This window comes from Scardinius erythrophthalmus (assembly GCF_964197995.2).
Source record: "Scardinius erythrophthalmus genome assembly, chromosome: 1".
NCBI lineage: Eukaryota > Metazoa > Chordata > Actinopteri > Cypriniformes > Leuciscidae > Scardinius > Scardinius erythrophthalmus.
The window spans coordinates 24,680,277-24,752,365 of record NC_138221.1 but is presented as its reverse complement, the minus strand read 5'-3'; the positions used below and the strand labels follow the sequence as shown (position 1 = coordinate 24,752,365).

The window sequence follows — 72,089 nt, the reverse complement described above, 5'->3', positions numbered from 1 at the left end:
CATAATATTTTATAACAGTTTCTTTCTACTATTACATTAGGGCTCGCTTTGAATTATTTCAATGTAGTGAAAATTTAATTTAATGATTTTTTTCTTTCATGTCAGACCTGATGGAAGAGAGTGAGGAGAGTGAAGAACTGAGTGAAGTGGAGGAGAAGCATCATGTCAAACCTGGAGAAAAACCTTTGAGTCGCTCAAAGACTAAACAGACATTTTTAAAGAAAAGAAGAGCCAAGAAATCTTTCACCTGCACTCAGTGTGGAAAGAGTTTAACAAGCAAACGAAGTCTTGAGATTCACATGATGATCCACACAGGAGAGAAGCCGTTCTCATGTGATCAGTGTGAGAGGAGTTTCACAGCCAAACAAAATCTTAAGAGTCACATGATGATCCACAATGGAGAGAAGCCGTTCACATGTGTTCAATGCGGCAAATCATTTCGTACGGCATCAGACCTGAAGACACACCAGACAGTTCATACGAAGGAGAAGCCACATTCATGTTCTGTGTGTGGAAAGAGTTTTTCATGGCTGCAAAGTTTACATGTACATCAGAAAACTCATACTGGTGTGAGAGAGCACATGTGCTTTGAGTGTGAGAAGATTTTTACTACAGCGCAATGTTTAAAACGGCACCAGAGGATTCACACTGGAGAAAAACCTTACATATGTTCACACTGTGACAAGAGATTCCGTTTATCAGCAACCCTGAAAACACATGAGAGGATCCACACTGGAGAAAAACCTTACAAGTGTTCACACTGTGACAAGAGATTCACTCAGTCTGTAAGTCTGAAAGCACATGAGATGATACACACTGGAGAGAAGCCGCACACGTGTGATCAGTGTGGAATGAGTTTTGTTTTTAAAGCTGACCTGAAACTACACATGAGGATCCACACTGGAGAGAAGCCGCATGAATGCCATCAATGTGGAAACAGTTTCACAGACAAAGGATGTCTTAAGAGTCACATGATGATCCACACCGGAGAGAAGCCGTTCACGTGTGATCAGTGTGGCAAATCATTTTGTAGGGCATCAGCCCTGAAGAGACACCTGACAGTTCATATGAATGAGAAGCCACATTCATGTTCTGTGTGTGGAAAGAGTTTTTCACTGCTGAACTATTTACATGCACATGAGAAAATTCATGCTGTTGTGAGAGAGTACATGTGCTTTGAGTGTGAGAAGACTTTTACTACAGCGCAATGTTTAAAACAGCACCAGAGGATTCACACTGGAGAAAAACCTTACAACTGTTCACACTGTGACAAGAGATTCAGTCTGTCATCAGATCTGAAAAGACATGAGAGAATTCACACTGGAGAAAAACCTTACAAGTGTTCACACTGCGAAAAGAGATTCAGTCGATCAACACATCTGAAAACACATGAGAGGATCCACAGCAGAGAGAAGCTGCACACGTGAGATCAGTCTGGAACAAGTTTCTCTTTTAAAACTCCCCTGAAGCTACACATGAAGATCCATGCAGTGGAGAAACCACATCACCACAGTCTGAAATCACAGTAAGTTGCTGAGCAACAAAGTCTCTTCTGTGTAAGTTAGACACACATCTCCCTATAGCCAAATATCTCCTCTCCACCTATAGCCGGTGTGTGGTGAGCACAGGACACTTTGTTCATTGATTGATATTTAATTTGTCAGTTCAGATCAATACAAAAAAAAAAAAAAAAATCAACAAAAAACACAAATTCGCTCTCTGGAAGCAGGTGACTGAGAGTAATTGGTCACATTTTGCTTTTTTTCCTGCCGGTGCAAGAGAGCTGCCATTTCTGCCGCATACGAGAAACATCACACGTCAAACGAAACCACGTTAAAAAACAGTTTATCAGCTCGGAGCAATACTAGACAGCGGTTTACTCGTGGGCCGATCTCGATCACGCAACAACATTACTACACAGTGCTGGGAGATCCATTGAGAAAGCATTTTAAAGGGGATAGTTCACCCAAAAATTTTAATTAGCCCATGATTTATTCACCCTCAAGTCATCCTAGGAGTATATGACATTCTTCTTTCAGACGAATACAATCAGATTTATATTACACAATGTCCTTCCTTGAAGACTAAACTTTACTGTTTGATTTTATTTTTTAGGATTATTTTTCTTTATTAATTTCCTTATAATTTCATAATGTTTTTTGTGAAGCCAGACTATGTTTGTACATGTGTGCTAGTGATGAAGTACTCGAGTCCGAGACCGGTCTCGAGACCAATTTCTGCTTTCTCAGACTCGTCTCGGGCTTGTTCCTTCAAAGACTCGGCATAGGCGGTCTCGTCCCCATCACTAAATTCTAGTGTATTGTCAAAATGTTTAAAGGTCCCGTTGCATGCGATTCCATGTTTCAAACTTTAGTTAGTGTGTAATGTTGCTGTTAGAGCATAAATAATATCTGTAAAATTATAAAGCTCAAAGTTCAATGCCAAGCGAGATATTTTATTTAACAGAAGTTGACTACAAAAAACGGCTCGATTGGACTACACCCCTCTACATCCTGCATTAGTGACATCACCAGAACCGTTTCTTGACTAACCTCCGCCCACAGAAATGCTCCCTCAACTCTACTGGCTACTTGCGCACTTCTTATAACTTAGCCTACTGTGTTAACTCAGCTCTTACGGTGATTTTCTGAAGTAAAACTGACGCTTTATCTTTTGTGTGATGTACAATAAACTTTATTAAACTCATCAGTACATGTTTGATCATCATTCAGACAGCAGACTTGTAGGCTATTAATAAATAATGGATACATAGCCTACAAGCAGATGACAAATACGTTATAATAACCGTAATTAAACTACTAAACCATACCTGTTTCATCTCTATACAGCAATCTGACTCTGTAGGCATTATTGTCCGACTCGAAATGAACGCCGTTACTGAGAGTTTCTGATATTATCATCATTCCGTGAGATGAATTTTTTCCTGACAGACTGAGCACGAGCTCATGAAGCTCCGCCCCCTGTGTCGTCCAGCAGCAGCTCATTTGCATTTAAAGGGGACACACTGAAACGGCTCGTTTTTCTGAGCCCCAAAAAATGTCAATTTAAACATGCTGTAAAAAATGATCTGTTGGGTATTTTGAGCTCAAACTTCACATACACACTCTGGGGACATCAGAGACTTATTTTACATCTTGTGAAAAGGGGCATAGAACGGGACCTTTAAAATTGGCAAATATTGGAAAATGTTATAAAGTAGCTAAGCCTACTAATTTAGACATACCACTAGAAAATTTTAATTTGCTCTGCATGTCCTAACTATGATTAATGATTGTCCCCTTAAAAAACGAAATAAGTCCCCAGGGTGGGCTTAACATGTTGATGACAGAGCAGCACTGTTGAAGCAGTTCAGAAAAATAGGCAGAAAATGATGCATGTGGTAGGGATTTTTTTTAATGATAGTAAAAGCATAGTCCACATTAAGACGTTAAGACTGCTCCTCTAAACAATTCCTAATCTAGCTTAGTCTGTAGGCCTAACTGTTGATTATTAACTGGGGTGATATTAAATCATGAATATGAAAACTGACATGTTTTTATGGTCTTGGTCTCAACTCCTAAAGACTCGGTCTCGACTCGGACTTGCTTCCTCAAAGACTCGGTCTTGACTCGGACTCGGCATAGGCGGTCTCGTCCCCATCACTTATGTGTGCTGAGCAGGGAGCTGGTTATATTTTGCTTAGAGGTATGCAATGTTCACTTAGCAGAGATGTTACAATGATGATACTTCAAATTCGTACAGTTGGCATGCTCTTTGCAAGGAGAATGAATGTTTAAACTGATGCAAATGTACCATTTGTATACTACAAATGTATACACCACTAATGTATACACTGAAGAAATAGTTTCTTAATGTGGATAGTGGATTGTACCATGTGCATTAGGTATACATTCTATCTTTATACATAAGCAACATGTTTTGCTAGCTTACAAGGAAGTTGTAAGTATCTCTGTGATGTATATAAGCTCAATCTTACTGTACCACCTCAGAGAAAACATAAAGCCACGAGGGGATGAGAGGAAGGAGAAATATTGAGATGAGGGGTAAGGAAGGAGAAACCCAGAACCATTTACAGCTGGCATGATGGGGAGAGAAGATAGAGAAATGGGGAATAGAAAAATCTGGAATGAAGACCTCCTCACCTATAGCCTATATTATTAAATGCCTGTTTCTCTCTGTCTGACATGACACGTGTTTAAATAATAAATCTCTTGGCAAAAGTAACTGGTGTAGCTTCCATGATTCAACAAAAGCTTGATTTTCAAATCTGCATTGCTCTTCCAAGCTTTATAATGGGAGTGAATTGCAGTACCTGTTTTGAAGTCCATAAAAGTGCATCTATCCATGATAAAAGTTCTCCACACGGCTCTGGGGGGTTAAGAAACAACACACTTTACACAACCAACAGAAAGAGAGCAGCTGAAATAAAGATATTTTTTATTTTTGTGTGATTATGTTAATGTTTTGTCGTAAACAGTATTTGGAGAATAAACTGGATAAACTGGCCATTATAAATTTTATTTGATTTGTTATTAAATAAACGTAGGCCTACATGTTGCTGAATTCGGCCCCTCATTTAGTCCTGGGTTCACCCGTGCTCATGTATCAGCACATTATGCAGTTGGCCGAAAGAAAGTTCGGTTCAGAGCAAGCGGCAACCTCCCTGTCTATGGTTCAGAGACGGTGCTATCACGCATGCGCAGTATCTCCCGCTCATCAGTTCTCCGTTTCGAATGTGTCCGAAAGAAACAGTTATCGGTTCTGTATACTGGTGATTCGAGAAACTGTTGCAGTAGGCCTGTTAGAACTGCTGAAACCTTAGGCTCACAGTCGATAAAACGTCTCCGGTTACTATCGTAACTTCGGTTCCCTGAGAGACGAGAAAGAGACATTACGTCAGCTATGACGTATATGGGAACTCCTCCCTTCTCCACTTTCGCTGAAATCTTATGGGCTAAAGCCAGCTGGGGACAGCTGGCCAATTGACGCGAAGCATGCAAATACTGACACGTCAGCGGGCAGTATAAAATGCATGGGCGCAAAAATTACGTCAGAATCACGACTGAACGCTAGCACAGCTGATCAAACAGCGAGCAAGGCAGCTAACGTAATGTCTCGTTCCCGCCTCTAAGGGAACCGAGGTTACGATAGTAACCGGAGACGTTCCCTTTCAAGGCGGTATCTCAACATTATGTCAGCAATGACATATATGGGAACTGTATTAAATCCCGCCGTGAGAGATGATTGTCCCCTTAAACAACTAAATAAGTCCCCAGGGTGGGCTTAACATGTTGATGACAGAGCAGCACTGTTGAAGCAGTTCAGAAAAATAGGCAGAAGATGATGCATGTGGTAGGGATTTTTTTAATGATAGTAAAAGCATAGTCCACATTAAGACATTAAGACTGAACGGGGTCAATCACACCCACACATAAGCAAGACAGTTCTAGCCAATAGCTGCGTCACTAAGCGTACTCGCATCTGATAGGCGGAACCATAGATATCCATATAAGGCTAGATGTCTTAAGGCGGAGTCTCGAATGCCATTACCGGCGGCCATCTTGCCACAGGGAAGCTTTCTGGCGAGCTCTGTGGTATCTGAAGTAAGGTGAGTGATCAGCACGAACACAAATCCTCTTATCTCGCTGAAATCTTGACAGATTTACAAACGGTTTGGTTTCTTACAAACGTTATTAATGTGGCTATAATTCTGAATGCTTGAACATGTTGAACATAATTATTCATATGTATGCAGTGTCAAAACTACATATTTGACGTTTATAACAAACCAAACCGTTTGAAAATCGGTAGAAAATGAAGCAAGTTATGGTTATTTAAAAGTACATGCACCATTAAAACAGTGTTATGAGTGAGCGAGCTCCCTGTGGCAAGATGGCCGTCGTGTACGGACGTCGACCTCCATTGGCCAACAGCGCGGACGAGACATCTAGCCTTTATTATATGATATCTATGGGCGGAACTAGACCAATGAGACATCTTCTCCTACCCTAACAACATTTGCATATCTTAATGCAATGAATGCGAAGGCTGCACTGAATAGGGCAGACACAACTAAATAAGCACTCGAGCACGAGAGTTAAACACAGAGTCGACGGTTGCGGTTGCGGTGACAACTGCATAACCTTATAAACCATAACACAGAGTTAGCAGCCATGGTAACTACTGTATAGCTGGTTATGACAGTTCACAATACATGAATAAAACTTAACTCACCGGAAGTACATATGATGCTACAGAGGGTACTTCCAGCTTGTAAAACCTGGCGAATGTGTTCTGGAAAGACCAGCCAGCAGCAAGACATAAATCTTGGATAGACAAACCTCTAGACCAAGCCCATGAGGAAGCAATTGCCCTAATAGAATGAGCTCTGATGTTGAGGAGACAGTTTTTCCCATGGCATTCGTAAGCCAAATCCAAAATCCTATGAGAAAGGCTCTGTTTTGAAACAGCACGTTCCTTATTACATCCACCAAAGCACACGAACAGCTGGTCCGACTGACGAAAGGCGGCCGAGCGATCCACATAACTTACATCCGCAAAGCCTTAACAGGGCAAACAGCACTCTGTGCATCAGCATCACACAAGGCTGACGTTTTAGAAGATAAGGCAGGCAGGGAAACAACCTGTTGCTTTAAATGGTGTATTGAGTGACTTCGGAACGTAACCTGGTCTCGGCCGGAGAGTGACATTACAGTCGCCAGGTCCGAAACAGATGCAATCATCGTTCACCGAAAACACGTGTAACGTCTCCAGTACGCTTCGCCGAGGCGAGAGCAAGAAGCAAGGCCGTCCGCAGGGAAAGCTCCTTAACCGCAATCGAAGCTAGGGGCTCGAACGGTGGTAGACATAGAGCCCTCAGAACTAGAGCTAGATCCCACGGCGGCACGGAGGGCTGAGAAAACTGATTACCAGAGCGTGCTTACCGATCGATTGCCCATCAACCGGGGATCAAAAAATGGCAACAGCGGCCACATACACCTTCAGCGTGGACGGCAAACTCCCGCAATCCATTCTGTGCTGTGGAAAGCGCAAAACATCCGACACGGAACAGGTCCCCGGGTCAATACCAATGTCCTGGCACCATTCCGTGAAAACTCCCCACTTCAGAGCGTAGAGGCGCCTGGTAGAAGGCGCGTGCGCCTCTGTAAGTGTGCTCAGCATTCGTGAGTGCAGAGCGTCCCGCTCATTTAGGGTCCCCGCAACGGCCACACATGAAGGTTACACAGCTCGGGGCTGGGGTGCCATATCATGCTGTTCGCCTGAGACAGCAGGTCCTTCCTGAGGGGGATTTGCCATAGGGGAGCCACCACTAACTCTCTCAGGTCCGTGAACCAGGGCTGATTCGGCCAGTTCGGGGCCACAAGTATCACTGACGCTCTCTCCTCCCTGATTTTGCACAACACCATAGGCAGAATCTTCACCGGAGGGAACGCGTTAAGCCTGGCTTCCGGTCAACGCGATGTCAGAGCATCTCCCGGCAGCGGGGAGTGAGATAGTGAGAAGAACGTTTGACAATGCGTGTTCTCACTTGTGGCAAACAGATCCACTTCCGCTCTCCTGAATCGATTCCAAATCATTTCAACTGATCCTGGGTGAAGCCTCCACTCTCCTTGAGGAATCCCGTTCCTCGAAAGCATGTCTGCTCCACGGTTCAGGATACCGGGGATGTGCGCCGCTCTTATGGAGAGAAAGTGTCGGTCCGCCCACAACAGGAGACTCGCTGCCTGTTTGAATAGAGCTCTGGAGTGCACTCCGCCCTGGTGATTTATGTACAAGACCACAGACGTGTTGTCGGTTCAAAATCAGTACATGTTGCCACTCCAATTTCGACTGAAAGACTTGTAGGGCTAAGGACACCGCTTCCATTATTCCAAATGGTTTATGTGCCACCTTCTCTGTGACTCCGACCACAGGCCTGAGGCAGGTACGCCCAGGCAAACTGCTTCCCAGCCTACTCCACTGCTCACTATACCCAAATAAACTCCTGGGCTGAACATATCCGGGCTGTTCCAGGGTCTCAGAGTGCTGACGCAACTGTGAGTGACCGTAATGTGCTTGTGGCCCGAAGTTTTCAGCCAAAACTGCAGCGGCCGCATATGCAGCAGACCCAGATGGCACACTGAAGAAGCCGCCGCCATCAGTCCCAGAAGCCTCTGAAATTCCCTCAGTGAAACAGTCCTGCCCGGTCTGAAATGGAAATTCTATGAAATTGCCTCTATGCACTCTTGAGAAAGATGGGCTTGCATCGCCATCGAGTCCAAACATACCCCCAGATATGTTATAGTCAAAAAACACGCTCTTCTGCATTTCACACGCAATCCCAGTGTATCCAAATTGCGAAGCCGTGATTCCACGTGACTGGTTAGCACATCTTTTGAGCGGGCTAAAATCAGCCAATCGTCCACAAAATTTAAGATGCGCATTCCGCTCCATCTGAGGGGAGAAAGCGATGCGTCCACACACAATTTGAAAAGGTGCGGGGGGCCAGGGGCAGGCCGAACAAAAGCACTGAATACTTATAAGCAGCGATGGGAATAACGGCGTTATAAATAAACGGCGTTACTAACGGCGTTGTTTTTGTCAGTAACGAGTAATCAAACTTATTACTGTTTCCTCCGTTACAACGCCGTTGCCGTTACTGTCAATAAAAATGCGGCGTTACTATAATTGAGCTCACTGAAGCTGTTTTCATCCGAGTGGGCTCTCTCTCTCTCTGTGTGTGTGTGTGTGTGTGTGTGTTTGTTTATGAGGCGCCGGACTGGACAAAAGCGAGGCGAATGCCGCGAGCCAGCGCGCTCGACAGTGCGCGAGAGAGACCGAGTGTGTCCGAGAACGCGCTCGAGTGCGCGAGAGAAACCGAGTCTGTCCGAGAACGCGCTCGACATTGCGCGACAGAGACCGAATGTGTCCGAGCAACGAGCATAAATGCTTTATTTATAAATAAATTACACATTTCAGCATTAGAATAATAAATGTAGTATATTGGTATCATATGCAATGTTTTAATTAGTTTATATAGCCTAACATAAACTCCAAAATAACCTGCAGGGAACGTTCAAACATGGCTATTTGTTTGACCGGTTGTTGTGCGGCAAACACGACTAGAATTTGGCTAACCTCTGATGATGACGTTCTCTGTAGGTTATAAAAATAAAGCCCCAAAAGATTATAAAGATTATATTTTATTATTATATATTTATGTTGGTACATTGTTCAGTATTATATTGAGAGCTTGCTTTTGTTAAACTTAATATTGTGAGGAAGAAAATACTTAAAGTAGGCAATACAGTCTACCAGTTGTAAAAGTGTGTGAGTTTTATCATTTTAATGATATGCACTAGTGTATGTGTATGTAGGCTATATTTTCTATTAGCCTACTATTTATTTATTTTTGGTACATTTCTTAAGAAGCATGTTCTATTTAGTGTCCATTTAATTCATTTAACATTTCATATTGGGGGTATCCAAGAAATTTCTTATATTTAAACCTTTTTTTTTTTTTAAGTAACGCAATAGTTACTTTCCCTGGTAATTAGTTACTTTTGTAATGATGTAATTCAGTTACTAATGCAGTTACTTTTTGTGAGAAGTAACTAGTAACTATAACTAATTACTTTTTTAAAGTAACTTACCCAACACTGCTTATAAGCCATGCCTTTGAAAGCAAATCTCAGGAAGCGTCTGTGGCGTGTCGATATTTGAATATGAAAGTACACGTCTTTTAGATCCACTGAGGCGAACCAGTCCCCAGGCCGTATCTGTGCCAAGATCTGTTTCAGTGTTGTCATTCTGAACGCGCGTTTGTGAAGCGCTCGGTTGATGGGTCTCAGGTCCAGAATCGGATGGAGTTCTCCATCCTTCTTTGGCACCACAAAGTAGCGGCTGTAGAATCTGCTCTCCTGCTCGCTCGGAGGGACATGCTCTATCGCTCCTTTCTCGAGCAGACTGAGAATTTCCTGTCTCAGAACGGGAAGGTTTTGGGCAAAGTCAGTGACGGGACCACGCCATTGAAGCGGGGAGGTCTGCGTTTGAACTGGAGAGAATATCCGTGCTGAATTATTCCCAGTATCCATGGTGAAACGCCCGGGATAACCCTCCATGCGTCCAGGAAGTGACACAGCGGATGCGTTAGCTCTACGGCCATAGGCAGTAGGGCGGTTCACGGTGGGCATTGTGTGGTGCTGGCACTCTCGCACCCTCCTGGTTCTGCGCTGCTCTGACACAGGGCGAGTGACACATTACAGCAGACGCGTTAGCTCTACGGTCACCGTAGGCACTGATGGCGTGTTTTGACCGGAGCCCTGACCCCGCGAGGCTAGAAGCACTGGCGGGAGGGTGGTTCGCGGCGGGCATTGTGTGGTGTTGGCACTCTCGCGCCCTCGAGAGACCATTATAATCATGAGTTTTGGCTCTGCGCTGCTCTGAGACAGGGCGAGTGACACAGTGATGGATGCAAGAGGAAGAAAAAGCTCTTTTTGTGAATGGATACATGTTTCTATTGTGGAATAGAAGCCGTGGATTGCGCGCTGGCTCTCTCGAGGCGCGTGCTTCTCCTCTGACCCTGACATTTCCTTCAAGGCCCTGACCACTGCTTGTTTCAGCCAAAATGAGCGTCCGGGGCGGGGCTTAGCCGCTCCTTGAGCCTGGCGAGGTGCAGAAGAAGAGCGGGACCATGCAGATGATGACTGGAGTGAGTGACGTGGCATCACGTGGCTCATCGCTTTGGCGTGCTTCTGCGTCTTGGAGAAACGCTCCGTGAGCGACTCCACGGCGTCACCAAAGAGGCCGGAGGGAGTGACCGTTTAAGAGCGTCTTGCGGTCCGTGTCCTTCAGGTCAGCTAGGGTAAGCCATAGGTGCCTGTTAAGGACGACCATGAGCCCCATGGAACAGCCGATGGCTTGAGCAGAGCGCTTGGTAGCCATCAGCGCGAGATCAGTTGCCGCACACAGATCCCTGATGACGTCAGCTGCGCCGCCGCCGAGGGATTGAAGCAGTTTTACCTGGAACACCTGGAGTATTGCCATGGCGTCCGAACCCAATGCAGAGGAAGACGGGCACAGGTGCACGGCAACAGTCTACTCGACGGGGGGCATGCGCACATACCCGTGGGCTTCCGCCCCGTCCATGTGTGCGACTATGGCCTGCATGGCAGAGTGGGTGCGCGCCGATTCGGGTGCAGCCCACGACTTCACCACGTGCTTGTGCACGTCTGGAAAGAACGGGTTCTTCTCCTCGATGCGGCCTGGCGGCGGCTCGACTGGAGTAGCCCCGACTTCAAAGTTGACAGCATCAATCCCCGCTGTTGCCCGAGCCACTTCTCTTCTGACTCTGAGGGCGCACTCTGACAGCTCGGCGCAGTGGGCGCACATGTCGTCCTTGAGTGCCGCCTCGGCGGTGACACAGGCCCAGGCAGGTGACACAGAACTGGTAAAGGTTGGGCGGGTCAATGGAACCCGCACATATCTGGCATGTAGCAGCGGAGAGGAAAACAGGGGTGAGTAATCCTCTATTGCAACTTCCTTACGATGGCTTAGATAAGACTTCTAGCGTGAAGAAAGAGATTCTGACATAATTTTTGTGCCCATGCATTTTATACTGCCCACTGACCTGTTAGTATTTGCATGCTTCGCGTCTATTGGCCAGCTGTCCCCAGCTGGCGTTAGCCCATAAGATTTCAGCGAAAGAGGAGAAGGGAGGAGTTCCCATACGTCAGAGCTGACGTAATGCTGAGTTACCGCCTTGAAAGGGAACTAAAAAGTCGATGTATGTCTCCAGTATGTTTAATACGTTACGTTTTGATTAACACATTAAAAGCATTTACTAAGCATCCTAACCTGGGCAAGAGTTTATGTCAAATATTTATATAAACTTATGTTTAGTTTTACAATCCATTCATTGTGTTTACAAACTTTGAAACAATACAGTGATAAGACAGTAATTATGTGATAAACATGTTTCCAACATGTTTTATTTTGTTACACGTATTGATGTTCAACAATTTAGAAACATATTTCGTCCATCTGAAAAAATTGCACTCATGATCAGCTCATCAGCTCATCGGTTCTCAGTATGTCGAACACGTCTGAAATAAACAGTTCTCGGTTCTGTACTGGTGACTCGAGAACCGCTGTACCTGTACGTTCGCATGCTCAGTATCGGCTGCTCGTGCTCATCACTTCTCTCAGCACAACATGTCTCAGTTCAGTGAACTGTTGGAGTTACTGGAGTAACACATACTCCAGGATATTGTTTATTTCGAGTCGGAGGGACTGTGTCAGGCATGTCCAAAAGTGAGTAAATTTATTTACTTGTGGATCAGCGCTGACGCAAGACGCAAACTGTTTTGAATGATTCAGTGGGATTTAGTGTACTTGTTCGATCGGTTCACTTTAAAGAACAGATTCAAAAGAACGATTCATTCACAAACCGGCCATCACTAGTTCGCTCGCGCCATCTCTTCCGTCATTGAATTTCCTGGTCGATGTAATGATTAGATCTATTATGTGATGAGTACTGATTGATTCCAGCAGATGGCAGTAATGTGTTGTATAAAATGAAGTGCATTTGCTAGAGGAAGAGTTGTTTTTCCAATGCCAATAACTGACCTACAAATTCAAATGAAAATTAAAGGTGCTCTAAGTCATGTCACGCGTTTTTTAGGCCAAAACATTTTTTGTCACATACCGCAAACATCTCCTCACTATCCGCTAGCTGCCTGTCCCCTGAACACACTGTAAAAAAACGCGGTCTCTGTAGGCACCACAGGCTCCACAAACTGCAACAAAAACAAACTGAGCAACAAACAGAGCAACCCGCAGCACGAAACATAACAAACTGTTCCAGCCAATAACCGACAAGAATGATGTGGGGGTGGGGTTCGGGGGTTAGTGTGCGGATGAGGAGGAGGAAGGGTCTAGCTAGCCTCCGTTTTGTGTGACAATAATTCGAATGTCAACAAGAAGAAACGTCTCCCGGGATCGCTTAGACAACCTTTAAGAATGAGAAAAACATCCTAAAGAATATAATAGCGCAGCAGTATTTAGATCAGATTTACTCATCATGGGTGCAAATATTTACTGATGGGTCTAAGGATCCTATCTCTGGAAGAACAGCAGCTGCTGTATATATTCCTAAGTTTCAAATTAGTATCAAGAAAAGAATAACTGACCATATCTCTGTATTTGCAGCAGAATTAGTTGCCATGATGGTTGCACTCCAGTGGGTAGAGGACGTAAAACCGAGATTAGTAGCTATATGTTCTGATTCATGAGCAGCAATCACAAGCCTGGTAAGTGGAAATAAAGTATCAAGGCAAGACATTATATATGAGATACTTGCAAGTTTGCTAAGAATAAATAGTGTTAGCTTAATAGTGTTTGTGTGGGTTCCTGCTCATGTGGGACTGGAGGCCAATGAAGTGGTAGATAGACTAGCAAAGCAAGCAGTAAAACATAACGAGATAAATGTGCAAGTGATGTTGAGCAAAAATGAAGTTAAAAGTAAAATAAAAGAATTCATAAACAATAAATGGCAAGAACTATGGAATAATGAGGTCAAGGGAAGACAGTTTTATAGTATTCAGAAGCAAGTAGGAAATGGAAGAAGTGTTTTTAGGAATAGGAAAGAGGATACGATTGTTTCTCGTGTTAGAATAGGGCACACACAATTAAAACATTCCTTGTTTAAGATAGGAAAACATGATAGCCTACGCGGAAATGTAATTATTGTGATCAGGCAGAAACAATAGAACATGTTTTAATAAAATGTTTAAAATATGGAAAAGAAAGGTTAGTACTTAAGAGGATAGTAAGAAAATTGGGTGTGGTAGTATTGAGTATGGAAAGTCTATTGGGAAAGCAAGTAGAACAAGTAAAAATATATAGTGCGATAATGAAGTATCTCAAAGCAATAGGAGTAGATTGGAGAATTTGAAGTATAGGGGATAATAATATACAGATATATAAATAATATAATAATATAAAAATATAATTTTTTTTTAGTTGATTATTGTTTTTAGTGCTTCACACTCCAGTCCAGTTGGTGGCGGTAATGCACCGAAAGTTGGTTTGCCAACCGCCATAAAACACCAAATGAAGAAGAAGAGGAAGAGTTGTTGTTGTAATGGAGATATGCTTTGTGTTTCACATGGAATAAAGTACCAGCTATTCCTCTTATCTTTATTTGTTGTTTCTTGAACAAAACATGGTACCAGGAGTGGGGTCAGAAAGGCGCAATGGAAGCCATTAAACCACCGGGGTCACTGAAGTTGTGTGGAAATGTTGACGCAAATTGTAGGACTTTCAAACAGCAGTTCGAGTTGTATGTTGTCGCTATTGGACAAGGAGCTGCTGTGGATGAAAGAAAGATTGCCATATTACTTACCATTGCAGTAGCTGATGCCGTGGAGATAACACCTTTAATTTTGAGGAAGAGGCAGACGAAACTGGATGTGGATAAGGTACTAGAAAAATGTTAAGCTCATTGTTTGTCAAGAAGGAACGAGACATGAACGATATGTAAGAATGCGAGCATGAAGGAGAGGCTTTTGATTACTTTCTGACAGATCTCAAGATAAAGGCTTGACTTAAAAAGACTTGTAATTTTATTGAATTGAGAGATTCAATGATTCGTGATCAGATTGTGTTTAGTATCTGTGAGAAAAAACTGAGAGAAAGATTGTTGCGAGAATCAGAACTCACCTTGGATTATGCTGTTAAATTGTGCCAATCAAGTGAAGTAGCAAGACAACAAGTGAAGCAGTTTGTTGGAGATAATTCGTCAGTGATGTCATTTCAGAGAGCAGCAGTATTTCATTCAGAGACGAAAAGAGGTAACTCAAAAAGTTTCAGAGATAATGACATTGAAACATTCTCTTGCAAGCGTTGTGGGACTAAACATATTCAGACAGTGCCCAGCTTTCGGTAAAATTTGTTCGAAGTGTAATGGCCCGAACCACTTTGCAAAAATGTGTTTTTCGAAAGACATGAAGAGTGAAAATAAAGTGCATGTTATGAGGCGCCACATAGGATTTAAATCAAACTTCGCTTATCAATACATACATAACACACGTGCATTTACACCTATAAATTACTCGCATATACGCAGGCCCGCCCACAGAAATGACTGGGCCCCTGAAAAGGTCCAGTGAATGCAATCTGCTATCGGCTACTCATATCATGCGTGTGCTCTCTCTCTCTCTCCTACATTAACACATACATTTAACTGAGAGAGACTCAGGCACAACTACCCAGTGTCAGAAGGGTATGCAGCAACAATTGTGCCCCCCCCCCCCAAAAAAAAAACAACAAAAAAAAAAACAGCAAATAAATAAATAAGTGTGCCATGTAATGAGTGATTAGGAACGAGTGAGAGTTAATAGATGAAATAAGTAAAAAAAAAAAGTAATTTATTAATACAATTGAAGTAGCCTATACTCCACAGTGATGAATCAAAAAATGTATATATAGAACCTGCATTGCCATAGCATTACCTGTGTTTCTTACAGGATTTTTGGTAAAGCTGTGGTGAGTGGACCTCTGTTACCACTAGGGGGGTTGGGGGGCATGCTCCCCGTAAGAAAATTTTGTGCTTTTTAATGTTAAATTCATCAATCTGGTGCACTTTGAGAGTTCAAAATTAAAAACTCCAACCCATATTCAGTGTGCAAATTAAAAATTAAAACCTCTTTCAGTTAAAGAGTCTGTCTACATTACACTACTACATAATAATAGTTATAATATTAATCCCATGATATAATAGCCATAAATTGTAAAACAAATGCACTGAAAAATAAAGGAAACTTTCATAATTAGTGTTATACTTATTTCTATACTTGAAAGAGTATATTTCTATACTTCACATTAAAGATGTGATTGGGCCAGCCCAGTGACCATCAAGAAAAGAACCAATGTCCCGCTGATCTACGTGTTTCATGGGCCGGAGTTTCAGGAAAAAAACTAACGCTGACTTTTTTTTGACCAATGCATTACACCGGCACTAACCCAGCGCCGCCGATTATGCAAAACAAAACAAAACAAAACAAATGTACGAGTTTTATGGGCCGTTAAGACAAAAAAGAAAAAAAGTATGAGATGCATCGGCCCATAAAGTCGGCCCACTGGGAATCTCCCGGTAGTCCCGATGGCCAGTAACCTACATGCCTGGACGTCACACTTTAAATCATACCTGTTGCCTTTCACCATCCACTTATTTAGCTGCTGTCGCATCAATTGACATGCCATCTCCCTTTCCCTCTTTCTTTTTCTATTTTTAACCCCCGCCTTTTTGCTTTATCCATCTTTTTCGACGGCAACTCACTACTCGTACCTGCTGCTCGCTTAACGCTCACGGCGCCCGCGCGCGCTCGCGATATTAAGTACAACAAAAAATAGCTCAGACCATTTTCAGGAAAGGGGTGTTTCATTATGACACAGGCTACATTTTACTCAAGCAACATTAAATAAAATGCGTTTTTTTCTCACTTTCAACAATTTATGGTGCTATTTTGGTTCAAAATAAAATATGGTAACCTTTGCTTATATTTAGGATGAACATAATTATAGCTGGACTGCATGGGCCCCCCCTAGCGGCTGGGCCCCAGAAAACGTTCCCCTTTATCCCCCCTTATCGACGGCCCTGCATATACGTATACTATTGGATGTTCAAAATACATATATGAAATACACGTGCACACTAATATGAAATCCATACCAATACATATTATGTTAGTAATGAATGCATATACACATTGTGAATAACTTGCATACACTTTACGCACGCATATAAACACTCGCACATACATAAACTTCCATGCATACACCTATAAACACTCGCACATACATATGTAAACTCGAAGCGCGCATGCACATCCATAAAACACTCGCGCATACATACAAAATAAAACGTGGATGTGTGCTTTAGTTGTGTATATGTATATGCGAGTGATTTCATATGTTGATGTGCGTGAACTTTTCAGTGCAAACGGAAGGCATTTCAGTGTAAAAGGAAGGCATCTCAGTGTAACCGGAACTTTTTGATCATTTCATTTCCTGTTTGGAATGGAATAACGAGAAATGAAAACAAGCTCGTTTATTCGTTTTTTAGTTTAGTTTAAAAAAACGAAAAATGAGATTTTGGCTCGATTTTTAATTTTTCGTTTGGTGTACAAATCGGTTTATGGGTTCGATATTTCATTTGCACACGTGGGCGGTGCTGAAACGCCCCTTTCATCTGATTGGGCAAACCGCCTTCAGGAAGCTACGAGCTTTTCTTTCTGTCAGGCAGAGTCAGTACGAGTGCGGCACGGACAAATCATACACTATAATAAAACAATGTCTGAAAAAAACACTCACTGTTAACAATATTGAAAGCAGAATATGTTGTTGCTCACGTAATTCGTGCCGCAAGCGACCCAATTAATGTGAGCCACGTAGCCTATGACAGATTATTTTAGCCTGATATAGCCTACTGTATTTCCCATTGATAAATACAGTGCAAATAGTTCCATCTCTTTAGATAAAAGGGAAGTGGAAATAAAAATCAATGATTGGCTGAACGGTAATATGTCCGTAACATTTACCACTCTAGTGTTTTATTTACATCAAAAGGCCGGTAGGCGTGTGTGACCTATAAATAATTTTGAAAATTGAATAGAAATAAAGATTATATTTATGAATGTATGCATGTGTAGCCTCAGTTCACATGAAAAGAAAGAGACAGAAAAGAGAGAAGCTAGAAGTAAACGTACATTACTGACAAAATTACCAGGTTTGGGATTAATAAAGTCATGTTGGTTGAAGAGCACGGGATACCGTTTTTATTAAAGGTCCCATGACATGAAATTTTCACTTTCTGAGGTTTTTTAACATTAATATGAGTTCCCCTAGCCTGTATATGGTCCCCAAGTTTCTAGAAATTTCAATCGGTGTAAATCGAGCTTTTGCTATCTTTCTCTGCCTTTGAGAAAATGGAGGCTCATACGCGCTGATCTTGAATCTCCTCCTTATGACGTCATAAGGAGGAAATGTTACCTCCCCTGTCTCTGCTTTGCCCGCCCAGAGAATATTTTCCGCCCATGAGAAAATGCGATAGGAAGTAGGAACGCGCGCGCGCAATTTTAGTTTTCCACGAGAGATATCATGGCTTTTGAGCGAGCGAAGCATAACAATTGCTCAATAATTGGATGTACAAATGAACACCGAAGGGTCAATACAGAGCTGGGCTTGCTGAACGTCTGAAACTTAAGTCTGGATCACTCTCTTTGGCTCAGCTACACACCTCAGACAAGTAAGTCAACTAATGATATACAAGTGTGTTGCTTTACTGTTTATGGTTACCTAGCTAGATTGTTACACGTAGAATGTGGCTGTAACATTAGCTATGCAGCTATGCAGTTTATGTGTGTGAACACACACTGTAACACGAGTGTTGTACACTTCTTTGTTATTTGGATAACCGTTTTCCTGTTGGTTATATGGCGCGCGCGATATCCGCATTTCAAGATCGCAGAGCTTGATGTAATTGTAATAAGATAAATACAGACGTTACAGATCTCTCATGAAAAGGCAACAGTAGGTTAGCGTTAGCTACATGATAATAACTGTAAACCATCCGAATAAAAATATTTTATATATTATATAATATATTATAAGACATAATATTTTAAACTAACCATTCGGAAACGTCCTGCTGGAGCCGCTGAGTTGCAACTTCTTCATCCGTTGCTTCTCCATCCGGATCAGATTCTGGGTCAAACTGAAATGCCTGAAAGACTTCGTGTCTTCGTGCCATTGCAATATATCCAACGTAAACATGCACGCCACGGTACAGTTGCGCAAGATGGTCAAGGCCACACCCACCCTCCACCTTGCGCCGCCTTTCTCCTCCTCATTATCATTTAAAGCTACAGACACCGAAACGGCCCATCTGAAGGAAGTTCATTCTGGGACTGGCTTGTAGTGGCTATAATTCTGCACCGAGGCTGAATTTTTGGAAAATGATTTCAGATACAGTACTAGGGACCACTAAAGCCTATATTAAAGCCTACAAAAAGTAGCATGTCATGGGACCTTTAACTAATACAATTTTATTACATACTGAATTGGTCGAGTTTCTCTGATTTTTCTTTATTATGTTGGCTTGAAAAAGCCAGCATATATTTAAACATTATTATTATGTAGCCTATTAATATTATGAGAAATTGACTCCACCTAGAACTTAAATTCAACACCAAACTCAGCTCAGACCTTCAGACTGGTCTGACTCGCTTGTATCTTTTCTAACTAGTAACTGGTCAGACTGACTTTCCCCAAAAAAATCCATTGACTTGCGTCATCTGAGCAATGAAGGCCGTAATACCTAATGCTGTCCACTAGAGGGGGCGACAGGATAATAAGTCTTATCTACTCTATTTCCCTGTTTGCATCAGTTTAAATGACAAATAAATGCATGAATTTGATTCATAAATAGGCCATATCTGTTTATGAGGACAAGCTTTACACTTCAAGATCTATCTATCTATCTATCTATCTATCTATCTATCTATCTATCTATCTATCTATCTATCTATCTATCTATCTATCTATCTATCTATCTATCTATCTGTCTATCTGTCTGTCTGTCTAACTATAACAGACCATCTTTTTTAAACTGTTATTTAAAAAAGGTGCTCTGCTACTATATTTCACAAAGGAAGCCCATTTGTGCGGTCATTGGCGTTATACGAGAAGGACATTCTGAATATGAGCCTAAAATTAGCTGGTTTAAAAATGCAGACTGATCATTGCAGAGTTATTCCAGACACCTCCCGGTGCTATTCGTATTGGAATTGTGTAATCACAGATTATGAATAGATGTTTTACACAACAATTCCCATTGGGTTGTTGGGTTTTTATGTTTTATGGGAACTTTAGACATCATTTTTATACTGTACAAACTGTGTTATCCCCTTAGCTGAATCTAATGTAACAGTTATGGGTAGGTCATCTACGAACATTTTACGAACATATCATGGTAGCCTACCGTTCAGCCTATTATTGATTTTTATTTCCACTTCCCTTTTATCCAAAGAGACGGAACTATTTGCACTGTATTTATCAATGGGAAATATATCATGCTAAAATAATCTGTCATAGGCTATACTGTGGCTCACATTAATGGGGTCGCTTGCAAGTAGCAGCAGCACGAATTACGTGACCAGCAACATATTCTGCTTCAAATATTGTGCGTAGTTACAAGTGAGTGGTGGTTTCAGACATTATTTTATTATAGTGTATGATTTGTCCGTGCCGCACTCGTACTGACTCTGCCTGACAGAAAGAAAAGCTCGTAGCTTCCTGAAGGCGGAGCGTTTTGCCCAATCAGATGAAAGGGGCGTTTCAGCACCGCCCACGTGTGCAAATGAAATATCGAACCCATAAACCTATTTGTAAACCACAAACGAAAAATGAAAAATCGAGTCAAAATCGAATTTTACGTTTTTTAAACTAAATAAAAAAACGAATAAACGAGCTTGTTTTCATTTCTCCTTATTCCATTCCAAACAGGAAATGAAATGATCAAAAAGTACACGGACCCATTTCAGTGTAAAAGTCATTTGTGTCATGAAATAAGCATAAACGAGAAAACGGCCCCTTTATTCGTTAAAAAAAAAAAAAAAAAAAAAAAAAAACGAGATTTCGGCTTGATTTTTAGTTTTGTAGTTCACAGGCAAAAAACGAATAAATGACTTCAAAATTCATTTTCCACATGTGGGCGGCCTGACACGCCCCCTTCCGCCGATTGGTCAAGCAAGTCTGAGCATGTGACGTCATCAGTTGTCGCTCAGGTCTGTTCAACAAAATAATAGTCCTCTACTATGGCTACAGATTCTTAAACTGTACAGGGCAGGTCCTATTGGGCTTTCCTCTGTGCAACTTTACGCGTTTCACAGAAATCTTTACTAGAGCCCGACCGATATATCGGCAGGCCGATATTATCGGCCGATATTAGGCATTTTCAAAACTATCGGTATCGGCATTTATAACGGCCGATAAATAAATATTTCAAAAATAAAATAAAAACGGACGAAACACCCTTCAACCATTTTATGAGTGTTGGCGTTGTATAGTTAGTCCACCAGAGGGCACTCTACACCGTCCCTGTTGGCAACACTCGTGTATAACGCGCCACACATTCTGCAACCTGCTGATCCAGCCAGAGTCGGGCAGAGAGAACCGCGAGTGAGATCATCGGTGAAGTGTGTTCATGGTGAGTTGGTAACGACTCACGAGACATACATTGCTTGAATAACAATTAAAAGAACATCCCTATCAGTTCTCTTAACTCAAATAAGGATGACAAAATTCGTGACTCATGTCCAGTTTTGCTGCGGTTAAATAAGCCGAGAGTGAAGCGGAACAACGCGACGTAGGCTATATTCACATAAAATGTTAACACTGCAGTTCACAAAAGTTCATAATGTGCATGTGCTTTAATGCTTTGTCGGTTAAACATTTAATTTTAAATGCTGATGCGCTGTTCTAACGTGTGCGTTTCTTAGCGCGTACATGTGAAGCTCACATGCACTAAAAGCCTTTCTACCAGCGCCTGGATACTGGACTAAGTTATCTTTCGAGTATTATTGTGCTAATACTGTTAAATACACACAATATTTACATAAACAAAGTCGGTTGTCTAAAGTGAAGGCAAAATTGAGAGAAAATCTGCTTGTCAAATGCGTGTACATTAGACGAGTCGTGCTCAGCTCTTAAAGAGACAGTAGCAATTGTAAACACATTGCCTCTTGTCCTTAAAGGGATAGTTCACCCAATAATAAAAATGATCTCATTATTTACAGGCACTCTAATGTTGTTCCAACTGTATTAATTTCCTTCTAATATTTTTCTAATATTAATAGTTTGAAGAATGTGGGTAACCAAACAGTAGCTGGTCCCCATTGACTTCCAAAGGAGAAAAATATACTATGGAATTCACTGGGGTACATCAACTGTTTGGTTACCCACATTCATCTAAATAACTTATTTTCAACAGAAGAAAAAAACAACTTGAGAGAGTAAATTATGACAATTTGAATTTGTTGTCAATTTTAATGTGAAATTGTTGTTTTTGTTCAAAGGACTAAACGTTTAGTCTTAAAAAAAAATCTTAAGTTTGTATTTTTATACATTTTATTTATCAGAACTTTAATATATTTTGATGTTCCTCTGTTCTGTTGTGACAATAAAAGAAAGAAGTTTCTTTTTAAAATGCATTATCATATTATTTTAGTTAAAACTCATAAATAACTACAAATAACTAATTTTAGGGAAATTTGTTAATGTTTTGTTGCGCGTTTCTGAAAAAAAAAAAATATATATCGTCCGATATATCGGAATATCGGATTTTAAAACCAACAAATATTTGTACCGGTATCGGCCTTCAAAATCCTTTATCGGTCGGGCTCTAGTACCCATCAAAAGTTTGTACACACCAATTGTAAAGTGTGTCCAAACTTACTGTACTATAATACACAAATAATATTGCTACTGTATTATAATATACACATAAATAATATCGGCCGATATATCGGTATCTGGCTTTTTTTTATCGGTATCGGCATCGGCGCCCAAAAATCCATATCGGTCGGGCTCTGATCTTTACATCAGAAATTTTAATTATTAGTCTGCCACCAGCCTGTTTTATTTAGCTGTGCGGAGTTAAATCTGTGTGCGGTGAAGCTACGCTTGACAGCGCCGAGCGGGAACGGCTCACTGACCAATGTTCAGTCACCAGTCAGAACTTTTCTTTTAGACGCTCCGTTTTGAATTTTTGTATTTTTTTACAGTCTATAGTTTTGACACGGGATGGTGATGGCAAATACTGTAATGCCAATCGGCTGAGGGTGGGTACCGATGATGGTGAAATACATTTTTTACTAAAACTGTAATCATATCCGCGACCCGCGAGAACGAGACAGGTGATTGACAGGACGATAGCGAAGGCAATTAAAGGCGCAAGGTAACTTCTGTTAACAAAAAAATGAATAAATAAATAAGTGTTTAATATAAGTGACTTTTCTTTGTTATATTGTTTTTGTTGTTTTTAATCAAATAATTGTGAACCACAAACTGAGCCTTCGTTTTAAAGGGCAATTTCCAAATATATTTTATTTATTTGTTATAATATGGGTATTTTATAATACAGCATAACTAAATAAAAAAAAACACATGTAATATGTGTGACTATAGGCTAAACACCCCAGTTTTTTTTGGTTTTGTTTGTGTGAACTTTTATCCCCAACCATATTTCTTCATGGGCTCCACTCAGCACCCCTACTTCCATGATACTACTAACTGCAATTAACAGTATGCTGACAGTTTATATGTAAAATCTTTACATATATAGGTATATGTAATCTATATGTAATATCTAAAAACACAGTTTGATGGAAATAAACTTTTCTTAAAGCATGTTGTAGCCTACATCACCACAACTTTATTGGCAGATCACCTTATATCTGTGTTGTATACTGTAATAGACAATTGTCCTGCAAAATAATGATTTTGTAAGAAAAACATTGCGAGCAAATGTCAAATTGTTGTTTGAAATATAAATCAACAACGTAAGAGGCTTTAGGCTTTAAAAAAAAAAAAAAAAAAGAACGCAAAAACGAATAAAGTTTTCTCATTTATGCTTATTTCATGACACAAATGACTTTTACACTGAAATACCTTTTCCAGATGTTTTGAAGGTCAATGCACATTGCTATTTACCTATATAATACAACTGAAAGATGATGCTACACCAGTCATACATGCTCCTCGGCGGGTCCCTGTACCTCTGCGCAAACCCTTGAAGCAGGAATTGGATCGCATGACCCAATCAGTAGTCATACAACAGATTGAACAACCTACCGATTGGGTAAACTCCATAACCTGTGAAGTGTGAAGAAGCCTAATGGTGACTTAAGAGCAGAGGTGTAAAATACTTGAGTAATTTTACTTGATTACTGTACTTAAGTATTATTTTGGGGGATTTTTACTTTACTTGAGTACAATTAAAAATCAGTACTTTTACTTTTACTTAATTAAATTTTTTAAGAAAAAAAAGTACTTTTTACTCCTTACAATTTTATTTACAGTCAAAAAGTACTTCTTTTTTGGAGATCACTTCATTCTATTTTTCCTTTCTATTACCAAACCAATTGATTTGCGCTGATGCCTAGTTTAATTAACCTTAGTGTCTAGTCTAGTTTAATGAGATTTGTTTTCACATTTCACCAAATTGGTCAGACATGTTCATTGGTCCTTTGGAAGTGACGTCATGTCGCATCTATTACCACAATGCACAGCACCTTGACCTAGAAATTAGAGAAATTATAACAGTCATTCTTAGGGGGACAATCCAGCAGCCGAAGAGCGTACCACCCCCGGGGGCCGCCATTGGCTAACAAGCCATCACCTGCTGTTAGCATTCCATTGACTCCCATTCATTTTGGTAGGGGTGTAACGGTTCACAAAATTCACGGTTCGGTTCGATACAATACTCTTGTGTCACGGTTCAGTTCGGTACGGTTCGATACAGCAAAAAGAAAGAAATGCCAGAGAAATTTCCTTGATTACATTTTTTTTTTTAATTAAAACTAACATCATAAAGTATGATATTTTTGTACTTTGAGCAATTCTGGAGCTATAATTGACTCTTCTTAGGAGCATATAAAACAAAACAGCTCCTTGGAAAAAATGAAATTTAATAGTAGTATAGTAGTTAAAATAGTAAAATAATAGTAGTTAAAAACAAAGGTTTATTTTAGTTCAGATTAACATTTGAGGGCAGCAATTGTATTCATAATGTCAAAATAAAACTGACGTAAGCATTATAGCCACTATTCCTGCCAAACTTACATGGTTGCAGTTTGTGTTACTACAGTAAATCCATGGTGAATGTTGCTGATCTGTGGACACTGGATAGTTCATTCATGGCACAATGTTTCTTCCTGGTTTCCACGTCAGCGCTGTTTGATCCGTTAATAACAGAGAAATGTGAATGTTTCTCACTAGATCTCGCAGCGATGTTGTTACTTCTGTGGCGAATTCAAATGCTTTTTTACTGGATCTCTTATTAGCGCTGTGTAGTAACAGTGTCGCTTGATCAAGATCGGCTCGCGCTGCACTGGTCCAAACTGATAAACGGCCCTTCAACCACACAATAACGAGCAGTTTCGTTCCGCTTGCATTACATTTGCCATTTGATGTTGGGCATTGTTGTGGTCGCGCCGGCGTTTCTTACATTATGAGCACGCTTGCCACGTGCAACACGCCTACATTTGAAATAACGAAATTTTGGTCGGCAGGAAAAATGGTCCAACGAACCAAACCGTTCTACGAATACGTGTATCGTTACACCCCTACATTTTGGCATCACTTAGACAGCGAATAACTTTACATCTGATGCGTTTGAAGACTCCATTTGTCCATTGTTTGTGGTCCAAAATCAGCCACAGGATCAAGAGCACCCGTGGCCATACCTTAGCTAATTCTTCTCTTTTAGTGGTAAAATCATGTTTAGTGGATTGTTTAAAGAATGTTGCATACAGGCATTAGATAGTAGTATTATAGTTTGATAAATAAATACAATTAAATACAAACAGTTCTAAAGCAGGATAAAACCTTGTATGTGGTTCATTCACTTCATGTTTTTAGAGATTAAAATCTTAAACAAGAATCTCTAGTTTTCATTCTTGCTGTTACTTTTACTTCTTTAATACTCAAGTACAATTTTAATGTAGTACTTTTTTACTTTTACTCGAGTACGAATCTGGCCAGATACTTTTACTTTTAATTGAGTAAAATTTTCCCTCAGTACTTGTACTTTCACTTGAGTAACATTTTTTTGTACTTTTTACACCTCTGCTTAAGAGTGTGCTTAGACCCTAAAGACCTCAATGATAGCATCAAAAGAGAACATTACCCACCCGTGCAGAGATCATTAGTGAAAAGTCGGGTGCTAAGTTTTTTAGTAAATTAGATGCATCTCAAGGGTCCTGGCAGATCCGATTGGATTCTGAGAGTAGCAAGTTTTGTACATTTAATACTCCCTTTGGAAGATATTGTTTTCTTCGACTTCCATTTGGAATCAAATCAGCTCCTGAGATTTGTCATCGAACCATGCAACCTTTATTGAAGGTCTAGAGGGTGTTTGTGTATATATCGCTGATATTGTGGTGTGGGGTCCACCCTTCAACAACATAATCAGCGACTAGTAAAAGTGATGGAAAGAGTTTGAGCACATGATTTAAAGCTCAATCAGAAAAAGTGTAAATTTGGAGTCACAGAGATAAAACATTTAGGTGACAAGCTGCCTGCAAAATGTGTGGAGTCACACCCAGCAAAAGTGCAAGCCCTCCTTGTTATGCCTCCACCTAGTGACAAGAAGCGAATTCTGCGGGTCTTGGGAATGGTGAATTTTCTTGGAAAATTTCTGCCTAATCTGTCAGCCAAAACCACCCATATGAGAAAGTTGTTACAAAATGATCAAGAGTTTGTGTGGCTTCAGTACATGATCAAGAATAGAAGAGGTTAAAGGGGATTCTTACTACTGAACATGTCATTGTTTCTTCTTACTACTGAACCTGTCCCCTGTCCTTGTCATTCCAGTGTCAATGCGGCAAAACATGCTTCGTCGAATTCATGAGGGGCATATCTTGATATTGAAAAATTTGGGGATTATTTGGTGGTTATCGATTATTATTCCAATTATCCTGAAGTTGAACAGCGCCGTCATACAACATCGAATGACATGATTCAACGCATGAAATGCATTTTTGCAAGGCATGGAATTCCTCATATTGTGCAAAGTGACAGTGGTCCTCAGTATAATAGTCGCAAAATTCAGGCTGTTTGCAGAACAGTATGGCTTTAAGCATACTACATCAAGCCCCCTTTATCCAAAGACAAATGGTTAAGCAGAAAAAGGGGTACAAATTGTAAAAAGACTTTTGAAAAAAGCCGCGGCAAGCAATTCTGATGAAAATCTGTCTCTACTGAGTTACCGTTCTTCTCCACTCAGTTGTGGATTATCTCCTGGTGAGTTATTGATGAATCGTACAATGTTGCTTTGTGGTACTCTTTATTTTTAAAAGTTGTATAATAATTTTCAGATCTGTGTATACAAAATTTTAATATTTTAATGATCTACCTCCTTTATACTGATGTTATCATAAAGTAAAACTATATTTAGATTCATTTGGACATATTATGCAACTGTAATTATCTGTAGTGATTGATGAAGATGAGTGTCAGTATTGTTTTGTGTTATTGATGTTTTGTCATATTGTGAGAAATTACAGTATTCTCTTTCAGTAGAGCTGTTTTATAGGCTTTTATCATGTATCCTGACTCAAATAATGTGTTTCTAACAGCAAACACTCAGAATAAAGTGAGATGATCTGCTGATGATCCTGAATGGCTTGTTGAATGAGTGTTGATAGTCTGAGGCTCATCAATATTAACAGATCTGCTGAAAACACTCTTTATTTCATGACAACAGTTTCTGTTTTCACCTCATTTATTATGTTGATGTCTTCAGATCTCCTGTAAATTGACACTTAAAGCTAACAGCTTTGTCAGTAGGCTGAGGGTAGGCTATTTGTTGGTTACTATGTAAATTTATCTTTAGTCTTTATGTGGTGAACTGTTTTTCTTACCATTATTTATATTTGGAATAATTTAATTACATTATTTATATTCTGTTACCAGTAAGTATAAAACAAACTCAGCAACTGATATATGTTTTTTATTTTGGGCAGATCAGCTCCTCCCACTAAGATTTACCATAATTGAAGCTCCTCCCACACCAATTACATCAACAGTGAAGCTCCTCCCACTGGAGTGATTCTCCCAATTGCCCAATAAATGCTGGAATATTCCCATCAGCTACAAGTGAATACGAGCATGAAAGCATCAGGAAGAGCTGAAATCTGCAAAGACTGAGTTTATTAAAGAGGACAGTGAGAACATGAGTGATCCAGAACCCTGCAGAATGAAACACACTGAAGATCCTGAAGAACAAAGAGGTTGGTGTTTATTCTTCATTCATTCATGATGCTGAAAAACATTCATGTTAGACACATTCAAGCACTTTATCACTTTTAGATAAACAGTTAAACTATGAAATGGGTATAAAAGTTTCATTTTTGGTTTTCAAAATCAGGTCAAATATAATTTTAGCTTTTCATTTCATTTATATCTGGTTCACAAGTTTTCAAAATCAACTAAGTAACAGGACTGAGTATCACATATAGGAAACAGATAATTCTCAAAAATAGTTCACTTAAAACTAGTTAAAGCCGCGGTCAGTCTAGACTTTCAGTACATGACATTTACAGACACTGTCGTGATATGTCACTCTGTAGTGTATTTTTTACAAAAATAATTCAATGTATAAAAAAATTATACAACCCAAATTCCGGAAAAGTTACAATGTTTTTTAAATTTGAATAAAAAGTAAACTAAAAGACTTTCAAATCACATGAGTCAATATGTTATTCGCAATAGAACATAGATTATCTGCAATTATCTGCTTATAATTTCACCAACAGTAATTCTGGATTGCCTCCACCAAACAAGTAAATAGGAAATAAGTAAATCAGAACACTTCGCGTCAAAACAGCCGTTCTCTAAAGATCTGGACTGCAGGCACCCAAGCTCTTCTACGATGAAGCCATGTTGTTGTAATACCTGCAGTGTGTGGTTTGCCCTGTCCTGCTAAATTACACAAGCCCTTCCCAGAAATAGACGTCATCTGGAGGAGGGGAGCATAAGTTGCTCTATAACTATACCTTTCAGCATTCATAGAGCCTTCCAAAACATGCAAGCTGCCCTGACCATATGCCCTTATGCACCCCATACCATCAGAGATGCTGGATTTTGAACTGAACACTGATAACACGCTGGAAGGTCTTCCTCCTCTTTAGCCCAGAGGACACGGAGTCTGTGATTTCCAACAAAAATTTTGACTCGTCTGACCATAGAACACTCTTTGAAGTTTTCCTCTTTGAAATAGTACATTTGAAATAGACTTCCTTTTTGCATGATAGAGCTTTAGTTGGCATCTGCAGATGGCACGGCGGATTGTGTTTACCAACAGTGGTTTCTGAAGTATTCCTGGGCCCATTTAGTAATGTCATTGACACAATCATGCCGATGAGTGATGCAGTGTCATCTGAGGGCCCGAATGCATCCAATAAAGGTCTTCAGCCTCGTCCCTTACGCACAGAGATTTCTCCAGTTTCTCTGAATCTTTTGATGATGTTAAGCGCGGCATAGGCGGAATAGGCAAATGCTAGGGGCAAATGCCACTCATCCATAGGGGCGCCAAAATGAGTAATTTTTTTAATTTAAAAGAAAAAGAAAACATTTCTCAGTTTCATTCATGGTGAAAACATGAAATGTGCCATAATTTAGTGGAAGATTGCTACCATCAACTGGAAAACAAACACTTTTGCTTGTGCTCCATGAATAATTTGTGCATGAATGACATTTGGACGATGACATCACTGTTTTATCCAGAGTGCTATATATAAATTAACTAAATTAATCACTTATTTACAACAAAAATAAATCATCACTGAACTTAAGCTCAGCTGGGCTATGACACTATTTTCTTCTAGATCTGCTGTACAGGAGAAGCAAACTTTTTTTGCGTTATTTTCCTGTTATCACTGTAAAGCTGCCTTGAAATAATCTGTATTATAAAGGTAATTTGACTTGAATGCTAGATGTTATATATATATATGCTAAATAATCATGAACACAATGACGGGGTGAAATGGGCTGTGATGCATGGGGCACCAGGTAAAATCTTGCCTAGGGCAGCAAATTGGTCAGGGCCGGCCCTGATGTTAAGCACTGTAGATGATTTACAAAGCCTTTGCAATTTGATGTTGAGGAACATTGTTTTTATAGGGGTGGTAAAGTATGATTTGACTTTTCTAACTTTAGTTAGTGTGTAATGTTGCTGTTTGAGCAGAAACAACATTTGCAAAGTTACAATGCTCAAAGTTCAAAACAAAGGAAGATATTTACCTTTAAAGAAAAGGACTACAAAAAACGGCTGGTATGGACTACATGAGCTTCCTCCCGGGTTTAGTGACATCAGCAAGCCCAAAATGTACATAAACCCCACCCCTGGGAACACGCAGTCCATGTTGAGAAGAGGAAAAGTTGTTCTATAAGAGTACATTTGTGAGTCAGCTCAACCTTTAGCATCCATCTTTTCATGTGCAATAGAAAGTCACTCTGTGTGCATCTCACAACAGTTCCTATACGAGCGATTTATAGATTATCATGACAGAATATCCTAATTGGAGATAGTTAACTCCACATCAGCAACATATTAATTCATCAACTAACCATTCAGAGACGTCCTGTTGCATTCTACATGTTGTCACTTCTTCTTGAGTCTCTCTATCTTTGTCTGACTCCGTTTTAACATAAAGGCAGAACAGTTTCTGTCATTTTACTGTGTTTGCGTGAGGTAATCACAGCTGCTAACACACAAGAGCTCTTGAGCACCAGTTTGTAGTAAAGCATGTACTGCGCTAGAAATGGAAAACTACATACTTTAAAGTATGAAAATAGTCTTCATTTTATTCAAATTTTTAAAAAAAAACGTCCCAACTTCGGGTTGTAATAAATCCAAAAGATAATAATATACAATCTGCTCGACCGGACTGCAAAAAGTTTGTGTTCTTGTAATTCAAGAGGCCACTGTGTGACGTTTCTGTGGCAAGCAAAGCGGGAACTGAATTCGCCAAACTCGAACTGAAACACAGGGAAATTCACTTTATTTACTTTTTTTTTTTTTTTTTTTTAACAGCAAAGTGGTAATATTTTATAGCAGTTGTCTACTTTAATGTCCTTTCACTTATTATTTTTTTTCTCTTGTATGATTTTGATGAATAATAATATTTTTCTTTGATTTCAGACCTGATGGAAGAGAGCGAGGAGAGTGAAGAACTGCGTGAAGTGAAGGAGGAGAATGAAGAACTGAGTGAAGTGAAGGAGGAGAGAGAAGAACTGAGTGAAGTGAAGGAGGAGAGTGAAGAACTGAGTGAAGTGGAGGAGGAACATCAGGTCAAACCTGGAGAAAAACCTTTGAGTCGCTCAAAGACTAAACAGACATTTTTAAAGAAAAGAAGAGCCAATAAATCTACAACCTGCACTCAGTGTGGAAAAAGTTACACAACCAAACAGTGTCTTCATATTCACATGAGGATTCACACCGGAGAGAAGCCGTTCACATGTGATCAGTGCGGGACGAGTTTCACACAAAAAACACATCTTAATACACACATGATGATCCACACTGGAAAAAAGCCGCACACATGTGATCAGTGCTGGAAGAGTTTTGTAAATTCATCAAACCTTAAGATTCACATGAGGATCCACACCGGAGAGAAGCCGTTCACATGTGATCAATGCGACAAATCATTTCGTAGGGCATCAGTCCTGAAGACACACCTGGCAGTTCATATGAAGGAAAAGCCGCATTCATGTTCTGTGTGTGGAAAGAGTTTTTCACTGCTGCTATATTTACAAAGACATGAGAAAATTCATACTGGTGTGAGAGAGTACATGTGCTTTGAGTGTGAGAAGACTTTTACTACAGTGCAATGTTTAAAACTGCACCAGATTATTCACACTGGAGAAAAACCTTACAAGTGTTCACATTGTGACAAGAGATTTTGCGATTCATCATACCTGAAAACCCATGAGAGGATTCACACTGGAGAAAAACCTTACAAGTGTTCACACTGTGACAAGAGATTTTGTGATTCATCATACCTGAAAACCCATGAGAGGATCCACACTGGAGAAAAACCTTACAAGTGTTCACACTGTGACAAGAGATTCAGTCAGTCATCACATCTGAAAACACACCAGAGAATTCACACTTGAGAAAAACCTTACAAGTGTTCACACTGTGACAAGAGATTCAGTCAGTCATCACATCTGAAAACACACCAGTGAATTCACACTTGAGAAAAACCTTACAAGTGTTCACACTGTGACAAGAGATTCAGTCAGTCAGCTAATCTGAAAACCAGTGTTGGGGAAGCTACTCTGAAACTGAAGTTTGACAAGCTACAAGCTACTCGTAAGTTAAAGTAGTTAAACTACAGTCAAGCTACCCTTTAAGTAGTTAGCTACACTACAAGTTACTATCAAAAAGTAGCTAGCTACATTGAAACTACTTTTGATTTCAGAATACTTCCTGCTCATTGAAATGTTTAATTTAGTTTTTCCACTGCAATAGTATATAAACTGATAAAGTTTGGTAGACTGGTGACTGATGATTATTGAGTCTCCAGTAAGAGTCTCCTTTTTCCTGCCAGACCTGTTTTCTCTATTGTGTTTTAAGTCAGATCACTGAGATTTACCTTTCGGAGCCCAGACGTTGAATCGTTAGGTTGATTGACTTTCACCTTTTGTCTTTAATGGCTCTGGGATGGCTCTCGGAATATTGGAGTTCCTGGCCAGTATCAGCATGTGAATAGTTATGCTGATTCAATTGGACTGGTAGTGCTCTCAGAGTAGGGTGTGTCCCACTTCATTTGCATGCTTTATTCAGAGTTTCCGCCTCCATGTAATCCCTCCCCCTTGGAATGTATATAACCACAATGTATAATGTTTTAGTTAGACTTGGTGACTGCAGCTACCGACAGCTCGTGTTTTCAATAAAGACTCTTGGTGAAGAAACAACCAAGTCTCCTGGTCTTTCAATTCTGAGTTTCCAACAATGCCAAAGAACTCTTTGCTCAAGCTCACCGTCTCTGCAAGATTAACATTGGCAGTTTTGCACGCACAGCTACTAGAAGATTTACATCTGTCAGACAGGTTGCTCACGTCATCAAGCTTAGTTTGAGTCGGTTTGAGTCTGCGCGTCAGGAACTGAAGTGCTAAAAAAATCGCTAAAAATGGGCTTCACTTGTCTCAGTTGAGTTCCAATGAGATGGCTCTGTCCACTTCTTTTACTGTCTATGGGAATCACCCATGTGAATTGCCCAAGTAATATACAGTAGCCTAACTTTAGCCCAGTCCTTAACGTATCAACATAATATTATTCTTTATTTTACAATGATGGACATGTGTAATGTGTCGATTATTTGCCCATGCAACACTAGCATGTTAACCAAAATTGTGAGATTGGGTTTAAAATTATTTGAAAACGTGCTTCAAGAAGTCAAACAGTGCTCTTGTACATTCGTATCAGCTGCCGGCAAAGTTGTCAGAGCTGACAAATGGACGGACAAAGCCAGCAATGTGGTGTCGACCCCCACTCACCAGCTTGGTTCGGTTGTCAGTGGTGTCATGTCTTTTTTTCAGTTCAGGTATTTAGCACTGAAGTGCGCCCCAGAGCCAGAATATCTGTCCTCCATGGCTCAAAGTACCCCGACTCTCTCCGCATTCGAGATGCTGTTTCGTGCACAGCAACTTACTCATTTGCCCCCGCCGAAAGTTGTACAGACCAAAAAAGACAAGCTGAACAATGACATTCTGGGGAACCTGCAGACCCAGGGAGTGGGCTTTTCTCTTTCAGAGAGCACAAACCAAGGCTCATTTTTGCTGATGGTAAGTTTATTATAATATTTGAATTATGGTATTATGACATTTGTCAAAGAGTTCCACTTTTCTACTTTATTCACAGCCTTTCGTAAGATAATTTTCATCTCATAATATTTTTTTCTTTGTATTTTCAGACACTAACAAATTGCCTTTGGTACATCACAAACCAGCAGACTGTGATACGTGATGCGTCTCACCATGACAGAGATGTGATTCCTGTTCCATCATGCTGGAGCTTTGAAGGAGACAATGAAGTGAAGAGAAAGAAAATTAAGGAGCAACCCATGTGTGCTGCATTTCTGAAGAGTCACTACCAAGCCCTGTTGTCTTTGTGTGAACAACCATACATGTCCTCAACTTATGCTTGGAGAGCACTGAAGGAGGACCTTTTCAGTTTTGCCACCTGCCTTCTCAACTATGTGGAGTACCTGGAGAGGAAGAGTGATACTACATCTGCAAATCATAGCTCAAGTAAACCTGTCGGAGTTGTATCTGAAAACATTTCCGTGACACACCACAAAAAAACCCTTCAGGTGGCTGCAAGGTACCAGTTGCTGGACAATGTTATGTGTCAAACAGATCCTCTAGCGCCTGTGCTCCTGGATGAGACTGTACACCTGGAGGAACCGTTTGCAAGTTCATGGCACAGATTTGAATTCATCAACAGAATCCAGCTGTCTGTACCTGTCGATGTGCTGAAATACCAACCTGGGGGAAACAAGACTGGCATCACCTTTCTGTGGAAAGTGGAAAGGACCAGAACACAGGACGAGCAGCTGACACAGACCGCTCGAGTTGTCAGTTCTCTGCAGCCATTTCTCCCACAGTACCACACCAGGTACATGAAGAACAAATTCTAGAGGAAGGTAGTGAACGTGGCTAAGGTGACACCAAGCATCGTAGAGGCAATCTATCAGGAAATCTCCCATGATTCTTCAGCCCCATCGAATCCTCTCATGAATCAACGCATCCAAGTGGCTCTCCTGGGAGAGCCTGGCATTATTGTCAACTTATGCACCCTTAACAGTGGTCGTCCTGGTGACAACTTTGAGGAATTCTTCTCTAAGATGGAAGAAGCAGATGATCGGAGACTTGGCACTGCCCACCTGTCACAGTAGTTGTCGCTAGAGGATCTCATTGAACAGATTAAGTCCAAATGCGCTGAAGGAACCAATGTGCCCAGCAAAGCCCTTGTGAGATTGCAATTTGCACCACAGAATCCCTACACCCGGAGAGCCTTGAACTTCACTTCACACTTTGAACTCAAGTAAAAGATCCAGCGAAGACAGCTCTGAGCATCTCACCCTGATGCACACTTCTGTGCTGCACTCTTCAATTTCTTGCGTCTACGCATGTATCAGCTGCGTTCAGACATATTTGTCTTATTCATCGACGATAAGGCCAAGATTCCGGTTGGAGAACCAGGGGAGCCTGTGTCCACCGGTGTCCAAGATAGACACTCAATCGTGCCTTCAACCAGCCAACTAGCAGCATTGGACCATGACATGACGAGCAAGGGATCCATCACATCCTCAGTATACATGCAACCCAATGTCCCTAGTCAGCCAGAGGGTTCATGGTACAGTGGCAAGGTAAAGATTGTGGTGAAGGACTCTGTCTTGCAGAAGTCTACAGCATACAGAAATGCAACAGCAACAGTAAGGCTCGCACAGGAAGACCCTTCAGGATGGAAACCAATCCATGTCAAGTACAGTGATGGTGGAACAGAACATCGCACCCTATTGGTCAAAGTTCAGCTCAGTCTGATCGCAGTATTTAAGATGCTAGAACTGGACATGCTCATTGCCTGCAGAGCAGCTCCAGGTCAGAGCTTGCAGAATCCAGTTGAGAGGGTGATGGATGAATACTTTAGAACATGCAGGTGTACTTGTGCTTTTGTTAACTAGCCTGAAAATATGAAACAATATGCAGCAACTGTTTTATTATGTTATAATATAATATAATGTACGTGTTTTGAGATGGTCATGCCTTCTTCTGTTGTGTGTTTGCTTGATCGCGGGGCTGGACTGGGACAGAAAATCGGCCCTGGCATTTTTGACCAGACTGGCCCACATGATCATAAACACCACCCATCTTTGCACGCCCTTAAATATGTTTTTGTTCAACTCCTATTCATTAAACCCATAACGCCATGTAATGAGTGAGTATAAACGAGTGAGAGTTAATAGATGAAATAAGTACAAAATTGTCATTTATTAATACAATTGAACTATACTCCACAGTGATGCATCCAAAAACAAGATATAAGCTGCATTGGCATAGCAATACCAGTGTTTTTCACAGGAGTTTTGTTAAAACTGTGGTGGGTGTGTGTGTGTGTTTTTTTTTTTTTTTTGTGCATTTTAATGTTAAATTCATCAATCTGGTGCAGTTTGAGGGTTCAAAATTAAAAGCTCCTACCCATATTCAGTGTGCAATATAACAAAGAAAAGATCAAACCTCTTTTAGTAACAGTGTCTGTCTATATTGCACTACTACTACAATAATAGTTATAACATTAATCTCATGACAGTAGCCTAATAGCCATATATTGTAAAACAAATGCACTGAAAAATAAAGAAAACTTTCATAATTAGTTTTGTACTAATTTCTAAACTTGAAAGAGATCAGCACATGATCTTTTATTTTGACGGAAACTGCATCAAGCTTTTATTTTGGCGGAAAACATGGATAAAAACTCGTCTCATTAAACTTCTAGTAAATTTCTGTAAAACTATGCAGTCAACAATGCAGATGTGGAAATAATGCGTAACTGGGTAATGGGTTCCTACACTCATAGCCAAAGTATTTTGAAAGAAGTTCTGCTTACCGCGTGCAGACTCTAACGTTACACTTTCTCATCTCTCTCCTGATCCTCCTCACTCACTATCCTCCTCATCAGCCACAGGAGCTGATGAAGGTCATGCTGCTGCAGAAAACATATATATTGTGACACATTTTACAGCGTCTGCTATTTCTATTACACGCTATTTCTCTGCACATTCCTTGCATTACTTCTCCATCTCTCAGACTATTTTGACAGATACACACTTGACACTGCACGCTCACTAAAAGCCCAAAGGGGGAGGTTTTTAAAGCTGTGATTGGGCCAGCCCAGTGTCAATCAAGAAAACAACCAATGGGCCGCTGATCTACGCGTTTCATGGGCCGGTCTGTCAGTGGAAAAAACAATTTTTTGACCAATGCATTACACCGCCACTAACCCAGCGCCGTCAATTAAAGGGATAGTTCACTTTGAAATTAATTTTTGATATGTTTTAGCTTACCTCGAGGGCATCCAAGATGTAGGTGTCTTTGTTTCCGCAGTAGTTTCAATTTTGATATTTTTAGGTCAAACCGTTCTTGTCTGTCAGTCATATAATGCAGGTCTGTGGTCACTGTCTCAAAACACAAGCACAGAGTCCAAATTAAAACAATTCCCCATCGTCCAAATGAAACAATTCCCCATCATAAGTACACATTGATGGCCTAAGACACGAAACGAGCGGTTTGTGTTAGAAAACGAACAGTATTTATATCGTTTTTAGCTCTTGAAAACAGTACACCGTCCAAATGATCTGACGGCGCGGGCGGCTATAGATGTATACTTAGATGTCGCCTTGGCTACGGTTTCGTTCCAATGAACTGCAGTAGCGAAGGCAACATCTAGTGTATACATCTATAGCCGCTATTGTTTCATTTGGACGATGGGGAATTGTTTTAATTTGGACTCTGCGCTTGGGGTTTGAGACAATGACCACAGACCTGCATTATATGACTGACAGACAAGAACGGTTTGACCTAAAAATATCAAAATTGAAACTACTGCGGAAAAAAAGACACCTACATCTTGGATGCCCTCGAGGTAAGCTAAAACATATCAAAAATTAATATCAAAGTGAACTATCCCTTTAAACAAAACAAAATGAATGGGCCGCCGATGTACGAGTTTTATGGGCCGTTTAAAAAAAAAAATAAAAAGTATGAGATGTAGGCCTATCGGCCCAAAAAGCACGTCGGCCCACCGGGCATTTGCCTGGTATGCCAGATTACCAGTCCAGCCCTGCACAGTTTGATTAATTGAATAAAGTAAGATGATCTGCCGATGATCCTGAATGGCTTGCTGAATGAGTGTTGATAGCCTAAGGCTCATCAATATTAACAGATCTGCTGAAAACACTCTTTATTTCATGGCAATAGTTCCTGTTTTCACCTCATTTAGTATACTGATGTCTTCAGATCGCCTATAAATGGCCACTTAAAGCTCATTTCATTGGTGTGAACAGACTGAGGGTAGGCTATTTGTTGGTTAAAATGGACATTTATTCTTTAGTCTTTATACGTTGTAGGGGTGACACCAAATAGTCGAAGATTCGATGTTTCGATTGGAGGAGCCTGATTCGACTACCGATCTCATGGTCGTGTCATACTGGAGCAGATAAATAATGTTGAGCCACATGAGACAATACTCAATACTTAAATGTCAGTATTATTTATTATATAGGCTACTATTGGAACAATGTTGCTTTGTGGTACTCTTTATTTTTAAAAGTTGTATGATAATTTTCAGATATGCGTATACAAAATTGAACTATTTTAATGATCTACCTACTTTATAGTGATGTAATCATGAACTAAAACTATATTTAGATTCTTTTGGACATATTGCTATCTATAGATGAAGATGAGTGTCAGTATTGTTTTATGTTATTGATGTTTTATATGCTTGTATCATGTATCCTGACTCAAATAATGTGTTTCTAACAGCAAACACTCAGAATAAAGTGAGATGACCTGCTGATGATCCTGAATGGCTTGTTAAATGAGTGTTGATAGTCTGAGGCTCATCAATATTAACAGATCTGCTGAAAACACTCTTTATTTCATGACAATAGTTCCTGTTTTCACCTCATTTATTATGCTGATGTCTTCAGATCTCCTGTAAATTGACACCTAAAGCTCATTTCATTGGTGTCAGCAGACTGAGGGTGTTGGCTACTATGTACATCTTTATGCTTTTAACTGTTTTGTTACCATTATATTTGGTAGAATTTAAATTATTTATATTATTTTCTTTATTTCTAGATACCTGCATTTTAATGAAGAAGCAGAATAATGTTAGGATTTACATTACAAATAATGAATGAATTGGCATTCAGTTTCAGTGATACAATGAATAGATAGACAGGCATAAATGCTTAGAAGTGTCATTTAATATAAAAAACTCAGTAATTTATATATTTTTTGATTTTGGGCAGATCAGCTCCTCCCACACTGCAATCACATCATCAGTAAAGCTCCTCCCACAGTAGTCACATGGTCAGTGAAGCTCCTCCCACAGTAGTCACATGGTCAGTGAAGCTCCTCCTGCTGTAATTCCCCAATAAATGCTGGAATATTCCCATCATCAGCTACAAGTGAAGACAAGCATCAGAGCATCAGGAAGAGCTGAAATCTGCAAAGACTGAGTTTATTAAAGAGGACAGTGAGAACATGAGTGATCCAGAACCCTGCAGAATGAAACACACTGAAGATCCTGAAGAACAAAGAGGTTGGTGTTTATTCTTCATTCACTCATGATGCTGAAGAACATTCATGTTAGAAACATTCAAGCTCTTTATCACTTTTAGATAAACAGTTAAACTATGAAATGGTACAGAATGTTCTTGGTTTTTTCAACAAATGGTCAGTAAAGGGAGGTTTGAGACATTTTATAGTGAGTGTCAACATCAGATCAAGCTAAATACTATTTTAACTGTTTTATTTGACATTTATTTTATATCGGTTCCCAATTTGTAACAACGTTACCAGAATTTTAGTCATTTTCAACATAGTTTACAAAAAAAAATTTTTAAGAATAATCTGTAAACGCAGAGTTACTGATAACATTGTATTTGTCAAATATCATAGTTATTCATAGTTATAGAGATTCTTCCTACAGTAACTTTGGTAACAGGGGTGATGAATACAGTCAATGCTACAGTTTGTGTAAAAACAGAGACAGTGGATTGAGATTATTTTCTTGTCTTCCCATCATGCAGTAGAAAGAGCCCAGATGATGTCACAATTTTTAGAAATGCTGTTATAAAAGGAGGAAAATCATGTCAGGAGTAACAGAGTTGAGTGAAACATGTAGGACACAGATAATGCTAATAAATATATTAATTTAAAACTAGTTAAAGCCGCAGCCACTCTACACTTTCAACATCAAATAATAATAATTAAAAATAAAATAAAATAAACAATCCACTCCACTTGAATGCTAAAAGTGTGTTATTTCTCACAGGGTTATTCACTTGAGCTTGTGTTTCTGATGTCCCACTTTCACATGCGCATGAATGGAAGTCTGTGAAGGAAAAATCTAGTGTGAACGGCCATTATTAATTAAAGGACAAGTTCGGTATTTTACACTTAAAGCCCTGTTTACAGATCGTTTCTGTTGAAATAGAACGGTTAAGATTAAAATTTGGACACAAAAATCGCTGCAAAAGCTTGACTAATAGACACTCCAGCCCAGTTGGTGGCGGAGTAATACCGTACCTCACAGCACATCCAATACAAGTCAATGAAGTTGAACAAAAACTACGATAAAACCTGTTGGAAAGCATCTTTTGCAGCGATTTTTGTGTGAGCATATCAGTGAACACCCCGATTACTCTGTGAGTTTCACGTCTTTGTAAACAGGTTTTAGGAAGGATTGTTCCAGTGCCCATAGGCAGCCATTCTGTATGTGGGGGGGAAAGCGAAAGAAACCTAAAATTCTCAGGACAGCAGCATGTGTCCAAATTTTAATCTTAACCTTTCTATTTCATCAGAAACGATCTGTAAACAGGGCTTTAAGTGTAAAATACCTAACCTGTCCTTTAAAACGTTTTAGTAAAATAAATATCAATCTCAAATTTGTTGTCAACATAGGGCTGTAATGTATATTTTAATGTTAATATAATTTTAGATAATTATGTCATTGATATATTTAATAGTTCTTGCTAAAGAAATTTGTGCCTATCCCTCTATTGCACGCATTATTACTTAGTAGTGGTAAAAAATGTTTTGCATGTTTTTATTACTTAAAATGAGCTAAATAACAGATATATAAAAAAATAAATAAAAAAAGAGTTTAAAGGGGGGTCGTTGGTAAATTGTTGCCATATGGCAACAATATGCAATCGTGGAAAGTACCATAAAATAAAACAAAATGTCAAAAAACTCATTTTATTTAAAACAAGACTCAACAAATCCATCTCATACTTAGTGAAATGTTTAAACAAACATTTTTACAGTAAAAACATTATATAATTTCAACAGTTATCTGAAATGTCTGGTAATAATAACCAGGAACCTGGAACCTGTCTCACTGAAATACACTATTCATTCGTTTCATTTCATTCAGTAATTTTTTTGCCGTTTCATTTAATTTAATTCTCTTTATGCCTTAGGGTTAGTCAGTGAACCCTAACCCTAACCCTAACCCACTTGAAAGTCAGTGAAGCAAAGGAAAACTAAACACTTGGAGCACTTGCTTCTCACAATGCCCTTGCATCCTGGCATTTTGCATCTGCCCTTTTCAGATGCATGCAAGGGCCAGTGGTCTGTGCGGTCTCTGCGGACAGGATCTGGCGGGACAAAGCTTTGGGGCCCTCTTTTATTTTTCCCCACCACAACAGCTTGTGAAGGTCTAATGTTTTTACCTTTAAAATATAAGAAAAAGTTGTAAACAGTCTCAGAGTAGTTTCATGCTATGTAAGTCAATGGGACTCCATTAGGTTGAATGCACCATGACGTTTCCATATTTGCATATAGTTGCCATATGGCAACAAATGTATTTTAGCATATTACAAAAAACTTATAAAATCAAAACTGAATTTAAGTTTACTTACCCCAGATAGTAAGTTTAAGTTTACTTTTAAGTTTAAGTTTACTTACCCCAGATAGTGATTTAAATTTTTTATTTGATGAAAATTTTCCAAAATTTTAAATAAAAGGCTATCTTCGGGAGCCCCACACAGTGATGTTTGCATGTCAATGTCCATGAGCAAAAAGGACTGGCTAACAGGATATCCTGGTCATGTGACCTCATAAATTGTATTTTCTTAAAAGTTAAAGCCCCCTTTTCACAACTAACTGTAAAAACATAAGATTTTATATCACAGCTTTTTAGAAAATTAAGATAAAGTAATTGTTGCCATATGGCAACGCTATGCAATAGAGGGCTATAATTGTTTTAAAAATAATAATTGGAAGATAAATTACCTCATTCATTGGAAGTTTCAATGACATATAATCAATTTATAAAAAGGCATCAAATTATCATAATATTTTATTACAGTTGTCTACCTTCTACACTGTAAAAAATTTCCTGTAGAAATTACAGTAACTTACTGGCAGCAGTTTGCCAGTAACTTACTGTAAATTAAACTTACAGTAAAAATACTGTATTCATATTTACAGTACCATTTAACTTGCTGTAAATTTATTTACAGTATAATATATTTTTTACTGTAAAACACGTTATGGTCTTTTCTCCAGTAATATATTTTAATACAATAAAAATATTACTTTACACTGTGAAATTTACTGTAATTTGTTGTCCACTTTTACTATTTATTGTAAAACTGCACAAATTATTGTATTTCAACAGGTCTCAGTAGTAAAAACTAGTAAATAACTATAAAAAGAAACAAAAGACTGTTTAACTTCTTTTATTGATTTAATTGTTCAATTGTAATACTTGAAATAACATTTTAATATTCTTGCAGATTGTACTTTCAGTTTTCCAAAAACTTGAAAACATTTCATTTATACATAGACGTTTCATATTAAGAGCATTTTAAAACAATTCATGAACAGATTCAGTCATAAGAACAATCTTAAAAATGTACAAATTCAGAAAACTCCTGTGTATGTATTTGCTCTTAGCTTAATAGTTTTGCCAGCTGAAATCCAGAAACTCCTTAAAGGACAATTCCGGTATTTAACAATTTGAGTCTATTTTGTAGTTTGTTTTGGATGAACAAGAGTGGTGGACAAAGAAATTTTGACAATGGTTCCTGTCGCGACTTTTTGACTATTTTAGAATTGCCCATGACCGCTTTAGAATGGGAGTCAATGGCCATGCAAAAACATGTCCTTAAAACAACCCTTAACGTTCGTTTTCAAAACTGTGCAACTCACCGAGTGGTTAGTGGTGTTCGTTGATGATTAAAAACAAGTAGCGCATCGAAATACAGTTTCTGTCGTGTTTTATTTGGCATTTTGTAAAATCCATTGATTTCCGTTGGAGGACTCATTGCTCGTTGATATTACTGCGCTAACGGAAACGGAAAGGATGCTGTTTACATTTGATTGTAGTCTTTTAGGTCTTTTTGCTCATCTCTCAGAAGGCTAGCGTGAGCAGAGCAACGGAAGAGCGGAAGTTTATACGCGGTCGTGAGGTATCTGAAAAAATAGTTCCACTATAGAAAAATAAACGGATTGAAACCATACATTGCGCCGATATTTGTTTTTAATCATCAACGAACACCACTTGGTGAGTTGCACAGTTTTGAAAACGTACTCGGTTACTAACGTAACCTCGGTTCTCTCTAGAAGAGGGAACGAGTACTGCGTTTTATCAAAACGCTACGGGAAAAGTCTCTTTTCACGAAACACTGAAGCAAAAAATTATCCTTTAATTTTCATATATGTAAAACGCGTTGCGGCAGCAGCAGTCAGCTATGGCGAGACGGCTTGCTCGCTCATTGGCTGCTCTGCGGCAACTGCTTAAGCCTATCGAGCGAGGCCTGAGATGACGTCAGGCCAATGAGGGCGCTTCGCGCCCTCCTCGCCACTTCCCGCCGAAACGGGCGTGGCTTACCTCTATAAAAGGAGCTCGAGAAGGCTGATTCACTTGATTTTGATCGCCGAAGCGAACCAGAGTGAACCGTACGCACGGCAGAGAACGCAGTACTCGTTCCCTCTTCTAGAGAGAACCGAGGTTACGTTAGTAACCGAGTACGTTCTCTTACGAGAGTTCTCTCGTACTGCGTTTTATCAAAACGCTACGGGAACCCCTTGCAAAACGCCGTGCGTGCTGGGATAAAAACACTGATCACCGGAAGCTATTTCAGGCACACAGTGCATAATCACCAGATTGACTCACACAGAGTCAGGGAATAAGGGTGGGAGCCTTAATTCCCTATACTGTAGCGTCGTAGAATAGACATGTCCACAGACGCAAGTATAACATCACATAGACAGGGTAGGGAACCTGAACTAATGTGGGAAATGTGGGTCTTACACAGTTCTGCCCAAGATAGTCGGTAGCGCATTGCGCATGGGTTTCAGTGGTCTGACTAGACGGCTGAACAGATTACACCGACAAAAGCTTAGCCTGTAAGGCGGAAACCTCTAGGTTATAAAACCTGATAAATGTAGACGGAGAGGCCCAGCCTGCCGCCGTACATATATCCTGTAGGGAAATCCCGCTGGACCAAGCCCACGAAGAAGCAACGCTTCTCGTAGAGTGCGCTCTAACTCCCTACGGGCATGGAATGCCCTTGGCAGTATAAGCCAGCGCTATGGCGTCAACTATCCATCTGGATAGACTTTGTTTCGAAACAGCCATTCCTTTGGAACGTCCACTGAACGAGACAAAGAGCTGCTCTGTCTGTCTGAAGACAGCAGAGCGGGACATATAAGCTCTTAAAACCCTAACAGGGCAAAGAAAACTCGAGTCCCCTTCCTCACTCGATGCCGGCAGGGCAGCCAGGGAAATAACCTGAGCCCGAAAAGGCGTGTTGAGGGCTTTCGGCACATAGCCGTGCTTAGGTTTGAGTATGACTTTAGAGTCATTAGGACCAAACTCCAAGCACACCGGGCTCACAGAGAGCGCGTGCGGATCGCCTATGCGCTTCACTGAAGCGAGAGCCATCAAAAACACTGTTTTGAAAGACAAATGTTTGAGGCTAATAGACTGGATAGGCTCGAAAGGGGCACCTTTCATGGCCGCCAGGACCGTAGAAAGGTCCCACATAGGGACTGAAGGAGGTCTGGGTGGATTCAGTCTCCTAGCTCCCCTGAGGAAGCGGATGACTAAATCATTCCTTCCCAGTGACTGACCCAGCGTTGAACCGGAGAACGCTGAAATAGCCGCCACATACACTTTGAGCGTGGAAGGGGATCTGCCCTTATCCAACAGCTCTTGTAGGAAGGAGAGAACCTCCGTTACCTCACATTCGAGGGGTGAAAGGCTCCGAGCTGTACACCAGCCGGAGAAAACCGACCACTTTGAAGCATAGAGTCGCCTGGTCGACGGCGCTCTAGCCTCCGTGATGGTATTCATGACTCCCTCTGCGAGACCAACGGGTATCCGTTGAGCGCCCACACATGAAGGGACCATAGTTCCAGGTGTGGGTGCCAGATCGAGCCCCTGGCCTGCGAGAGGAGATCTCTCCTCAACGGCACTGGCCATGGAGCGATGTCTGCTAACTGCATCAGAACTGGGAACCATGCCTGGTTCTTCCAGAACGGTGCTACAAGCAGCACTGGGCATTTCGTTTTCCTGACCCGTTCCAACACCTGAGGCAGGAGGAAGATGGGGGGAAAAGCGTATAGCAGGCAGCGCGGCCACTTTTGGGACAGCGCGCTGTCAGTCTTTGAAAAGAATGCGGGGCAGTGAGCGTTTTCGCGGGACGCGGATAGGTCCACCTCCGCTTTGCCGAATCTCTCCCACAACAGCCGGACTGTTTGTGGGTGTAGAGACCATTCGCCCGTAGGAACTGTAAGATTAATAAGGGAATTAAGATCAATATAACTCAAAGGGGATTGAATTACAGGAAATAAGAACCGAATTATTATGCAAACTATTCAGAATTAATATTTAACACTTTATCAACTATTCGTCCACCGATAAGTTGAGATTAGGGTATTTTACCAATTCTGGACAGAATATTATTCCGTAGCCTACGGTAATAATATCATAAAGTTATGATAACTGATTAATATGAGCAAGGTAGCAAAATCTTTTTAGTTTAAGGCAGTAACTTGTAAGCACACAGCACAAGACGCTTGTATGTAAAATCAACCAAGACTTTATTGAACTACTCTAATACACACAAACTAAACTAACACGAAAACACACACAAACATTCATTCAAACAGTGACAGAGAGTGATGTTATTAACGGAGTGTGAATGGAGTCCCAAATGTCTAGCGTTAGACACTATTTCTTGACCGCAACCTGAGAGAATCAAACTACTAGCACTTTAATCTTAGTTCGTTTTCTTAATAAGATTTGCACCAGTTCACTTCAGCCAGAATTAGGAGAATTGTGTACTTGCGTTTAGATGCTCCTGAGCGCGTGCGTTCCCTGTGACGAAGTTGCTGGAGAGGGAATCTCTTCGGCGCTGATTGGCTGGCAGTCGGTCGATGATGCGTTCTGAGGGACAGCACTCGATGGTGAGTGGTTGGTTGGCTTTGCCGGGTGGCGCTTCGTTCGCGGGATTTCCTGGATTGCGGGTTGCTATGCAACGGAGTTTCCTCTGAGTCTGGAGCGACTCTGAGAGGGGTTTCTTTGACGAAGTTCAGCGAAGGATCTTACGGAAGAGTTGATGAGTTTTGCGTGAGCTCTTGGTGGTTTGAAGAGTATGTAAGCATACACGCTGGACGATGGAAAGGTCAGCGAGAGCAAAAGTCACTGCAAAAGCGAGGCACAAGGCAGGCAAAAAGCAAGGCAAAAAGCAACTCATAGCTGCTTGTCATTGGGTTATAAGCGTGTCCATCTGACCCGTCCTTCCTAGTGCGACAGCCAATCAGATATTGTCTTGGGCGGGACCTACGCCCCGTTCTCCGGTTCTTGCATGTAATTAGCGTAAAGTCCACATGATCACGTGTGCCCAAACTCCGGAGAGTTTAGTTAAACGCTTTAATAAGTAAACTTAATAGTTTAAATATGGTGCATCCTACACACATCTACTTTATATCAACATTCTAGAAATCATTTACCCATCAAGTAGGTACCAAAATACATATACTTCCCATAGTGGAGGTGGAACTAAATAAGGATTTCGCTGTGATAAGTGTTTAACACACAAAATTAACTTCAGTAATATACAGCATACATACTACAGAGAATACACATGTATGAGGCAACTTCTGGTGATTAGTTCCTATAACTGAGGTAGAAAACCTTACAAATAGGCTGTAATGAAAGTTAAACACACAGAAAGAACTCCACAGGTTACATAAAATATACATGATACTTAAGATATATGTGAGGTAAATACTGGTGATCAATTCAGCTTATTGGAAGCAATTTTGAGATCGTTGTTTGTATTAAACCACAAGTGGGTTAATTTCAGTCTATTGGTTTTGGAGACAAAAGTCTCTGGAATTTACAACTGCAGAAAGGGGGGTGTCCCCTGGTTTAGGGTTTGTGGTGATTCTGGGCCATAAGAATGCTTTAGCATCCTTCGTTTCCTGATAAGGCTGTGGATTTATGCATTGGGGTCACCACAGGGTTCTTGGCCATTTGGCCTTAAGTTTGTGGAACAAAGAGGAATCTTTTCCTGCTGTCCTGGCATCGCTGGTTTGAGATTAGACACACACAACAAGGGAAAGGGGGGTGACATCTCCTTTAGCCATCTCGGCACCATGACTGTGTTTTATGACTTACTAATGATTCACTGGGGAATCGTTCCGAACTGTGGAATGTGGTGTTGGGTTAATATGAAATGGACTGTTCAAGGATAATCCTACATATTCCCCCTTTCGGTCGGTGATGTTCCAGGTGAGGACATCGGCGAGCGCTGGATAAAATAGGCAGAGAGAGAGAGACAACACATACAAACACAACACAACACTCCATCACTTAGCTGAGTTCTGGTGCAAGATTTCGCTTTTGAGAATATTGTGGGCCTATGGCGCGACAGGTTAACAATTATGATGATGATGGTGGCTTTTCTTGATTACCCTAGTTTTGGTTGTGCGACGCACGGGTAGGGGCGTAATCCCAATTAAATTGGTCGAGTTCTCAGATTCGGGATCTGGTTCTGCTCGCTCTTGGTTGCCAGCGTTTTTCCTAGAATTTCGCGTTCCGTATGAGATTCGTCGCCTGATAGGTGATCGAAGCTAAATCATCGGTATGGAGGATCTACGTACAACTGCATGGTTATAATTATTTAATCGGTTGCGAGAGTGCCATGACGGGTAGCTCACGGGACTCTGCAATCCACGTTTTTGCACAGTGGACGTAGTGAGTCAATCCTATCGTCAGGCCCTATACCAAGTTTCTGTAGGTTTAAGATTGTTTAGGTGAGAGGAGTGGAGAGTGGAAGAGAAGGAAGGGAATAAAGAAAGTGAGCATTAGTAATGACTTCTAGTAATTACTTCTTGTTAGTGGGGCAATCTCAAAAGAGTGGGTGCATATCATTTGAACAACTCTGAGTAAGGTGTTTATGAAGACAATTGAGTGTTTCATGAAATAGGGTGTAGTGTGTGGTGTAATTGATCTGTGTCAGTCACTTTTGGTTTCCCCCTTTTCTTGTCTGTTGGAGCCCAAGTGCCCTTTTATCTGGTTTCGGTGGACCCAACGTAGGACTGGCTCATTGCGCTTTTGGCTCATCTTGATTCGGTATGCGACAGGTGAGAGCTTGTCCACGATTTCATGGGGTCCTGTCCAGCGAGGCAGGAACTTCTTTGACAGGCGATGGGGACCCGATTGTTGTGACTGCACAAAACTGTAGTACCACACTTTGTCTCCGATGTTGAATTCTTGGTGAGAGGCCTTCTGGTCGTAATAGGCTTTGCGACCTTCTGCACTTTTCTGTAGTTGTTGTTGCGTAAAAGCAAAGGCGGTTCTTAGATGGCGATGCAACTCTTCAAGATACTGGTGGGTGGTATATGCCGTGACAAGGCTCATGTCACCTGGCTGGTAGAGCAGGTGGAGCGGCAGTGTCATTTGCCGTCCTGTCATTAGCTCAAAGGGTGGCACCCCGGTGGACTTGTTAGGAGTTGCTCTGATAGCCATTAGCACTAGCGGGAGCTTGATATCCCAATCCTTTTGGTTCGCAGACACATACTTCTTTAGCATGCTGACCATAATGTCTGCTCCGATGTAGATATCGTGTGGCAGGTCGGGGACAACGAGGAAGTAGTGACTCAGGTGTCTGTCATTCCAGCATATGTCTAAGGCACAGACAGTCTTAGAGGTAATCATGGTTAAGGAGCATGGATTCAGAGGGAAGCGGTTATGCTTGTTGGCATGTGGCAGTTCAGGCTTGTCTTTCTTTAAGGCTCTGAAGAGCTTCAGGCTGATGGCTGAGTTTTCGGCCCATAGGGCTAGCACAGAGTCAGGTACTGTCATGCCTTGAATGTCTATAGCTGTCATCAGTTGAAAGCCATTTAAGCCTGGTTCTGTGGTTTTGAATGCGCACAGAAGAGAAGTTTGACTCTTGCCATGTGGCACCAAGTTAGAGACTTGCTTTGATCTTGGGCTTGAGTTTTCGCTCAGTGAGCTGGAACCAGTGTCTGTGACTTGACACTGCGCTTCTGTGGAGCATTGTGAGTGAAAGGGAAGGGGCTCCCGAACTTGGGCCCATATCTTTAGGTGCTTAAAGTCTATTAAGGGCTCAAAGCGATTCAGCAGGTCTTTGCCGATGAGAAGGGGATATGTGTCCAACGGCGAGATGTACACAGGGTGTATAAGGCTCATTGGTCCGACGGTCAGGTGGATTGGGGCCACCTGCTCCAACTGCAGTCCCGTGTGGGAATAGGCTTGAATGTTGAGTGCACACTTTTGAAGTCTGAGGGTTCCACTGGTTCTTTTGGTTCTTTCTTGAATTTCTTCTAAGAGCTGAGTGGACATTAGGGTGATGTCGGCTCCCGTGTCTACCAGGGCCTCTAGTTTGACACGGTGTTCTAGTGTGATGGAGAGATAGAACTTTCTTGCCACACCTTTCTCGATGAGGTCACCCAGAAGTTGAGGAACTGGAGTTTGGGTTGAGACAGGTAGAGTGTTGTGGTTTGTTTGCTGTTGCTCGCAGGGGTGACAGACAACCAAGATGGCACTTTCTGGTACTTGAGTGGTTCCATCCTCCTCTGGTTGTTGGAGGTTTCCATGGTATGAGTTGACATGTGTCGGATCAGGTTCTGAATCTGTTGCTAGGCATTCAGGTTCAGTCTCTTGTTTCCTTGACAATGGGGTTATGGCAGCTTGACTTGTCATGTTTTGAGGGTGGTGAGTGTGAGAGAGGTGGTTATTGCTCTGGTTGATGTGTACCAGGTGGTCGCTGTTCCCTTGCTTCACCTCTAGTCACGCCGAATCTGACTTGTCTTTCTTTTCCCATTTCCTGTCCTCTTCATTGCGTTTGAAGAATTCTTTCATGAACATCTGCATCATTTCTTGTGAACTGATACCTGGTGCAGTCTGTTGTTCTTGTGTGGACTCAGTGTGGGGTTGGTCTGATTGACGCCTGGGTGGATTTCGTCGTCGACCCCTTGGGCTAGTTGTTCCTGGGGGCGTGTGTCGCTTTCCTTTAGACGTCCAGTTGGGCTCCCATGAACCTTTTCCTCTTGAGTTTCCATATGACCGTGTCTGGTTCCATGAATTATCCCAGCGGTTTTCGTGCGGCCATGACTGGTCCCATGATTTCTCCCAGTGGTGTCCAGACGCGTGTGGCGTGTCTCGTTGCTTGTGCCAGTGATTGTTTGGTTGTTTGGGTCTGACACTGTCATGAGAGTCCCGTTCTTTTCTGAAGGAGGATTGTCTTTGTTCTTTAGGTGGCAGATTGGTGCTTTCGTGATGCTGGGTGCCCTCTAGGGCTAATCCTTGATGTTGAGTATTGAAATCACAAACTGCTGGGGGTTTGGATCCCTTTTCTGAGGCCATCTTTTGTTTGCCATAGGCTTTGTGGGCCAAGTCCCTCAACTGTTGTGTAGTCATTGTGCGTGGACAGGCCATGACGCCTAGGTGGTGGCTTACTCCAGGGTGGAGGTTTCTCAGAAAGAGGGTTTTGAAATTCAAGTCATCCTCCATGTCAGGTTCATTACGTGCGCCAAAGTATGCTCGTCTGAGTCTGTTGTAAAAGGCTTGGGGTGTCTCGTGCCGGCCTTGTTTGGTTTCTAGGGCGGCCACCAGTCCTTGGTCTGCCTCTGGGTCTGCAAATTCTTTAATTAGGGCTTCTCGGAGGAGGTGGAAGTCTGACTTGGTGTGTGTAGGCTGTCTATCCAAGAAACTTCGCACCTCAGGACTGGATGTTGTTCGAAGCAAATAAAGTCTGTCTCTGTCTGTCACATTGGATCTCATTTCCAAGTGGAATTCAATATCTTGCAGGTAGGCCTGGACATCTTGACTTCCTGCCACATTTGGGGTGAATTTGTTGATGTTCCTGGCCAGCTTGTCAAGGTCCTTGAGTTCCAGGCCATGTGCAGCTTCATAGTCGGTTCGGAGAGACCCCCTTCTCTTGTCAGCAGGGTAGCGCTCCTCCATGACAGCTGTATAGGGCTTTGGTGGTGATTCTTCACTTTTTCTTTGATGTGGCAGTCCCAGGATAGGGGACGCAGCTCTGCTGGGCAGGGGTGAGACCAGAGGACGCCTTGTCCTGGTTGGCTCAGGGTGCAGCTCATACGCATGCTTGAGTTCCTCTCTGATTGAGTCGGATTCTTCTTTTACATAGTCGAGCTGTTGAGTCAAGTCGCTGATCTGATTTCGTGACCTTTCAAGATGGTTTTCAAGGGCCTTTATTCGGCTGTTCTTGTCTCTGAAGTCAGCCTTGGCTTTTTCCAGTAGCTGCTCTGCATACTGTAACTTGTTGGCCAGATCATCTTGGGCAGCCCTAGCTTGTTCTAATTCTCTGTTGGTGGTTGTCAATGTTTCTTGAAGCCTTTCGATTTCCTCTTTAGCGCCTGGCTCCACCTCGTCGGACCCTTCCTGTTGGTCCTGTGCTTCCAGTTCTAACTGCTTGATGCGTTGTTTTGCGTGAGTCAGCTGCTCCTGGAGGTGAGCTTCTTGCTCGTCGCTCAGCTTGAGTGAGGCTATCAGCGTGTGACTCAGGGAACCAGTGATCTTTGCAATCTCTTTGTGGTTGTAGCTGTGTGTTGGATCCTGTGTTGTGATGTCAGAGATGTTGGCATCCAGTTGTTCTTGCGTGTGCTGTCGTAGGTTGTTGGCAGCCTGGGGCAAGAAGTTGCATGTCACGATACTTAACCAGTTCTCTAAGTCTTCCCAGTGGGTGGTGTGATCATCAGTGCGAGACATGTTGGCACAAGGTAGGGAAAACCTGGAAAAGAGACTGGCACAGATCTGTGAAAGTGTGTGTGAGCTAAGTATGTGATGGGTGGTTAAGTGTGGTTTGCTGGAGCTGTGGGCCTCCTTTGACGTGTACTGCTACTCGTAGTCTCTGTGGGAGAAAATAGTGCAGCTTGGAGGATACAGCTGAGAGGAGGGAGAGTGAGCAAAGACCAGACAAAGCAAGGTGATATTCAAAGACAGTAGATAGCAATCAGGGCTGTGAAACAAAGAACTAAAAATAAAATAATAGTAATATTCTCAAGGAAGGGAAGATTTTTTTTTTTGTAAATAATTCAATAGAGATACTTCAATGAAGGTCAAATTGAACGGTACCTGGAATCTCTTAATTCTGTGTATTATTGTCGTTATAACTTCCTCCTGGTAGAAAGAAAGTGTTAACGACAATAATCGTGCTCCTTCTTATAGGATCGACACCATACACCTGTTACGTGCTCCTTTTTTTTTTTTTGGAATGCGTTAAGTGAGCGGTAGTCGTTTATGGTTCCTCCTATCAATTTATTTATTAATTAATTTATTTATTTGCCAATAAATTTATTTTAATTTTATTCCAATTTATTCGACTGTGTAGGATGCCAAAATGTAGGGTAGCGTGCGGTGCAAGGAGGGTGAATTCACACAACTGTTAAAACTTCAGAATGTTTGCGAACAGTTTCTTTGAAAACTTCCTGTAATTACTGATTGATTCTCACAGGTTCAGTTCCAGAAATATCATGGGTAGAAGAGAGAAGAAGCAGAAAAGACAAGGAAGGAGTTAAATGCAAGTGAGGGAAGGGATACTGACTCAATTAGCATGTGGATCTAGTTGACCAATAGTTATGCTATGGTTATATGTTAATCCACTAAGCCTTGTTGCGATTAAAGGCTGCTTTTATTTGGTGCACATCTAACTAAAACAATGTCAAAAGGGAGTTGTTTCCACTTTATCATTAAACTCGCAGAGTGTTTTATCTATACATTTATGTCAATAAATATATACATACATTACTGCTCCCACTGAAAATAGGAGAAGGGAAAATGGAGCGGAAGGGAAAACAATACTGGCAATAGGAGATTTTGAAAACAAAATTCATTAAAAATAAAATAAGAAAAAAAAATAAAAAAAAATAAAAAAAAAAATAAAATTAATGTAAAATTAAAAGTAAATAAACAAAATTTTAATTATCGTAGTCTCTTTATTTAAAACAAATGAACGATGAAGTTCCTCGTTATTTGTTTAAAAGAAATGAGACTAACAGTGTAATCCAAGCGTTAATAATAATTAACATGCAAAGGGACCGCCCATGACGGTACAGAATGAGAGAGAAAACAAATGAAGATGGGAAATAAACAACAAAACAGAGTGAATAAATAAAGTAAAATAAAGGAAGAAAAAAAGGAAGAAAAAAAATTAATAATAATAAAATAATACAAAAATAAAGAAAAATAACATGGCTGATCTAATTGGTAACTGGTTTACTTAAACTTTGAAGGTCAAGATTTCCTACTACACAATTGAAGAGCTATTGCCAATGTAATGCTTAGGGTATTGGTGATTACGATTAGCCTAGATTTAACTCTAGTTAATTGTATATTCGTCACAAATTAAATACTTCTGAGTCAATATTCCTTTAATGGGGATAGGGAGGTGAAAAAAAAAATAAAGTAAAACATAAAATGGGAATGTTCACAGATTGTTAGAGTGGAGATGTGAAAAGGTTAAATCATTTCAACACTGCTACACAACACACTGCATCCAGCTTCAGCGAGCCACACCAATGCTTGCGCTAACCTACAAGGCTAATGGCTTTAGCATAGACTTCCGTGAACACCTGAGTTGTTTACAAAAGTGCGCGCATGCGCACTTGAGGGTCAACCCGAAAATCTTTTAAGACTTCCGTGTCACGGCTGTTACTATGGTGACGCACAGCCTAACAGTTCAAGACGCACGTGGGTATGTCTGCGTGCAGACAAAGTTCAAAACATTACATGAAATGGCGGCGCATTTCAGTATTACACAAACACTGGGCGCTTATTCTTTACGATATGGCGCTCAATAAATCTCAGCTCTTTGTGAGTGAGGCAAAATATTTCGTGCACTGCAGATGCACTGTTAAAACAATAACGTTATTGCGATCTCGGCGGATCGGAATTCTTCGTGTCAGTTTCTGTGGACACGCAACACAGCATGCAGGATTTACTGCATCAATTTACTTGATCAAGTTTAACAAAACTCCCATTCAAATCAGGCTCGGACACATGTAGTGTTTCACGAGTAACAGTATCTACTTCACCAAGTGAGTCAATACAAACAGGTACATTAGTTAGCTACTCTAATGTCAACCTAGGGAGACAGCTTAGTTGATTTAATATTGGAACACGCAATAATTAATCAATCTAGCTATAACAAGGCCTTTTAGAAAGAAAGTAAGGAACACGCTTACTTCTCTCCTGGTGCGCTGTAAGGCGACTTTCTTTTGTCTCAACAGACAATCTTAAATTCGTTTACTGCAGTTTTAACAATAACAACAAAACACTTATACAAACTAAACGTGAGTTTAGATTTCCATTCATTCACACAACGCCCTGTTATGCGCTCTTAACGTTACACATCAACAATAAAATACTCGTTTTCCTGTGTCTCTAATCTATCTTTCCGGACCAATAGATTAGATACAATCACAAATGACTTGTTTTGTGCTTACAATTTAGTTTAAACTGCCCGAAATATGTCTCCACCAGATATGTAAGATTAATAAGGGAATTAAGATCAATATAACTCAAAGGGGATTGAATTACAGGAAATAAGAACCGAATTATTATGCAAACTATTCAGAATTAATATTTAACACTTTATCAACTATTCGTCCACCGATAAGTTGAGATTAGGGTATTTTACCAATTCTGGACAGAATATTATTCCGTAGCCTACGGTAATAATATCATAAAGTTATGATAACTGATTAATATGAGCAAGGTAGCAAAATCTTTTTAGTTTAAGGCAGTAACTTGTAAGCACACAGCACAAGACGCTTGTATGTAAAATCAACCAAGACTTTATTGAACTACTCTAATACACACAAACTAAACTAACACGAAAACACACACAAACATTCATTCAAACAGTGACAGAGAGTGATGTTATTAACGGAGTGTGAATGGAGTCCCAAATGTCTAGCGTTAGACACTATTTCTTGACCGCAACCTGAGAGAATCAAACTACTAGCACTTTAATCTTAGTTCGTTTTCTTAATAAGATTTGCACCAGTTCACTTCAGCCAGAATTAGGAGAATTGTGTACTTGCGTTTAGATGCTCCTGAGCGCGTGCGTTCCCTGTGACGAAGTTGCTGGAGAGGGAATCTCTTCGGCGCTGATTGGCTGGCAGTCGGTCGATGATGCGTTCTGAGGGACAGCACTCGATGGTGAGTGGTTGGTTGGCTTTGCCGGGTGGCGCTTCGTTCGCGGGATTTCCTGGATTGCGGGTTGCTATGCAACGGAGTTTCCTCTGAGTCTGGAGCGACTCTGAGAGGGGTTTCTTTGACGAAGTTCAGCGAAGGATCTTACGGAAGAGTTGATGAGTTTTGCGTGAGCTCTTGGTGGTTTGAAGAGTATGTAAGCATACACGCTGGACGATGGAAAGGTCAGCGAGAGCAAAAGTCACTGCAAAAGCGAGGCACAAGGCAGGCAAAAAGCAAGGCAAAAAGCAACTCATAGCTGCTTGTCATTGGGTTATAAGCGTGTCCATCTGACCCGTCCTTCCTAGTGCGACAGCCAATCAGATATTGTCTTGGGCGGGACCTACGCCCCGTTCTCCGGTTCTTGCATGTAATTAGCGTAAAGTCCACATGATCACGTGTGCCCAAACTCCGGAGAGTTTAGTTAAACGCTTTAATAAGTAAACTTAATAGTTTAAATATGGTGCATCCTACACACATCTACTTTATATCAACATTCTAGAAATCATTTACCCATCAAGTAGGTACCAAAATACATATACTTCCCATAGTGGAGGTGGAACTAAATAAGGATTTCGCTGTGATAAGTGTTTAACACACAAAATTAACTTCAGTAATATACAGCATACATACTACAGAGAATACACATGTATGAGGCAACTTCTGGTGATTAGTTCCTATAACTGAGGTAGAAAACCTTACAAATAGGCTGTAATGAAAGTTAAACACACAGAAAGAACTCCACAGGTTACATAAAATATACATGATACTTAAGATATATGTGAGGTAAATACTGGTGATCAATTCAGCTTATTGGAAGCAATTTTGAGATCGTTGTTTGTATTAAACCACAAGTGGGTTAATTTCAGTCTATTGGTTTTGGAGACAAAAGTCTCTGGAATTTACAACTGCAGAAAGGGGGGTGTCCCCTGGTTTAGGGTTTGTGGTGATTCTGGGCCATAAGAATGCTTTAGCATCCTTCGTTTCCTGATAAGGCTGTGGATTTATGCATTGGGGTCACCACAGGGTTCTTGGCCATTTGGCCTTAAGTTTGTGGAACAAAGAGGAATCTTTTCCTGCTGTCCTGGCATCGCTGGTTTGAGATTAGACACACACAACAAGGGAAAGGGGGGTGACATCTCCTTTAGCCATCTCGGCACCATGACTGTGTTTTATGACTTACTAATGATTCACTGGGGAATCGTTCCGAACTGTGGAATGTGGTGTTGGGTTAATATGAAATGGACTGTTCAAGGATAATCCTACAGAACGTTGTTCCTGGACAGTCTGTCCGGGCCCACATTCAGCAGCCCGGGCACATGTACTGCTCTCAGCGAGCGCAGGTTGTGCTGAGCCCATAGCAGGAGGCGTTTCGCCAGCCTGTACAGGGGTATGGAATTCAGACCGCCCTGGCGATTTATGTAGGACACCACTGCCATGTTGTCCGAACGGACTATGACGTGTTGGTCCTTGATGTGGGGACAAAAACGCGTCAGCGCGTTGTGCACTGCCAGCATTTCTAGGCAGTTTATGTGTTGGAGCTTTTCCCGTTCCGACCATAGGCCGAAGGACGGTCTGCCCTCGAGCAGCGCTCCCCATCCCGAGGTGGATGCGTCCGTAGACACCATCCTCACCCTCGAGGAAGTCCCCAGGCTTACACCTGATTGGTACCAGTCGTTCGCCATCCAAGGCACCAGGGCTGTGACACAGTCCTGATCGACCTTGAGGCGTAAATGACCGGACACCCACGCTCTGCGCGGAACCCGCGCTTTCAACCAGAACTGCAGCGGGCGCATGCGGAGCAAGCCCAGCCGGAGAACTGACGATGCTGAGGCCATGAGACCCAGCATCCTTTGAAATTTTCTGAGCGGGGTGAAAGCGCCGCGGCGGAAAGACATCGCCGCGCGCTGAATGTTCAGCACGCGCTGTGGCGACAGCCGCGCTGTCGTAGACTGTGAGTCCAGAACTATACCCAGAAACGGAATCGTTTGGCTGGGGTTCAGTGAACTCTTCGCCCAAATGACCGTGATACCAAGATTCTCGAGGTGATCGAGTAAAATGGCTCTGTGCTCTATGAGCTGAGATCGTGATTGGGCTAGGATCAACCAGTCGTCCAAATAGTTCAGCACTCGCATGCCTCTGAGTCTGAGAGGAGCGAGCGCTGCGTCCATGCATTTCGTAAATGTACGAGGTGCCAGGGACAAGCCGAAAGGCAGGACTGTATACTGGTATGTCTGACCCTCGAAGGCGAATCTCAAGAATCGCCTGTGATGTGACGCTATCTGTATTTGAAAATACGCGTCCTTCAGATCTATCGACATGAACCAGTCTTCTCGGCGAACATGCGCGAGAATTTTGCTGGTTGCGAGCATTTTGAAACGGCGTTTCACTAATACTCTGTTCAGTCGTCTGAGATCCAGAATGGGTCTGATACCGCCGTCCTTTTTGGGGACTAGAAAGTATCTGCTGTATATCCCCTGTTCGCTTTGAACTCGGGGAACAAGCTCTATCGCCCCTTTGCTTATCAGTTTTGATATTTCGGCGGCGAAGTAGGTGTGCTACATTCAGCGGAACCGAAGTTTCGACGCGCGCTGTGAAGCGCGGAGGGCGTCGACAAAACTGTAGCGAGAAGCCTCTCTTTATAATGCCTAAGACCCAGTCCGAAACCCCTGGAAGCGCTGCCCATGCATCTGCATGGTTGGCTAAGGGCCGGATACAGAGCGCGCTCTGTTCGCCGTGCGACAGAGGTGCTATGGGGCTCACAAACATAGGCGTTATGCCTGCGGCATTTGAGGCGGGGGGCGCGCTTAATACAGCGGGCGGAGCGCTCGCCCTTGACCTTACAACAGTGTTTGGCTGAGTGAGGGGGGGCTGCGCGAGTCCCATGGGACTCATGTGTGCGAGTAGATGTGGGCTGTGAGCGGGCACATTTACTGCTTGGGGCGCGCTGCTTGTGTAAGCAGCGCGCGCGCTCACAGGTCTCGTTTTTACAGAGAGCCTGTGATCTGATAGACATAGTGTTCGTGGGCACTGAGTAGTGGGCACTTTTACTATGTGGGGAGCGCAATCAACCTGAGTCGATTTTATTTGCGCGAGCCCTAAGTGCAGGGCTGTGCTTGTGTGTAGGGATGGGCACTGAGAAGTGGGCATCGACACTAAATTTATAGCACCATCGGCCGTGGCCGGGACACCAGAAGTACCGTGAGTAAGTGTGGGCGCGGGAGAGCGGGCACAGTTACTGCAATGAGTGCACTGTCTGTCTGAGCAGAGTGAATGCACACAGGTTTCGTCTTTACAGAAACCACAAGGCATGCAGAACATAGTGTTTGTGGGCACTAGGCAGTGGGCACGTTCACTATGTTGTGTGCGTGATCGACCCGAGTCGAATATATGAGCGCGGGCCCTGTGTGAAGGGCTGTGCTAGTGTGTAGGGATGGGCACTAGCAGTGGGCATCTTCTCTACACATATAGCATCATCGGCCGTGCTCGTGGGCAGCAAAAACACGTCTGTAGTTGCCTCTCGGGGAACAAACAGAGTGATTTGCATTCGGCGGCATAAATATATTCTGCCGGCCGGCCTGGGATTCGAACCTCCGATCCCCCGCGCGCAAGTCTAAGAATCTACCACTGGACCACAGTGAAGATACATTGACAAAGTCAGCGCGAGTATTATCCGCACTGGCGTTTGCTTGTCAGGCATGTACCACGTGCTTGTGGGCAGCAAAAAACACGTCTGCAGTTGCCACTCGGGGAACAAACAGAGTGATTTGCATTCGGCGGCATAAATATTTTCTGCCGGCCGGCCTGGGGTTCGAACCTCCGATCGCCCGCGCGCAAGTCTAAGAATCTACCACTGGACCACAGTGAAGATACATAGACAAAGTCAGCGCGATTATTATCCACACTGGCGTTTGCTTGCAGGCATATATACCACGTGCTCGTGGCCAGCAAAAAACACGTCTGCAGTTGCCTCTCGGGGAACAAACAGAGTGATTTGCATTCGGCGGCATAAATATTTTCTGCCGGCCAGCCTGGGGTTCGAACCTCCGATCGGCCGCGCGCAAGTCTAAGAATCTACCACTGGACCACAGTGAAGATACATAGACAAAGTCAGCGCGAGTATTATCCACACTGGCGTTTGCTTGCAGGCCTGTACCACGTGCTCGTGGGCAGCAAAAAACACGTCTGCAGTTGCCTCTCGGGGAACAGACAGAGTGATTTGCATTTTCAGAACGCCTGCAAAATGCCAGAATGTGAGAAGAGTGGAAATCGCCCAGATTCAGCGGGGCTGAAAACACTCCATTCTCTTTCGCCAGTGACGCGCGGGAACCGTAGAAACGGTGTTCGGTTGCAGGCAAGCGGGTACTACGCGCTCGCTGGCTGCAAAATGCATCTCTGCAGTCGCCTTCAGGGGACTTACAGAGCAAAGCATTGGCGGCATAAATATATATGCCGCCAGACCGGGATCCGAACCCCGGTCTCCCGCGAGGAGAACCTATAATTCCACCACTGAGCCACAGGGGGATACAGGCTTTGAAAGCGGCGTCAACATGTATTCTTCGGCGTTTGCTGGCAGGCAAGCATGTAACAGACTCACTTGCTGCAATAATATTTCCAGTCGCCGAACAGGGAACTGAGAAATGTGAGAGAAAAGAGGTCAGACCGACCAACGGTGGGACTAAGAACACTCTTTTCTCCTTCGCCGGTGAATGACGCGTGCAGAGGCAGGGTAGCTTTTCTTGTAACGTAAAGAAAAACTAATCCCGCCGTCCGCTTCCAGGAAGGGCAGCCTCGGAAAGGATGCCTGGCGAGTCCTCAGAGTCACCGTAGGCAATTGGCTCGGAGCGAGCGCGAGCGCTGCATGAGAAGGCGTCTTGAAAAAGACGCAGCTCTTTTAGGGGTGAGTGTTGCAGCGAACACACACACACACACACAGAAAACAGAGCAATATAGCAATAAAGGATATAGGCGTCGGAAAGCGCAGCAGGTACGGCTGTAGAAGGCGGCGTTGGCCAGCGGCTTCGAGGGCTCGTCCCGCTGAAGTGCTTGCTTCGAACGACGCTTGCTTCCGTGATCCAGCGATGCGTGCGCTTCGCTGAAGAGATTAAAATCAAGTGAATCAGCCTTCTCGAGCTCCTTTTATAGAGGTAAGCCACGCCCGTTTCGGCGGGAAGTGGCGAGGAGGGCGCGAAGCGCCCTCATTGGCCTGACGTCATCTCAGGCCTCGCTCGATAGGCTTAAGCAGTTGCCGCAGAGCAGCCAATGAGCGAGCAAGCCGTCTCGCCATAGCTGACTGCTGCTGCCGCAACGCGTTTTACATATATGAAAATTAAAGGATAATTTTTTGCTTCAGTGTTTCGTGAAAAGAGACTTTTCCCGTAGCGTTTTGATAAAACGCAGTACGAGAGAACTCTCGTAAGAGAACGAAAGTTAAGGGTTGTTTTAAGGACATGTTTGTGCATGGCCATTGACTCCCATTCTAAAGCGGTCATGGGCAATTCTAAAATAGTCAAAAAGTCTAAAAACTTGTTCATCCAAAACAAACTACAAAATAGACTCAAAGTGTTAAATACCGGAATTGTCCTTTAATGAAGGAGGAAACATGAGGGTTCAGGCCAGAGTCCTTCCTTAGTTTGCACCATCTTCCCACTTCTTCTGCTGACCTGGAACTTTGAGGAGCACTTGCTGTTGTCAGGGTTAATCCTCACAATGAACCTTTACATAACAGAAAAAAATTGTTAGATCATTTGATGTGTAAAAATGTCTAACAACACAACCAAATACAGAAATGTGCTGCAAATGGCACAGAACACAATGGAAATATTTCCAGGGGACCCCAATAAGTGACGAATCCGGATGGGGCATGCTTAGTGCTCAATGTCTACTTTTTTTCTTGCAAAACATACAGAGATGACATGTTTATGACATAAAACTTTGTATACAATATACAAAATGTAAAAAGAACATGAGGGTAAGATATTAATCTATACATCAGTAACATTGTAAAAAAAAAAATGTAATGTTATGTTTAAATAAGTTTCATAGGTAAGAAATGTAAGGTTTATTTTATTTATTTATGTATAGGCTATTTATTTATAGGGTCCAAAGATGAAACAGCAATTTTTAAAGTTGAGACACTCACACACAGATAAAGCATAATATGAATGATTATTCATAATAGCATGATTAATAAAGGCGTATATGTAATATTGCTGAGTAAGATGTGAACAAGATTTACTGTATGTGTTCACCTGAGGTTTAATCCAGTAATCACTTTAAATAATTATATAAAATATTAATGTTGTTAAGGACGTTGAAATGTTAAGTTTTGCATTAATTCATATTCATATTCATATTCATATTTAGTGATTTCGTATGAGGTTAAAAATGTAATGATGACATGTTTGGGATGAGTGTATCTGATTGGTCGTGTGTGTGCGCGTGCGTTAACTGGGGAGTTCTCTCGAGACGCTTCATTCTAAGTAAAAACTCGTCTGATTGTTTATTGATAAACGTGCTCCCTTACAGGTATATGAAGCGTACATTTGCACACATGTGAATATTAGTGTTACTTAATGTATTTTTGCTAGGTATTGTGTTGTATTATTGTGTGAAGTGCGCGATACGGGACGAATCCAATGTAAAATGCTAGAGTTATCAGCGGGGGAGCACGCGGTTCGCGCGCAAAACGTTCATGTGTGTATCGGTAGGGTGATTTAATGTATACGGTTGAATTTATATAACTTTCCCTGTTAAGTTAAAGGTCGATGGATGATCTGTGTTGTCACGTGTGTTTTATGTGAGATTGGGGCTTGTGAATCTAGAGTGTCGCTGTTTTAGGATGCGCACTACTTTAAGTGCACTCATTTATTCACGATGAACTTGGGATGCGTTGTACATACGAACATAGTACATACGAGCTCATGCACTGTCTTGGGTATAACATTATATAAATAATAGAGCTCATGCATTGTTGTGTAATAAGTGTTCATTTATTGACACAATTCATTCTAAGTAAAAACTCTGTATATGAAGCATCTCGTCTGATTGTTTATTGTGCTCCCTTACAGGAGTGCTAGCCTACGTGAGTTATAATGTCTCCACACAGAGACGCCACAGTGTTTGCACACGAACATTGCGGGTTTTACTCTAGCACTAACGTATATGCATGACGTGCATTTATATGGGGTAATCAGTTAACGGCAAGCGATAATAGCGGGAAAAAAACGACTGACTTTAAACTAAATCCACAAAAGCTTTGTTGTTCGGCCAACAGTTCACATTCACTCACCACCAGCTCCTGACGTGGTCAAACCCAAGGCAGAGGCCCGTTAATGTCCATATTTTGACGGTGAAACGTTCAGAAAAGGGAAAGAAAGAAAAGAAACATAAATGTTTGCAGTGTCACCACAACTCTCTCTAGCTCTCTTCACAGCATTAAATGTGAGGTGACTGCGCGCCGTTAAGTGGCAGCGTTAATTTATTTTTTAGTTAAACCAAAAATATAATATATGTAAAGTAAAAGGAGGAATATTTGTACACACCTTTGCATCTGACTGGTTCGTCTCGCATCTGTGTGTCTTAGTTTTCTTCTTTCTCCAAGTGGAAATGAAAGCTTTTCTGTGATTGGTCAGGTTTCGCGCTCATTTTTTTTTTACTGTATTTAGATTTACAGTAAATTAAAAATACTGTATTTTAGTGGCGCCAAGGGGATATTTCCCAAAGTGTAACTTTAAAATACAGTAACATGCTGTATAACTGTCCTACAGTAAAATACAGTTCATTTTACAGTTAAATACTGTGTAATTTACAGACATTTCTAACAGTGTACTATTGCATCAGGGCTCACTTTGACTTATTTCATTGTACTGAATTTAATTTAATGATTTTTTCTTTCATGTCAGACCTGATGGAAGAGAGCGAGGAGAGTGAAGAACTGAGTGAAGTGGAGGAGGAACATCATGTCAAACCTGGAGAAAAACCTTTGAGTCGCTCAAAGACTAAGCAGACATTATCAAAGAAAAGAAGAGCCAAGAAATCTTTCACCTGCACTCAGTGTGGAAAGAGTTTAACAAGCAAATGTAGTCTTGAGTGTCACATGATGATCCACACTGGAGAGAAGCCGTTCTCATGTGATCAATGCGGGAAGAGTTTCACACGATCATCACACCTTGAATGTCACATGATGATCCACACCGGAGAGAAGCCGTTCACATGTGATCAATGCGGCAAATCGTTTCGTAGGGCATCAGACCTGAAGACACACCTGACAGTTCATACGGAGGAGAAGCCACATTCATGTTCTGTGTGTGGAAAGAGTTTTTCATGGCTGCGAAGTTTACAAACACATGAGAAAATTCATACTGGTGTGAGAGAGTACATGTGCTTTGAGTGTGAGAAGACTTTTATTACAGCGAAATGTTTAAAACTGCACCAGAGGATTCACACTGGAGAAAAACCTTACAAGTGTTCACACTGTGACAAGAGATTCAGTCGATCAGCAAATCTGAAAGCACATGAGATGATCCACACTGGAGAGAAGCCGCACACGTGTGATCAGTGTGGAAAGAGTTTTATTTTTAAAGCTGACCTGAAACTACACATGAGGATCCACACTGGAGAGAAGCCGCGTGTATGCCATCAATGTGGAAACAGACTCACAGACAAAGGTTCTCTTAAGAGTCACATGATGATCCACACCGGAGAGAAGCCGTTCACATGTGATCAGTGTGGCAAAAAATGTTGTAGGGCATCAGACCTGAAGACACACCTGACAGTTCATATGAAGGAGAAGCCACATTCATGTTCTGTGTGTGGAAAGAGTTTTTCACTGCTGCTATATTTACATAGACATGAGAAAGTTCATATTGTTGTGAGAGAGTACATGTGCTTTGAGTGTGAGAAGACTTTTATTACAGCGAAATGTTTAAAACTGCACCAGATGATTCACACTGGAGAAAAACCTTACATGTGTTCACACTGTGAAAAGAGATTCAGTCGATCAGCAGATTTGAAAAGACATGAGAGGATCCACAGCAGAGAAAAGCTGCACACGTGAGATCAGTGTGGAACAAGTTTCAAAACTCACCTGAAGCTACACATGAAGATCCATGCAGTAGAGAAACCACATCACCACAGTCTGAAATCACAGTAAGTTGCTGAGCAACAAAGTCTCTTCTGTGTAAGTTAGCCACACATCTCCCTATAGCCAAATCTCTCCTCTCCACCTATAGCCGGTGTGTGGTGAGCACAGGACACTTTGTTCATTGATTGATATTTAATTTATCAGTTCCGATCAATGCAAAAAAAAAAAAAAAAAAAAAAAAAAAAACACACATTCGCTCTCTGGCAGCAGGTGGCGCTCATGACTGAGAGTAAATGGTCACATTTTGTGACTTTTCTTCCTGCCGGTGCAAGAGCTGCGATTTCTGCCACATACGAGAAACATCACACGGCAAACGAAACCACGTTAAAAAAAAAATCACGCAACAACATTACTACACAGTTCTGGGAGATCCATTGAGAAAGCATTTTAAAGGGGATAGTTTAAAATTTTAAATTAGTGATTTACTCACCCTCAAGTCATCCTAGGAGTATATGACATTCTTCTTTCAGACAAATACAATCGGAGTTTGAAGACTAAAACTTTACTGTTTAATGTTATTTTTTAGTATTATTTTTCTTTATTCATTTTCTTTATAATTTCATAATGTTTTTTTTGTGAAGCCAGACTATGTTTGTGCATGTGTGCTGAGCAGGGAGCTGGTAGAGTTATATTTTGCTTAGAGGAATGCAATGTTCACTTAGCAGAGATGTTACAATGATGATACTACAAATTTGTATAGTTGGCATGCTCTTTGCAAGAAGAATTAATGTTTCAACTGATGCAAATTTACCATTTGTATATTACAAATATATACACCACTGATGTATACACAAGAAATAGTTTCTTAGTGTGGATAGTGGATTGTACCATGCATTAGGTATACATTCATAAGCAACATGTTTTGCAACCTTACAAGGACGTTGTAAGTCTCTCTGTGATGTATATAAGCTCAATCTTACTGTACCACCTCAGAGAAACATAAAGGCATGAGGGGGTGAGAGGAAGGAGAAACACTGAGATGAGGGGTAAGGAAGGAGAAACCCAGAACCATTTACAGCTGGCATGATGGGGTGAGAAGAAATCTGGAATGAAGACCTCCTCACCTATAGCCTTATTATTAAGTGCCTGTTTCTCTCTGTCTGACATGACACATGTTTAAATAATAAATCTCTTGGCAAAAGTAACTGGTGTAGCTTCCGTGATTCAACAATACTGGGGGGAAGTATGATTTTCAAATCTGCATTGCTCTTCCAAGCTTTATAATGGGAGTGAATTGCAGTTTCTGTTCTGTCCATAAAAGTGCATCTATCCATGATAAAAGTTCTCCACACGGCTCCGGGGGGTTAAAAAACAACACACTTTACACAACCAACAGAAAGAGAGCAGCTGGATATATATATATATATATATATATATATATATATATATATATATATATATATATATATATATACACTGCTCAAAAAAATTAAAGGAACACTTTGAAAACGCATCAGATCTCAATGGGGAAAAATATCATGCTGGATATCTATACTAATATGGACTGGGTATGTGTTATGAACGAAAGGATGCCACATCGTTTGATGGAAATGAAAATGATCAACCTACAGAGGATTGAATTCAAAGACACCCCGGAAATCTAAGTGAAAAAATGATGCAGCAGGCTTGTCAGTTTTGCTGAAATTTCATTGCAGCAACTCAAAATGGTACTCTAGTTTGTATGGCCCCCACGTGCTTGTATGCATGCCTGACAACGTTGGGGCATGCTCCTAATGAGGCGACGGATGGTGTCCTGCGGTATTTCCTCCCAGATCTGGACCAGCGCATCACTGAGCTCCTGGACAGTCTGAGGTGCAACCAGGTGATGTCAGATGGACCGAAACACAATGTCCCAGAGGTGTTCTATTGGATGTAGGTCAGGTGAGCGTGGTGGCCCTTCCATGGTATCATTCCTTCATCCTCCAGGAACTGCCTGCATGCTCTCGCCAGATGAGGCCGGGCATTGTTGTGCACCAGGAGGAACCCAGGACCCACTGCACCAGCATAGGGTCTGACAATGGATCCAAGGATTTCATCCCGATACCTAATGGCAGTCAGGGTGCCATTGTCTAGCCTGCAGAGGTCTGTGCGTCCCTCCATGGATATGCCTCCCCAGACCATCACTGACCCACCACCAAACCGGTCATGCTGAACGATGTTACAGACAGCATTACATTATCCACGGCTTCTCCAGACCCTTTCCTGTCTGTCACATGCTCAGGGTGAACCTGCTCTCATTTGTGAAAACCACAGGGCACCAGTGGCGGACCTGCCAATTCTGGTGTTATATGGGAAATGCCAATCGAGCTCCCTGGTGCTGGGCAGTGAGCACAGGGCCCACTAGAGGACGTCGGGCCCTCAGGCCACCCTCATGAAGTCTGTCTCTGATTGTTTGGTCAGAGACATTCACACCAGTAGCCTGCTGGAGGTCATTTTGTAGGGCTCTGGCAGTGCTCATCATGTTCCTCCTCGCACAAAGGAGCAGATACCGGTCCTGCTGATGGGTTAAGGACCTTCTATGGCCCTGTCCAGCTCTCCTAAGAGTAGCTGTCTGTCTTCCTGGAATCTCCTCCATGCTCTTGAGACTGTGCTGGGAGACACAGCAAACCTTCTGGCAATGGCACGTATTGATGAGCCATCCTGAAGGAGCTGGACTGCCTGCGCAACCTCTGAAGGGTCCAGGTATCGCCTCATGCTACCAGTAGTGACACTGACCCTAGCCAAATGCAGAACTGGTGAAAAACAGTCCGAAAAGATGAGAAGGGGAAATTTTTTTTTTTTTTTTTTTTTTTTTTTGTGATTATGTAGATGTTTTGTCGTAAACATTATTTGGCGTGTCTACGATCGTACTTTTGGCGGCCTATGACATCACCGTTCGCTCTAGTGATGGGTAGTCCAGTTCTTTTCCACGAACCGGTTCTTTTGGACAGTTCGTTTCAATGAACCGGTTCAAAACACCGATCTTTTACGTCCTCACGTAATGACATCAATTCTATCATCCCGGTGGATAAACATACATTCAAATAAAGCCATTTGTAATCATAACTTCAGTTAAATAATATTAATCATCATCATAATCATCTTGGATAAGTTACTTACATTTACGTTTTGCAAATGAACCCTACAGGTGATGATCAAACGTGGATGTTTTACATGTCTTAAAGATATAAACTGGATAAACTGGTCTTCATCACTTTTATTTTATTTGTTATTGAATAAACGTAGGCCTACATTTCGCCGAATTCGGCCCCTCATTTAGTCCTCGGTTCACCCGTGCTCATGTATCAGCACATTATGCAGTTGGCCGAAAGAAAGTTCGGTTCAGAGCAAGCGGCAACCTCCCTGTCTATGGTTCAGAGACGGTGCTATTGTCACAGGCCGGGGGTACCACCCCTAACTGACGTACCACCTCGAGGGGCCAACCGCAGAACACAACCAGGCTGGACAACAAGAATGAAATTTAGAAGTTTATTTTTATTGAGTTAAAAATAGATCTCTTAAAATCAGCAGGTGAATCGCTTCTTCGGTGGAGGCCCTGTCTGTGGACAATGAGTGATCAGATAAGACTTTGGCTTCGGAGAGGGCTCAGATGATGAAAGGTAAGTAATTACACAGCAGTTCCTCTTCAGGGAGAACTCAGGCAGTGAATGGTGAATGATCACACAAGAGCTTGCTTCAGATGCGGAAAGGTAAGTACGTACACCACACTTCCTCTTCGATGAGAACTCGAACAGTAGACGGTGAGTAATCGCACAAGAACTTTGTTCAGAGGAGGTGAAACAAGCAATTACACAGCAGTTTGCCTTCGGTGAGAACTCCAGCAATAGACGGGGAACAATCACAGAGGTTTACTTCAACGATGAGAGGTAAGTAGTTGCACAGTGGTTCCTCTTCAGTGAGAATTCAAGCAGTAAACGGTGAGTAATCTCACGGGGGCTTTGTACAGACGATGAGAGGTAAGTGGTTACACAGCAGCTCCTCTACTGGCAGTAGACGACGAGGGATCATACATGAACTTTACGTCGCTGCTTCAGATGCTGAAAGGCAAGTACGTACACCACAGTTCCTCTTCAGTGAGAACTCGAACAGTAGACAGTGAGTAATCACACAGGAGCTTTGTTTGGACGATGTAAAACAAGCAATTACGCAGCAGTTCATCTCCGGTGACGACTCAAGCATTAGACGGTGAAGAATCATAGGGGCTTACTTCAACGATGAGAGGCAAGTAGTTGCACAGTGGTTCCTCTTCAGTGAGAATTCAAGCAGTAAACGGTGAGTAATCTCACGGGGGCTTTGTACAGACGATGAGAGGTAAGTAGTTACACAGCAGCTCCTCTTCGGTAAGAATACAGGCAATATGCGGTGAGGGATCATCCAGGAGCTTTACTTCGCTGCATCAGATGCTGAAAGGTAAGTACATACACCCAGTGCCGTCGCAGGTGGGGTGCGAGGCCCTGTGCGAACTTGAAATGCGAGGCCCTGCTCATTGATGTCAGTCACACGAACGTAGCTGTTTTAACGTTAGTTCTATTGCACGCATAATCTCGCTCTAATACGTTTTTATCAAGTAGAATAATACGTCATAATTATGCATAGTCTCAGCTATGACTTTTTGCTATTTATTTCAGAGGGAAAAAAAACAACTGTGCAACGAGTGGTTTTACATCAAGTCAGCTCGAGAATTTTCGTTTAGAACTTTCGTCTAGCGTGCCAGAGATTTTAGGTTCGAATCCGCACTCATATAGTTTTTTTTTTTCATCAAAACCGATTATGTTCATAAGTGGTTGTATATCAAGCATGGACACGTTTGTGTGTATTATGTTTTGAGTATTGACGATCATTCGTTCAACTAAACGGGTATACTTTTCTTCTCAAAACTGGCGCTATTTCTCCTTTCCTCGGTCGATGTTTATAAAGAGTGCAAGTCATACATTTACTAAAACTAGGCTATATCAAGGCTCTTGAAAGCCTTTTTTTGGCAGAAACGATGTTTCGAGACATTACAGACAAGACACACGCAGACTGTGCTGGAACTTACCTCAGTCACTTCTTCAGACGAGTATTTCTAAAACTACACCAGCAGACTTTTCACTCACAACTCACTAGCTGTCACGGAACGCACGACAGCGCCTCCTCCTGGTTTCACTAGGTCCCTCTCTCCTGCTTACTAGGACTGTATTCACCTCATTATGATTTCATCTGTTTCACCTGTGCACCCTCAGCTCCCCTTTATCTGGACTGTTCAGTTCTGTTCTCATTTGTGAAGTCTTGTTTTACCAAACCTCTGTCTCAGTTTGTTTCTCTTGCTACTCTGTATTTGACTTGATCTCGTGTATTTGAACTTGGACTCTGAACTCATTTGTGAACCTTTGCTGCCTGCCTCTGACTACTGCTTGTCTGACTATGATTCTGGATTGCCCCTTATCAACTTTAATAAATATCTGCAAATGGATCCAACCGTCTCTGCCTCTCCGTCACACTAGCTAGCCTAACGTACATTAGAGATTAATTTCCAGCTGATTTTACGTGCAAGCCCTGTGAGGGAAACTGCCCTTATGCATTTCATACAAAAGCTTTTCTCACTTTTAAATACGCAACGTCCACAATGAATAGGCCTACGATAATTACATGATGAATTTAGAATTAAAATTTTGAAAAAGGCTGCTGATATATCTGGTTTAATTTCAACTAAGGATTTAACATGCGGCATTTTGTCAAAAATTCTAACCGGCTAGCTGTGGCTAATTAATGTTTCACGGAATAAATACCTTACCCCTCACACTTCCATATCAAGGACTGTATGTTGAACAGTGAAATTAGCTTGAGCTGCTACCACCACTACTTATTAAAAATATAGGTAAACATTCATAACTTACCATGAAACACTGCCTGCTCCGAGTGGCGTGCTCCTCAAGTCAGAATTGAAGAATCCAGAAAGTTCCGCAAAGAATGAAAAAAGTAACCAGTTGCTGGGTCAAAATAACCCAACCAGCGTTTATTTGTGAATGACCCCCTTACAAATCATTTGACCCAGCATGAGCAACCCAATAATGTGTTTACAGTACCCCAAACAACCCAACCTTTTGACCCAGCACAATCAACCCAACAATTTGTTTACAGAAACAACCCAGCATTTTTTAGAGTGTAGGTGTAATTTTTTATAATATCTGCAGCGTACAACATGCTAAGTCAGGGAATAGTCAGAAATCAGAAGGACTTCCTATAAAAAGGGAGAAAATTGCAGTTGAAAAGAATAACTAAACAAATTCAAAAGTAGTAGTTAAAGGAACTACATAGGATTCCTAGCTGTGAAAAGAGCGCTGATAAGAAACTGGGATAAGGAGAAAGTTCCTGATAGAGACTACCTTGGTAATCCAGAGTTCTCGCGAGAGCACAAGTTGAATTTGCTCAGCGAGTTACTCTGGTGTCGAGCAATGGAGCTCATTAAATGAAGAGTTTCGTTGCAAAACGAGATATATCCATTTTGAGAAATGTTGGTTATTTGACATTATTATTTAAGACATCAACAGTCAAGTTCATTCACATTTTTTTGTACATTAAACTATTACTTGAGCTCAGTGAAGGCCAGGGACACAATATTCTTCAAATCCATATTCTGCAACCGAACTCTTCAAATATGCCCTTGTATCCGAGCTGCACCAATCACACCAGGTTATCTGATATAGGCGGGCCAGAGGCGAGATGACGACAGCGTTGTGACGTCGAAGTCATTAGTAAACATTGCAAGATGGCTATGGATGAATAGCAGTTGTTTGAAAGTTCTTTGGCCGCTACAATGAATGAGTTAGACTTGGCTTTTTTTCTAAACGAGGAACAGAATACGCCGCTCGAATCCTTCCTTTGCAAGAAGGACGTTTTTGCTGTTTCGCTGACCGGATACGGTAAAAGTATAATCAGAGAATGTCTAATAAGGTTAGCTCCGCTGGTAGCGTATGGGGTTTATTTTTGTGATTGGTCGTAGTGTTATCCAATCACGTGCAGTGAGATACTCAAATGCACGCTTGGTGCCGCCCCTCGAGCTGGCCGATTTTCATTAGTCGACGCCAGACCATTAATCTTTCAGATTTAGGTCTGGATTTTCAGGCTAGATAGAGACTAGACTTATGGGCAAGTGAAAACAGCCAATCACTCCTGTTTCAAAAATAGCTAAAGAAAAGAGGGATGGTTAAAGGGATAGTTCACTTTGAAATTAATTTTTGATATGTTTTAGCTTACCTCGAGGGCATCCAAGATGTAGGTGTCTTTGTTTCCGCAGTAGTTTCAATTTTGATATTTTTAGGTCAAACCGTTCTTGTCTGTCAGTCATATAATGCAGGTCTGTGGTCACTGTCTCAAAACACAAGCACAGAGTCCAAATTAAAACAATTCCCCATCGTCCAAATGAAACAATTCCCCATCATAAGTACACATTGATGGCCTAAGACACGAAACGAGCGGTTTGTGTGAGAAAACGAACAGTATTTATATCGTTTTTAGCTCTTGAAAACAGCACACGTCCAAATGGTCTGACGGCGCGGGCGGCTATAGATGTATACTTAGAAGTCGCCTTGGCTACGG

At 41.6% G+C, this 72,089-nt stretch overlaps 1 protein-coding gene across 4 annotated transcripts; it reads left to right on the top strand.

Moving 5' to 3' along the window:
• The first annotated feature begins 14,135 nt into the window (after positions 1 to 14,135).
• Positions 14,136 to 64,668, top strand: LOC308697458 (uncharacterized protein). 4 transcript variants are annotated; one of them, XM_081376714.1, is made up of 4 exons: positions 14,145 to 14,501; positions 26,677 to 27,105; positions 27,828 to 28,094; positions 31,007 to 32,775. In XM_081376714.1, the coding sequence occupies exons 3-4, from the start codon at positions 28,037 to 28,039 to the stop codon at positions 31,978 to 31,980; spliced, it is 1,032 nt and encodes a 343-aa protein (XP_081232840.1). In that variant the 5' UTR covers positions 14,145 to 14,501; positions 26,677 to 27,105; positions 27,828 to 28,036; the 3' UTR covers positions 31,981 to 32,775. The 4 variants fall into 4 exon arrangements, with proteins under 4 accessions (XP_081232839.1, XP_081232837.1, XP_081232840.1 ...); XM_081376713.1 differs by lacking the exon at positions 26,677 to 27,105 and having other exon boundaries at positions 14,136 to 14,501; XM_081376711.1 differs by lacking the exons at positions 26,677 to 27,105; positions 27,828 to 28,094; positions 31,007 to 32,775 and adding exons at positions 38,907 to 39,199; positions 63,271 to 64,668 and having other exon boundaries at positions 14,141 to 14,501.
• The last annotated feature ends 7,421 nt before the right edge of the window (positions 64,669 to 72,089 follow it).

What these genes read in the sequence shown, in the direction of transcription:
- LOC308697458 (XM_081376711.1), top strand. Translation starts at nt 39,142, where the DNA reads ATGAGTGATCCAGAACCCTGCAGAATGAAACACACTGAAGATCCTGAA. An exon ending in AGATCCTGAAGAACAAAGAG is followed by an intron (nt 39,200 to 63,270) that starts GTTGGTGTTTAT and finishes CTTTCATGTCAG; the next exon opens with ACCTGATGGAAGAGAGCGAG.